General features: G+C 39.6%; 1 protein-coding gene across 1 annotated transcript; it reads right to left on the bottom strand.

Annotated features, from left to right (window-relative positions):
* Positions 1 to 20,915: 20,915 nt before the first annotated feature.
* On the bottom strand, positions 20,916 to 70,815 carry KLHL4 (kelch like family member 4). Its single transcript, XM_028522847.2, has 11 exons — positions 70,076 to 70,815; positions 51,126 to 51,293; positions 49,751 to 49,887; positions 46,502 to 46,698; positions 43,372 to 43,584; positions 41,010 to 41,196; positions 34,631 to 34,855; positions 32,166 to 32,328; positions 28,248 to 28,460; positions 23,845 to 24,016; positions 20,916 to 22,385 (listed from the first exon to the last, which is right to left on the bottom strand). The coding sequence occupies exons 1-11, from the start codon at positions 70,450 to 70,452 to the stop codon at positions 22,326 to 22,328; spliced, it is 2,112 nt and encodes a 703-aa protein (XP_028378648.1). The 5' UTR covers positions 70,453 to 70,815; the 3' UTR covers positions 20,916 to 22,325.
* Positions 70,816 to 72,089: the final 1,274 nt, after the last annotated feature.

The raw sequence follows: 72,089 nt of genomic DNA, 5'->3' as shown, positions 1-72,089 counted from the left end.
TGACCAACAGGGACATGGGAAAAAATACATCATCGCTAATGATCAGGGAAGTTGAAACCACAATGCAATACCACCACACCCCTGGCAGAATGGCCATCCCCAACAAGACGAGAAATAACACGTGCTGGTGAGGATGTGGAGAAAAGACAACCCTTGTGCACAGTTGGTGGGAATGCGGACTGATGCAGCCATCAAAGAAAATAGCGCGCGAATTCCTCAAAAAATTGGAAATAGAACTACCATGTGATCTAGCAATGCCACTTCTGGGTATTTATCCAAAGAAAGGAAAACACTAACTGAAAAGATATATGAATTTCCATGTTCATTGCAGCATTATCTATATACCCAAGATATGGAAACAACCTAAATGTTTATTGGTGGGTGGATGGATAAACAAGATGTATGTACGTGAGTATATATAGGAATGTTATTTGGCCATAGAGAAGAAAATTTGTTGCCATTTGTTAACAACATGGATGGATCTTGAGGGCATTATGTATAGTAAAACTAGTCAGAAAGAGAAAGAAGAATATCATATGATCTCAGTTATATGTAGAAACTAAAAGACTAAACAAACAAACGAATAACATATAACCCAAGCTTTTAGATGCAGAGAACAGATTGGTGGTTGTCATAGGTGTTGAGTTGAGGGTAAGCAAAAAGAGGGAAGGGAATCAAAAAAAAATACAAACTTCCAGTTAAAAAAATTAATATCTTGCCCTGGCTAGTGTGGCTCAGTGGATTGAGTGCCAGCCTGTGAACCAAAGGGTCACTGGTTCGATCCCCAGTCAGGGCATATGCCCAATGGGGGCTGCACGAGAGGCAGCCACACATTGATGTTTCTCTCCCTTCTTCCTGCCTCTCTAAAAATAAATAAAATCTTTTAGAAAATTGATATGTCATGGGTATGTAATGTACATCATGGTGATGATAGTTAATAGTACTGTATTGCATATTTGAAAGTTGATAAGAGAGAATGTAAACTTCTCATCAAAAGAGATATAACATTTTTGTTACTATGTAAGGTGGGGGATGTTAACTAAACTTACATGGTGATCACTTTGCAATGTATACAGATGCCAACATGTTGTGCATCTAAAAGTAATATTATATAATATTTCACTTGTACCTCAATTTTAAAAAAGTTTTAAAAAATGAATAGACAAGTCACAGGCTGAAAAGATATTGCAGTACATATATCTGACAAAGAATTTATTACACATAAGGAATCCTTGCAGCTCAATGCTAACAAAAATGATGGTTACAAGTGTGAATAGAAGTTCTAAAAATAAGACATCAAATGGTCGCCAAATAAACGAAAATGTGCACAATATTATTAGGCAACTAAATGCAAATTCACACCAATATGAGAGATGTCATATCTACCAAAATGTCTACAGTTAGAGGGTCAGCAAATGCCAAATATTTATGAAGGTGATGATAAATGTATTGCTGGTAGGTGTGGAAAATTTTAGTCACTTTGAAAAAGGTTTTAGTAATTATGTTTAAATTTAAGCGTGTGCCTACTCTGTGGCCTGTTATTCTACTCCTAGATTATTTACTCAGAACAATATATAAACAGATCATCAATTTTCATACAATGGATTACTTCCCCTCAAAAAAGAGTGACATAAGAAGGATAGATATCAAAACATGGACGAGTATAAAGCATTATGCTGAATGAAAGAAATCATAGACAAAAATTGCGTGTACATGGTATAATTTCACTGTTGTGAAGCTGGGATCAGTACAACCCATCCTTGCTCTTAAAAACAAAGTGGTTGCCTGTGGTTTTGTGATGGGCTGGGAGCAGTCCTGAGGAAGCTTCCTGGGGACATGGAAATGTTCTAGTTTGGCTAGGGTCACCTTAGCATTTGAGAAAGAAACAAACCAACTTCTACCCTTAAACATGCATTTCAATGTGTTCAAATCCTAAGAGACAAAAAGATAAAATTTTTATCAGTGACTGAAACCACAGTTTAGCCTCCATAGGCTCTTTCCTTCTTAAATTGACTCCTATATCACTTATTCTGTAAACTCTTTTCATGACTGTGGGAAAAGCATTGGACTAGGTTCAGATAATGTGTGTTTCATCCGAAGCTCATCGCTTGCTAGCTTGGTGATCTTGGGGAAATTTCAAAGTATTAATATCATAGATCTATAGACTGTTGAACTGAGGAGGAGTGTAAGGTGCATGAGAAGTACTGAACTGAATTAGAAAATTCCTGTATAAAGTGTCCTTTTTGAAGTGGAGTTGGAACATTTTAAATCCCTTAATAGTGCAAATTGAAAGTTTAAACTCACTTTGAATGTCACCGGAACTTAGAGCAAATTACCCAGCGTCTTATGAAAGCTTTCCTTTCTCTTGGGTTATACCCAAGGCTAATTGACTGGGACTTTTGGATTGGTGCATCCTTTAGAGATACAATTTAACTCACTGTCCCCTTTCCTCTTGATAAAAACACTCAATCTGTAAGAAAAGATTGGATGATGATATTAGAAGAAGAAAAACATCATTGACATTTTGAGGTTTGACTCTTTCATGGGTAAAATGATATCGCTCTGTAGAAACATCTGTGCCTTCCTTAAAGTAGTCTAGTTAGCAATAGCCCTGAATAGGATTCGACAGTAGACAAAATCTTCTTGGGAAATTGCATTGAAGTCACAAACAAGTTCATGTGACTATAGCCATTCATTTTTGAAGAAGGAAACTTCCCCCCTTGAATGTCCCTTTCATAGAGTCTTTGGAAAACCTATTTTATTCAATCACATTCAAGAACACCTCCGGCTGTTGATACATTTTTGAGCATCTTCTGGATATAAGAAGGCCTTTGTGAACTGATGCAGTGTAATATTCAGACAGACTAGTAGTTTTCCACGTGGAAAAAAATGTCTTTCTTTATCGTAAGTTCCCTTGTTAAATCAAACACAATAACTGTGCTTGAGCCTTGCTAGTCCATTGTAACGAGGCCCACCTGTTCAGCACTTACCTCATTCATAGAAATCTTAACACTTTGGCTATATAGTGTTACGATTGTTTATCCTTCATTTGTTGGATTTATAGAATTATGTTATAAAGGACATGAAGATCCTCATATGAGAGAACAAGGAATGATATTAAATGTGCAAAAACAGGTAAGAAATTCTAAGGAGAACGGAAAAAAAAACCCCACAATCAGTCTCAGCATTAGAACTTCTCCTCTTTGAAATAATCCAAATAATCTCAGATTACTTTCTTTTGGGGGTCTTTCGAGCCCTTCCACATTACTTTGTTTAACACGTTTTAATATTTCTACTTCTATATTTCTTTTTATCTCACCTCTAATTTCCCTTGACCATCATTTAAATTGGCATCTGCATCTCAAATGCAGCCTCGTTTGCTCTCAGAAGCACTTTGGTCATCAATAGTCTCACGTGTAGTCCCAGGTCCACTGTCAAACCATATTATTATCTGTAGAACAGTTTGCTTTTAAAGTGGCATCGACAATTGAACTCAATAAAAAGGAAGGCCAGTGTATTTTTAGAATGCTTTCTTAGGCATCTTTATAATTATTTTTCTTTAGTCAACTTTCAGTTTTGTTACTCTCTCCCTTGAGAATCCTTTCCAATGAAAATAAAATCTAACAGTAAAAAAATACCCACTTCCTGATTAAACAGTTTTCTCCTCACTCATTCCTTAGTGCTAAGGTTCATAACTATTATATTCTCCACTTATCTTTAGCGCTGTTAACACATACATAGACACTTGAAGATACATACCTAAAAAAATCCAATAATAGTCATGGCAATATTTACTATTATGATAGCAGTTAACATTTCTTGAGAGCTCTCTATGTGTCTGGAATCTCATGAGTTAAAGTTTTGTAGTGAATGCGATTCGTTTCAACAGTTAGTGGTTGCAAAATTTAAATCCAGTTCATCTCATTCCAGCACATGCCTGTTTCATTACTACTGTATCTCAGTGATTCATAGGCACCATGCCTGGTGAATAGTGGGTATTTGGTACTGACAAATGAATGAATGATATATAATTTTATTAACCACTAGCACCCTGATAAATGTAATTAAAAATTATATATCCTACTGGAGGAGAAATGTCATGCATAATATATAATGAATGAAAAGTTGCATACGAAATCAGTTAAATAACACACTTTATTTGGAAATTATATTTTAAGGCAGTCTTAAAATTTGAAATTTTGTGAAGAGTTGTGCTGTGTTTATTTGGTAGGAAAAAAAGAGCAGTTGATAAATGAAGTTTTCCACAGGTATGAAATAACTATAGTCTTCATTAGAAGCTGATTAGCCAAATACGGAGGAAAGAAACGTGGAAATGAAACAGGTCCGCATAAGAGCTCTCCTAAGAGATATAAACAAAATGAAAAGCAAGGAATGTAATATCCTTCATCATGTTTTTTTTTCTTTCTTTTTATTGATAGATTTGGGAGAGAGAAACAGAGAACCATCAATTTGTTGTTCCACTTATTTATGCATTCATTGGTTGATTCTTGCAGATGCCCTGATCAGGGATCGAACCTGTGGCATTGGCGTATTGGGACGATGCTCTAACCAACTGAGCTACCCAGCCAGTGCTGCTTTCATCATTTTAAAGTTTTCCTAGTATCGTGTCTAATGCAGTAAGTGGAATTATATTTGGTGTATATTGTACTGATATATCTAGTTTTGTTTATACTAGACCTATGCTGTTCACTCTGTCCAAGCCTTAACAGTCTTCCTAATGCTTGCGTTCCGAGTCGTAGACCAATCATTGAGACATGAGGTTTCTGAAATATGTTTCCTGTCTATATAAGACATAATGCCTCTCAGACAACCTGTGCATAGTTTTAACCTGAGATTTGATCTAAGTTGTTTCCAGCTCTGTTAAAATATTTGACGTTTAAACAAGAAATTTCTGTGTGTAAGAGTTAATGTGAGTATAAAATTTGGTGCAGGAAATTACAGGCCACAGAGCTTTGCTTCAGTAATATTTGGATTCATATGATGATTATAAAAATAATTTTATCTCCCGATTAAACTTTTAAACTGAATTTAAAATTGTTTCCCCAATAATTTCACATGTTTGGCAGAATAATCTTCTAAAAGCTTCATACTGATTCTATCAATTGCGTGAAAAAATTTCCCAAAATGGCAAAAATAACATTTGCTATTTGAAGCATTTGATGTCATTGATGTAAACTTGCTGTCGAGTAACTGTGACTTTCTTCTGTTAATGGGGCCAGCTCATGAACTTGTCACTTCATTTTTTGTTTACGCATGTGAAAGGCTGGAACCAAATATGAGAAATTCATTTAGAGTAAGCCATTTGATCTAAATGGACAACACATTTTATACAAGTTCCGTGTGTCATAAAGCTCTTGAGAAACAAAGCTATATTCCTTATTTTTCATTAAACACACACTTTTTAAAGTGTATTGACTCCCGAATGTGCTTATTACAAACGTGAGTTCTGTCCAACAATAGAGTTCAGAAATAGTTACAGGACATATGGCAAAACTGCTGTAGGAAGAATGCTAGGCTGTGACAGAACAGAGAAAACGGATCTGTGGTTCAACTGTTCAGCCTGGGCTGGCACATATTTCATTCCCATTGAACCTTTGATTTTCTACATTTCCAACTAGCTGGTAGCCTGGTGGCTTTGTTGTGCATGTGGCAGGCCTGAGGAGCACCCGTTAAGGACACAAGTAGTAGCCTAGTTGCTTATGTCTCAGTTTACATTCTTTTATCACTAAGAATTCTTCATGAATTCTTATTTTCTTATTATTCTTATCATTATTTTATTTTATTTTATTTTTAAAAAACGCACTTTTTTAAAGATTTTATTTATTTATTTTTGGAGAGGGAAGGGAGGGAGATAGAGATAGAGAGAGAGAAACATCCATGTGTGGTTGCTGGGGGTCATGGCCTGCAACCAAGGCATGTGCCCTGACTGGGAATCGAACCTGCGACACTTTGCTTCACAGCCCGCGCTCCATCCACTGAGCTACGCCAGCCAGAGAATTCTTCGTGTTGATTTTAAACAGGAGATGTTAATAATGGTATGCCTGGTTAAGGCCTTTCGGATTTACCCAAACGATAACGTTTGACTATTAAGCAAGACAGTGGCAGAAGCTGCACGTACAAAATGAAGGCTAACCCAACCTCCAAGCTAATTGTAATGTACCTATTAATAATAACATTGTGTTACAATGAAACATCTGAGAAAAAACTAAACCAGACAAGGACCACTTTTTCAGTGGACAGCTGTAAAGCCTGCCACAGTCCCTTGTCTTCAGTTAGTGGTACGTGCATATTTTTTTTTTAGGTAAAATGTGAGTTATTGTCACTCTTCCTATCTCCACCCTTGGAAAGGTTCCAAGTTCTAGGAGCCTCTTTAGGGTCTCACAAATCATGTCAAATACAAAAGCAATACAAAAATAAAAATAGCCTAACTCCCGTCCCACCGTATTTTCTGAAAGGGATACAATAAACCCTTTAGTCACCAAATAACTATTTGCGGTCTTAATGTGACTGTTCCTGAGCTGAAGCTGTAAAACACGGAACTTTTCTCCCTTTGGTCTGTGCACAATATATTTCTCATTCTAGCTGGGTTCTCTGGAATGAGTTTGTCTGCGTTCCAGTGCCTGTATGGTTATGGTAATCCGTTTTGGTTGTCTTCATGCCACTGGTAGGTAATGTCTATATTCATTTTAGAATATCAAATTTAAAAAGAAAATTTCGGTGTCAACTATGTTAGCTTTTGAAAATCAAGTGCCATTACCAAAACATAAAACAGCCTTTATGGCTTCAAAGTGTTCATCTGCTTTGACTTTCGACTGTACCTGAGAGCAATCAGCCTCCGACTGTTTGTGAAGTACTTCTTGGGTTGACTTTAGAGAAAATACCATTTAGTCTTTTCAAACTTTTTCCAAATTTCTCTCAAGATCTGAGGTTTGTGTGATTACTGGTTAGTGCTTGTCCCATTTTGGAAACAAATATCAACAACCACAGTATGCTGGTGGCGATGATAATGATGTCTTATTTTCATATTTGTAAACATCAATACAAATGTCACAAAATTGGACAGTGTTAACAAATTCAGAATAAGAAGTATTTTATTTTATTATTATTTTTAAAGATTTTATTTATTTATTTTTAGAGAGGGGAGGGAGAGAGAGAGAGAGAGAGGGAGAGAGAGGGAGAGAGAAACATCAATGTGCGGTTGCTGGGGTCATGGCCTGCAACCCAGGCATGTACCCTGGCTGGGAATCGAACCTGGGACACTTTGGTTCCTAGCCCGCGCTCAATCCACTGAGCTACGCCAGCCAGGGCTCAGAATAAGAAGTATTTTAAAGATTATTACAACCACGTCATTCACTCTGGCCCCTGGATCGCTTCAGGAGTTAGCTATTTCTAGATTTCTTTTTATGTGATACATTGAAAATTAATACTTAAGACACTCGTTCAATTTTCTATCACTTGCAGCTGCCATTTGGCTGATCTATATGCACATAAATGTGTTATAAAATTATCTTTTGCTTTATATATTTGAAGATTCGTCATTTAACATTGTTGTTCCTTTTCTGTTTGCTTCATGCAAAACATTTTCTTAAAGTCGAGTTAGGAGAACAGGCTGATTTGCAGACATTTTCATGATGCCAGACTACTGAGAACATTGTCCAGAGTTGAAGACACTGCACGTCTCCAAAAATGCTTGCCCACCAACAAATGCCCACTAGCTTCCCCGGGAGGCTGCAGCGGCAATCTGCTTCTGACCTTGCATTGGTCCCACTTTACCTGGTCTGAGTAAGTGTCTCCTTCTCTTCCAAGTCATGCTGTAACGGCTGCATAGAAAGAAAAATCCATCGCCACTAGAACCCTGGAAGCTTATTGATTTGATCAGTAACAAAAGTGTACTCATACTCTTAAACTCATTTTTTCTTCATCTAAACTTTCTTAACTTGGATATCCAAGTGAAAGGAGAAAACGAACTTTAGCCCTTTAAAAGGGCATCTGAACTTTGCCTCACTGCTTCGTAGAAGTGGAAAAGTTAACTTATTTTGGCTACACAATGCCAGTCTCTGTTCTTTGCTTATCAACTACTCATCTTGAGGTCTGACGTCATCATTTTTAGCGTAGCCTTCACTTTCATTGAATCAGATTGCACACTTATGTACTCTCATAACACTAGGTGATTTCCTTCATTGTACTTACTGTACTTTGCTATTAGACATTTATTTGTCTTAAATGTTGATTCATTGCATCTTTTTTTAACTGTGCTGTGAGGTCCATAATATATTTGGCTTCCCTAGCTACCCTAGTACATTGCACTGTGCTTGGAGTTTACTTGGATCTGCATGACCTGGAGTCTGTCAAACTCTGATTTTATTTGGGACCACACTCCCCTGCTTACCATGTTCCGTGACTGGTTTCTACTGATTTCTGTTGCTTGAAATTTGTTGCGTTTAGATATTTCCCATCATTCAGCTGTAAGCTTAAATATTCCCTCCTCAGAGAGGCCTTCCTCAGCAATCCTAAGAATCTTCTTTCTATTACAAGTCGCGTTATACAGTTTTATTTGTGTGTGTGTGTGTGTGTGTGTGTGTGTGTGTGTGTGTGTTTCAGGGTAATCATTGCCTTCTGAAATGTGTTTATTTCCTTTGAAACATTTCTCTTCCAACTAGCATGTAGCTCCATGGGGGCAAAGGAACTCACTTTGCCTTATTTCTCAGAATACTACCTAGCCCATGCCAGCTTTCAGTACGTTTGGAATGAGTTAGTTGTGCTCCATAAATATGTGTATATGAGTTGAGTGAAGTTATCAGGTGTCTGTGCAATGGGGAGCCCTCATCCGAGCAAAAAGCACCTTACCCTGAATTCGGGGTACATCTTAGCAATGTTTAGAGAGTTAATGGTAGGTGTCCATTGAGAATTAGAAAAAGAGATTTAAACTGCTACTGGGAAAGATTTCATTCTAACAACAGAGCATACTAGCAACTTAACCTGGTTCTAGGAAAATGGGCCAGTTCAAAGCAAAGAGCGACTCGGAGTACTACTGTACGGCAACGTGTGTCACTCAGCTTGTTTCCTGAGTCTCAGGAGGAGAGTGCAGCTAAAAGTGAGAAAAGTAGAAATGTCAGCAGTCCAGAAGGCACCAGAATTGGCAGCACAGTTTCCGGCAATTTTGGCAATGAGAGGTGACGTCCTCAACACTGCTACCAGGACCCTAGATATTAGGCATTTTGGTACTTGTACCAGGTACCAATGGGCATTGGCAACAGAACCTCTACCCTCGGCCAATACCAGCACCGCTGTTGAAGAATCCTTGGAAAAGGATGGTGTAGCTGCTACTTTGAGCATTAGCGGCAACAAGGAAGTCAAAGTGGATGCATGGAGAAACAGAGGGCTACAGACGTGTTAGTGTGGAAAACTGCTCCTCTCTGCTTCCACCTGGGGACCCCAGACAATTGAAGGTGTTTTGTTTTGTTTTTTAATTTTTAGAGAGAGGGGAAGAGAGGAAGAGAGGGAGAGAAACATCCATGTGTGGTTGCCTCTCGCGCGCCCCCACCTGGGGACCTGGCCCACAACCCAGGCATGTGCCCTGACTGGGAGTCGAACCGGCAACCCTTTGGTTTGCAGGCTGGCACTCAGTCCACTGAGCCACATCAGCCAAGGCAAAAGATTTTAAAACAGACTATATTCCTGTACGGTAGATTTTTTTTTTAAACTTTAGCACTATGACATTTTCGGATGCATAGCCCTTTGTTGTGGGGATCCATACTGTGTAATTGTAGGATCTTGAGCAGCATCCCTGATTTCTACCTCCTACCTTTTAGTTTTTGTCAGCTGCGACAAACAGAAATGTCTCTACACATTACCCAAAGGCCCCTGGGTAGACAAAATTGGTCCCAGCTGAGAAATTCTGCTGTAAGTGTAAAAGCAAAGTCAGAGAAAGCTTGCTTTGTGATTGTTACTGTCATTTAAGTTTTCCCTCCAAGAGAGAGGAGTTGCAAAAACCCTGGGGACATAGGCAAATGAAGATATAGCTAGATATTTTCATATATGTCTGAAGTGGCATCTGTGTGTCACGCCTCTCCAGAGAATGAGAATCAGGGCTGCGTCTATACTCTTGGGCCAATCCCTTCACCTTCTTTTATCCAGTCCCATCCCCCTCCGCCACCCTTCCCCTCTGATGAGTAATTCCTTTAGACAGAAATTTTAGCTCTGCGAAACAAAGGACCTGCTTGATGTAGCTATGTAGCATCCAGCACATGTGAGAACCAATGTCGGAGACTTTCAGGGGTTCAAAGATGTTACTTTATTGGCCAAGTTTAACCTGCGCAGGGGCGAACTCTCAAAGTGTCCAGCGACACAGTGCCCACAAGGAGCTACAAACGAGAGATGCACCGAGCGCTTACAACTACGTTCTTATATAGGGGCGGGCAAGCAAGCGTTATACAGAAGCAGACGTGGCAGTTAGCAATTCGCTTACAGAGACCACGTGAGGGAATCTCAAACCAAGCATTCTTGCCTAAGGCGGGAAGGCAGGCTGTTTGTTCATTCACCTAGTCATCTCCTGGCTCTAGCTAGCTAGTTTTCTATTTTCTCATTAAAAACTACAAAGCACTGCTTATCTAGCCTACTCAGGGGAGAGTGTCTGCTAGACACGGGATGTTTGCTTAACTGCCCTGTGTCTCCCTTATCATTTCCTTTCAGCTACAATGTGGTTCTTGTCTATTAGAGGAAATTTAGTTCTTAATTTCCTTATTCCCAACACTTGAGTTCTAACCTTTACCCATAGCATTGCACAGATGAACTGAAGGAAGAGATCAGCACAGTGGCAAAAGCGTGAGCACTGGAGTGAGACAGACCCGGGCTGGGCTCCACCTCCAGGTCCCGGCATTGACTGTGTAACCTTGCTGTGAAGCCTTTATTTACCTCTCAGAGCTTCAGCTTCCTTAGCCTTGAAACAGGCATAACCACGCATGCGTACCAGGGGGGCAATGGGATTGGAATGACATCTTGTCTTGCAAATATCTGGGGAAGGGCTTAGCCTACAATAGTTACCACTTACTGCCCGCTTTCTTCTTCTTCTTTATTTTTTTACATTTTTAAAATTGTTGTTTAATTACAGCTGTCCCCTTTTCCCCCCATTACTCTCCCCTGCCTGCCCCCCGCTCCCCGCCACATGCAATCCTCTGCCCTGTTCTGTTGTCCTTATCCCTGGGTTCTTTATCCATGTTCCTTGACTTGCCCCCTCTCTTTCTTTCCCCCATTATCCTCCCCCCTCCCCTCTGGTTACTGTCAGTTTGTTCTTTATTTCCATGTCTCTGGTTCTGTTTTGCTTACTTGTGTGTTTTGTTGATTAGGTTCCAGTTAAAGGTGAGATCACACGGTATTTGTCCCTCACCACCTGGCTTATGTCACTTTGCATAATGCTCTCCAGCTCCATCCATGCTGTCGCAAAGGGTAGGAGTTCCTTCTTTCTTTCTGCTGCATAGTGTTCCATTGTGTGAATGTACCATAGTTTTTTGATCCACTCATTGACTGATGGGCACTTAGGTTGCCTCCAGCACTTGGCTATTGTATTTACGATGGGGGATTTAAGCAACAGAAAGTAAGGAGAGCTACTTCAACTCACAAGACAGGCATCTAACCCAGGCACTGAGGATATCCAGCCCAGGAAAAGATTGGGGTTAGTGCTTTCTTTTTGTTCTTTTCACCAATCATTTTCTACAATCTCCAAAATAATCTTCAGAGGCCTTCACTATCATCATTCCTATTTCATATATAAAGAAATTAGCACTTGGAAATGTTATGAAACAATTTTAAGCCATCGTTTGCACCCAGGCTGCTTGCTACCAGAACCCAAACTCTTAACTGTTATGCCTTTGGCTTGAACAAGTGTGTAGATATGAGACTGGCAGCTGACAGGCGGCAGGCAGCAGCCCAAATACAGTTTACTCTCTTTTTGCATGGCCCATGAGCTACGAATGTCTTTTTTTTACATTTGAAGACGTGAAAGGCCATCAAAAGAAGAATATAATTTTGTGACATGTAAAAACTGTTGAAACTAGCCCTGGCTGGCGTAGCTCAGTGGACTGAGCGCAGGCTGGGAACCAAAGTGTCCCAGGTTCTATTCCCAGCCAGGGTATATTCCTGGGTTGCAGGCCATAACCCCCAGCAACTGCACATTGATGTCTCTCTCTCTCTCTCTCTCTCTCTCTCTCTCTCTCTCTCTCTCTCTCTCTCTCTCTCTCTCCCCCTCTCCCTCCCGCCCTCCCTTCCCTCACATTGATGTCTCTCTCTCTCTCTCTCTCTCTCCCTCTCCCTCCCTCCCTCCCTTCCCTCTCTAAAAATGAATAAATAAAATCTTAAAAAAAAACTGTTGAAACTGAAATGTCAGTGTCCACAAATAAAATCGTATTGGGACAAAGCCACACTTCCATTTACCTATTGTCTGTGGTTGCTTTCCTGCACAGTTGCTGCAGAGAAAGTATGGCCTGTTCAACTTAAAATATTTGCCATCTAGCTCTTTGTAGAAAATGTTCGCCAACTCCTGATCTAGCTACCTGTTCTCCTCACTTTGGACAACATCTGCATTTTATTTATACATCTCGAGTGCCTCTTGAGAAAGTAGCATGTGTGAGACTGAGAAAAAGGAAATTTATCAAACAGTGAGAAGAGTATGGAGCGACAGAACTTGCCACTTCTTTGGATACTGAGACTGTTAAGGTGACGACAGGTAGAGAAAAATGGAGAGACACCTCCATCTAGTGAGAAACTCTGAAATTACAGAAGATGGAACAAAAAACGAGATCAGCTCAATTTTGGCCTGCATCAGCCTCACCTGGATTCCTGGTTTGAAAGACAGCTTTCGGAATCACTCTCCGTGCACATTTTGACGCAGTATAACTGGAGCGCAGTATAACCGGGAACGTGCATTTTAAGTAAACAGCCCAAATCATTCCGATGCCTGTGATCCTCGAACCCTCTTTGAGAAACATCAATCCGAACCAAAGCTCATACCTGGGAGAAGCAAAAGGCACATGATTTAACTCACACCGATCAGTACTGTCATGTCTTGAGTGATGGACTGAGTGCACAAGTAGTGATGTGCACGTGACAATCCGGGAGACCTCAGGCTCCCCTGCCGTCCTGTTAAGTCCCAGTGAGAGAGGACGTTTTGCAACGATTGTCTGCAGGGGGAGAGGTCACTGCTGTTGAAAGGTACGAGCCAGAAGCCTGGCACCTGTCCCCAACCAGGAACGACGCGGGGAATATCTAAGCCTGGTGGTATGGGTGGGAGGAGGAAATCTGGAGAGTTTATTGGGCTGAACCAAAGGCTAGATATACCTGCACCGTGAAGTTCCTTAGAAGAATGGTCCACTGTAACTATTTGTTTTGCAGCTCCCAGTGTGGGAGCTTATGGTATTGTGAGGCTCTGCGTGTGTGTACACGTGTGTGTGTCCATCTACGTTTCTTCCTGTCTCAGAATTGCCATGCATTGGAGCGGAGAAGCTGGTTAGGAAAGGTGAGAGAGAAGGTCGTAGCAGCAAAGTTGTGTGGGCAATACTAGTAGTGGTTCTGCTAAGTTTTCTTTTCAACATGGTGGAAGTAAAGATGTAAGACACTTTTGAAGCGGATACTACTATGAAAGTCATAAATACAGATAAAGAAACTGGAGCTTAGAGAAGATAAAACAAAACTGTAAAGATTGCTTTTAAGATCTAAATGTTTGTCACCCTAGTATCCATACGTTGAAAATCCCAATGTCCAAAGTGGTGGTATAAGGGGTAGGAGGGGCCTGTGGGAGGCACTGAGATCATAAGAGTGGATCCTTCCTGAGTGTGCTTAGGGTCTCTCTAAAAGAGACCCCACAGCCCTGGCTGGTGTGGCTCAGTGGATTGGGTGTCAGCCTGGGAACCATAGGTTAGCCAGTTCGATTCCAGGTCAGGGCACATGCCTGAGTTGTAGGCTGTGTCCCCAGTAGGTGGCGTGAGAGAGGCAACCACACACTGGTCTTTCTCTCCCTCCCTTTCTCCTTTCCCTTCTGTCTAAAGCTGAAGAAGTAAAATCTTAAAAAAAAAAAACAAAAACCCAACCTATTGCTCCGTATCCTTACCATCATTTTGTGTTGTCACTATTTCAGATTCTGACCATTCCCATAGGTATACAATGGCGTCTCATGATTGCTTTATATAATTGACAGATGACATATGATCTGTAGCATTTCTCCTTATGCTTGTTTGGCATGTATCTTCTTTTTGGAGGGTGTGTTTGGCTCATTTTTAAGTTGGGGTGTTTGTTTTCTTCTCATTGAGTTGGAAGTGTTCTTTGCAAATTGTATAGAACGCTTCTTTATCACATGTATCTCGTTCAATATTTTCTCCCAGTCCCTGACTCGTCTTCTCTTCCTCTTGATATTGACTTTCAATATTTAAATTTTAGTGAAGTCCAGCTTATCGATTTTTTTCTTCCATGCCTTGTGCCTTTGGTAGTGTACATAAACAGTCATCGCTGTATCTACATACAGGTTAAAAGATGTTATGTCTAGGAGAATTCACCCTTTTATCATTCTGTAACGCCTTTGTTTATCCCTGATACATTTGTTTGCTTTGAAAAAAGCTTTGTGAGAAATTAGTATAGCTATTTGTGCTTTTCTTTGGTTATTTTTAGCATGGTCGACTTCTCTCCATCCACTTACTTTTATTCTATGTGGCCATATATTTGACTTTTTTTTTTTTTAGGAAGGGAAAGGAGAGAGAGAGAGAGAGAGAGAGAGAGAGAGAGAGAGAGAGAGAGAGAGAGAGAGAGAGAGAGAGAGAGAGAGAGAGAGAGAAGCATCAATGTGCGGTTGCTGGGGGTTATGGCCTGCAACCCAGGCATGTACCCTGGCTGGGAATCGAACCTGGGACACTTTGGTTCCCAGCCCGCGCTCAATCCACTGAGCTACGCCAGCCAGGGTTATATTTGACGTTTTTTAAGGTAACATATACTTAAGTTTTCCTTTCTGATCCAATCTGATAATCTGATCATCTCTGCCTTCTGATTGGCTGCATTCAGACCATTAATACTCAAAAGGATTAGTGATATAATTGGATGAATATGTACCATATTTGTTACTATTTTTTATTTGTTGCCCTTGTTATTTGTGTCTAGTTTTGTCTTCACTATTTTTCTATATTTTGTGGTTTTCATTGAGCCTTTTGTATGATTCATTTTTTTCTCCTTCCTTACCATAGCAGTCTTATATTCTCTGCTCCGATAAGCTGTGGCTCTTTGTCACCTCTGTGTCTCTCCAATCTTGGTGGCAACTCTTCTCCCTGTGTCCTTATCTACCATATGGATCCTAAAAGTTCATTTTTCAGTCTCTTAAGCTTTTTACTTGCTTTCAGGATGAGGTGGGAACTTCAAGCATGTTTCCAAACATGCAGAACCGGAAACCCAGAAATGGTGTTTTTTATAGTAGAGGAAACCTGTAAGAATGGATTCATCTTGGATCATCCTATCATGTGTGAGAGGAGGGATAGAGGAATCGAGAAAAAATCTTCTTTAAGACATAGCCATAATTAACACAATATCATGGACTATATTCCCTATTCTGTACTTTATTTATTTTTTTTTAAATTTTTTTTTAAGATTTTATTTATTTATTTTTAGGGAGGGAAGAGAAGGAGAGAGAGAAAGAGAGAAACATCAATGTGCGGCTGCTGGGGGTTCTGGCCTGCAACCCAGGAATGTACCCTGGCTGGGAATCGAACCTGGGACACTTTGGTTCCCAGCCCGCACTCAATCCACTGAGCTACGCCAGCCAGGGATTATTCTGTACTTTAGATACTCTATTTTGTAACTGCCAATCTGTAATGTTTTTTGCCATATATATTGTTCTTTAGATTCTACATGTAACAGAAACCATACAGTATTTGTATTTCTACGTCTGACTTGTTTCACTCAGCATAGTACCCTCTAGGTCCATCCATGCTGTTGCAAATGATTAGATTTCATCCCTGTTTATGGCTCAGTCGTAGTCCATATGGTGTCCAGTGGGAAGGCGCTATTGGGAGGACCACTTTGTAAACTGCGTGATTGTCGGATCGCTATGCTGTACATCTGAAACAAATACAAAATTATACTGAACATCAATGTAATTGGAAAAAAAAGTAACAAAGACACAGCCCGGATATCAGTAAACTTTTTTTTTAATATATATATATATTTAAGATTTTATTTATTTATTTTTAGAGAGGGAAGGGAGGGAGGGAGAGAGAGAGAGAGAGAGAGAGAGAGAGAGAGAGAGAGAGAGAGAGAGAGAGACATCAATGTGCGGTTGCTAGGGGTTCTGGCCTGCAACCCAGGCATGTACCCTGGCTGGGAATCGAACCTGCGACACTTTGGTTCCCAGCCCGTGCTCAATCCACTGAGCTACGCCAGCCAGGGCTTAGTAAACTTTTTCTATGAAGGCCGTATAGTAAACATTTCAACTCTCTGGACTAACTAGTCTCTTAAGCCAGATATTTCAAGTCCTATCTCCTAATTATATGGTAAATTAGTGTTTTCTCCTTTAAATTAATTATTACTTTTTATTACGTATTGGTATTGGGTGTATGGCTTAGTGACTAGACTTTACACAGTGTTCTCTGTGGTATTTCCAGCACCTACCTGGCACCATAGAGTTATCCCACTATTATTGACCATATTCCCTGTGCTTTTCTTTTTATTTTAAGATTTTTATTTTTAGAGAGAGGGGATAGAAACATCCATGTGTGGTTGCTTCTCACCCGCCCCTTACTGGGGACCTGGCCTGCAACCCTGGCATGTGCCCTCACTGGGAATTGAACCGGCGACCCTTTGGTTCAACAAGATGGCGCTCAGTCCACTGAGCCACACCAGCCAAGGCTGCCCCGTGCTTTTCGTACTACGCTGTGACTTTTGGAGCTACCAGTTTGTTTTTGGTCCCTTCACTTTCAGTGTTTTTGCTTTAAAAACTGCTTTCTTTCATCCCTGTAGCATCTCTCAAAATCCCCCAGTTAAGAAAACTAGCTTCTTGTCCCAAGAGTCCTTTTTGACCCCTATTACTATACAACTGTGTAACATGAAATGTTATGTTTCATCCATCACTGAGGATAATGACCAATAAAATTTAATGAGACTCACACGGCAGCAACTCATCTGACCCAGAAATGACAACAGTAGAAGAATGGAAATTTTTCAAAACTTGAAAATTTTTAAATGTCTCAATAAACACGTAGCCAGGGAACCATCTAGTGTATCTTCATTTACACTTTCTGTGTGTCTTCCAAAAAGAGAAATACTTGTTAACAAGTCGGTAATTCTTCTAGTCCAGAAAGCACAGAAGGCCACCTATGCGGGTTTCAAAGATTTATGGATCCTGGTGTCGTTCGGCCAATGTGGTTGTCCTGTCTTCTCCCCCTTGCCCCCAGCTGCCGAACCTAGAAAATTCATTGTGATTTTAATCCCGTTCTGTTCCTCCTCTCCTGCAATGTGGGAGGTGGCTCATCAGCTGGCCTTGTGTCTAGGTCTTCGCTTCTTGGTACAACAGACCTGAGGAGAGAAATTTCCTCAAGTGAGGCAGCTGTGTGGCTTGCTGGACTATCTCCTAATATGAGCTTTCATTTTTGCACTTTCTCCTAGTGTTAGGTATTCAGGAAATATGAGAGTGTCCCCTAGGGATGGCTGGATGGATGGCAGATAGATAGATAGAATCAGAGTTGCCAAAAAATATAGGAGACCCAATTAGACTTGAAGTTCAGATAAGCAATGAAAATATTTTCAGTGTGATTATGCCCTTAGTACTTACTGTACGGATCATCCTTGCACCAAAAGCTCATCTGTTGTTTATCTGCAGTGCAAGTGTAGCTGGTCATCCTGTATCTTTACTGGATAAATTTGGTAGCTCGGGCTTCAGTATAAATATCTCTCATGGCATTCGTAGTGTGGGACAAGGTGTACAGAGCCTGGGCAATAAGCTTACTATGTCAGGACCAGAAACTTAAGACTTTGTCAGGCATTTTGGTTGCAGACTTGTGGTTATGTCTGTGATCGAATATACTGTGTCTCTTCCACAGTGTTTGGTATATTCCAGCTCGGGGTAGTTGGTTCTGTGAATGATATACAGGCAGTGCTTAAAAAAATATTTAAGTGGAACTAAATCTCATCTTTGCAGGCCAGCATAGTGACGGTGAGAATAGTCAGTTAAGTAAAAGAGTGACAAGAGAAATGCGAACATGGCAAGTGTGGGACAGGCTGGACATTGTTGGGTCAGACACCTTCTCCGTAGCTGGGGATTCTCCTTCCAGAGCTAATCTGGGCCCAGTGTTTGTGCCGTTGGCATGATGAGTAATATTGTTTCACTCACAAGGCAGTTGGTACTGCCTGGAAAGCTACAGTGCCTCACACTGAGGACGCAAACCAGGGACAGTCAACGTGGGCAGACCATGGCATGGCATGGGGTACTTTGTGCAACGTAGGGACAGTCAGGGTTGTCCCAAACAATAAAGAGTGCAAAAACACAGACTTACCAGATATGGAAATAAAGCCCTGGAAATCACATAGCATGGTACCGGAAGACAGAGGCTATCTGTAGAAAGCCTCAAATGAGGTATCACTGTTTTTATTTATTTTTTAAAGATTTTATTTATTTATTTTTAGAGAAGGAAGGGAGGGAGAAAGAGAGAGAGGGAGAGAAACATCAATGTGCTCTTGCTGGGGGCCATGGCCTGCAACCCAGGCATGTGCCCTGACTGGGAATAGAACCTGCGACGCTTTGGTTCGCAGCCCGCGCTCAATCCACTGAGCTACACCAGCCAGGGTATCACTGTTTTTAATCACAACACTGTCTCAGGAGGTCTCAGGTAGTAAACCTTCAAGTCTACCTTAGATATGGCAACATAGTAAAACAAGCACTTCGTCTAATAGCTCATTTGAAAGTTGCCATCTTCTTCAGGAATATGAATTTGTCCCGTTTTTAGACCAATATGAAACATGACACTCTTCCAAGATGTATGTTCTTGGAAGAAAATGTGCTGTAGTGGAAAGCATGTGTCCTTGTCACGGTACCTTATAGCATCCATGTCATATGATTTTTCTTTTACATTATGTAGTGAAATTAAGCTGGCCTATGCCTGACTTCCTCTTTACCAGGAATTTTGGCACTAGCTGAAGTCACAAAGAATAATCATACCACGGACTTATAATAATAAAAAAAATTAATGGAATAGTATCTCTTAGTAGGATGCCTGAAGATCTTTCCCAATAAATCCCCCTGGACCAACATATCAAATTTCTGATCCTGGAGATATGTAACATTTTTTTGCAGGGCTTTAATTGTAATATTCTAATCTTGGCTTCTTCAAAATTACAGCATGCATAATACATTTATTTTTTATTAAAGTATAGCCGGCATATGACATTATATTGGTTTCTATATTAGTTTCAGATGTACAACATAAACATTTATATTCTCTTACCATGTGGTCACTATAATAAGTTTAATAATGTCTATCACCATCTTTTCAGGCGTATTTTAAAAATAAAACTGGTTGTTCCATGGTGGCCAGAACCTCTATGTGACCCAGTTGTATTAAGTTCTGATTAGTTGTGATCCACATAAGAGTATTTAACCACTCAGATAGATGCTGAATTTAGCACATGCAACTGGGCTATTTGTATGAGGGTTTCTATGACCTCAGATAAAATGTGGATTTAGCAAATGCAGTTGGACGTTGTAGAAGAGACTCCGTCAGATCATGATTCTGTTACTTGGAACATAAATTACATAGACCTGTATTTCGGAGACATTTCGTAAATTTAGCTTTGATTTATGAATGTCACTAGGGACTAAGACACAATAAATTCTTGATCAATGTTCATGATATAGGGATACTGGTTTTGAAGAATATTAATGGACTGTTATTTTCTAACATATACTCAGGTATGAAGAGTTCCCACATTTTGCTAGATGTGCCGATTTCTGCCATTGTTTATGCCTGCCTTCTCTCTGTGCACGTGTAAGGAAGGGAAAGCTTAGGATTGTAACAGAGGCATGAACAAAAGATGTCAGTTTTAAACTGTTAGCATGGAGAAGAGGATTTTTCCCTAGTGTGCATGCAGCAGGCAATAATCTTAGAAAACAAGTATTGTCAAGAGAGTGGGGGAAAAAAGCCATACACATTTTTTGGACGTTTCCTTTGACGTACAGAGAGGCAGGTCGGTAAACCGACAGTTCACAGAATCTCATGTACAGACTAGGAAAGAGATACCGGTGACACTGTTTAGGCTGTCGCTTTGCATCTCCAGCAACAGAGACTGTGCTGCAAAGGAAGTCCAATACAAAGAGGAAGAGCAACTGGAAGACCTGTCCTGCCATTTCCCATGACTGTCACGTGGGAAAGATGACAGGATGATGACCGCTGAGGAAACAGGTTTTATGGCCTTTTTGTCTCTTCCTGGACCAAGATCTTGGGGTAAGCGTCTGGTTACAGACCTTAAGAAAAGGGAAAAAATCTACAATCTGTAGAGTTTGCGTCCCAGCCCGTCTAGGGGGAGATCTGATTTCAGCGCCACCTCTCTAGGAAAGAGGGACAGCGAACACATCGCAGTTGAGCTGATGGATGGCATAGGCAGGTAGGAGGAGGAAGCTAGTTTAGTCCCCTGGAGTCTCCTGCGACTGCTGTGTGGTACGGTTGTCCCTTAGAAGTTCCTCAAGTAGATGCTGGTGTTGTGGGGCCACTCATCATCATAGAGCCTGAGGGGAGCCGAGTGGTGGAGCTCGAGAAAGATGCTAGTGAATACCGAACAAAAAGTGAAATACTGGATTTTACCTATTGGGGACAATCAATATAAAAAACAATCAATTCAAGCTGCATTTCACCATATAAAGCCACACACTTTATAACCAGAAGAAATAGATTTTATTGAAATTCAATCTGTCAAAGTACAAATGTTTTTGTACAACGTATGTTGCTCTTTTTTTTAAAACTTAGCATGTAAGAGTACATTTTATAAGCATGTTGCTGCATTTTTCTTGTTGGTCTCACATAACTACCATACAAAGCCTGTTTAAAAGAACATATAGCGGAAATTCTGAAACTGTATATTTATTTGAAACGTTACTTTCATGAAGAAGTTTTTTTCAACATTTTATCTTCAATAGTTTTATAATGGGATAAATGCAAATAAAAATTTAAAGGTAAAGGACTATCCAACTAACCTTTTTTGTTATTTTTTTAATTAAAAAATGTTTATTGTAGTGTGCACATCCTTAACATTTTCTACTAGATGGCTATACCATTGCCAGAAAAGCATGTGTTGTTACATAAAAGGTAAATACAGAAATAACCATGGATGGCAAACGTTTGGATGTGTCCACGTGTTAATACTGTAGAACACGTTGTCAATTCTACCGCACTTTAAAAACTGATTTTGAAAACGTTACACTTAATGGTGGGTGTTGACAGAAGTCCCAGAACTGTTTGAAGAGAGTATTACTTTCTTACAACTGAGGCCCTGCCACTATCAGCCGAGGTCACAGTTTGTATCAATGTGATAAATAGTTACTGTATTATTGGACAGATTGTGCAGGTGAAAGTACAGCCACATTTGACTTGCCACACATCTAACAAGACAACATGTTGAGGGACATTTACCTGTGTGCTTTGGAAGATGGAACTGTGAAAGAGCAAATCTGTGAACATTTTAACATTCTGTGATCATCATACGGAATTATACCAGTGAGTTTTGCATGAGTTTTTTTCCCTTCACCAACATAGTGGAAGGTTTCCTATTAATAGATGTGAGGTATTACTAAGCCATTTGGGATATTGTTGGAATAAGGGAATGATGTCTTACCAAAAATCAGACCTTATAGTTTAAGCTTTAGAGGTTCTCATTTATTTTAGTTATGTTCCAGATAATGGAGTACCTGTTTTTTTTCAAAAGAGAAACTATTTTTAGTTTCTCAGACTCTTGACTTAAAAAGTTATATGCTTTTATAACCTTTCATAGCTTGGCCACTGTTAATTCCCTTTAAATACTTTTAAGCAATGAGGCTAAACTTCGAGAAGTCGGTTTCCATGTATACTACCAGCTGGAACGACACAGATGCTTAACACCTATATGTAATTCACGTTTAAAGTTTGTTTTGCCTTCACAAGTGAGAGCAATCATAACTACACATTAAAATGACATAAGGATTTTCACGTTTGATTACTAATTGAAGCAAATAACATGTTTTTTTTTTCCTTCTTCTCTTCTTCCTACTCTACTTCTGAAAGTGATCCAGTTCTCCTCCCTTCGATGAGATAGCTCTATGGTAGCTTCACCACCACGACACAAGCGCCAGCTCTTCCGATGTTAACAGGAACTTCCTGACACAAAGAACAAATGCAGAAAAGAAATGATGTTTGAATGAATTCTGTGATTGGCATAATGTAGCATGTTGGAGTTGATCAAGCCTTCAGCTACTCTGGTGTGACCTTTGCTGTGCAGAAAAACAAGGGAAAACATAACCCAGATAACAGTCCAGTGTGGTAGAAAAAAACATAGTCCTTACAAGATGTGATATTAAGTTAACTTTCACCTCTCCTGTGATTTCTTTTCACTTGAAAAATTACAGCTGACAATAGTTATCCTTCAAGGTTTTGTTCGAGTGAAGTTCAAGGTGAAGGGATAATAAATGAAAATAATTTGGCACATAGTGTTTATAATTCCATTCTTTTTTAGTTCGTTTTCACCCTTTCCAACATCACACAATGAAACAGAGAAAAGCCAGAAATAGAATCTAAGACACTTAGGCCCTGGTCTACAATTTTCAGAAAAGTAATCTGTACCAGTTTAACAGTCATTTGGATTATTGTATTTGACCTCACTCCTTGTTTGCTAAAATCTTTTCTTCCATTTCTAGCTGGTCCTAAGCAGTGATATTACCAACAGGGCAGAATGTGAATGATTCCAAGGGTCCTAATGAATCACGTTGTTGAAGGAAGCAAGAGATAGAAACCCATTATCAGCTATAATTGCATGAACGTGTATTTATTTAGAATAGTAACCAGCTCACTACGTAGAATACAGGACATTAAGAAGTCAGTATAAGGGAAGTTAGCTATGAAATACAACGTTTGCCTCTTTATGGAAATGGTGAAGAGTTACTCATATTTTCATCTTTATTAACTCATAATTGAATGAAAAGAAACACCAGTAGATATTTTGCAATCAGTCTACAGCTACCATTGAAAACCCCGTCAAAAGCTTCTATTTTGCATTGGGCATCCTGAAAAAGCCCTTTCACAGTGCCCCATCTCATTCTGTCCTTATCATTTCTTCTGTTACATGCCCAATACTCTGGAGAGGATTCAGTTCCAGTCTCTTAACCGTGCACTGAATTCCTGGAATGACTGATTAAAAAAGTTACGACTATGGAAGTTCATGCAATGTCTATGAGGAGAAGATAGAATGATTTCTCTCCTTGGGTGCCTGCCGATAAGAAAGGGCAGATTTGGGGGATGGGTATTGCTCTTTGGTTCCCAAGTCATTTGGGAATGACTATTGACTATTCTGAATCTGATTGACTATTCTGTGACATAACTGATAACACAAAGTCAGGGATTGGTCTGCCCCCGTTCATATACGTAACGATGGATCTTGCTAATGATCAATTAGATCAACTAGTGATATTCTATCGCATAGATAAAGTGTGTACTACACATTTCATGAAAACAATCTGGTTAGATCCTAAAGAGGAAGAGAATGGAATTCATTCCAAACCTAGATAAATGCATTTTAGATAAACCAGAAATGTTCTGAGTTGAATACTTTTATCAAGAGTACCTGTTTCCATTCATCTTTCTGTGCATCGTATGACTCAACGGTATTCAAATAAGAATGTCCGTCATATCCTCCAACCACAAACAGTTTGTCTCCCAGGGCGCACACGGCAACAGCATCCCGCGGAACACTCAGAGGCGCCACGCTTGACCACGAGTCACGTTTGGGATCATACCTTAGGGGATTAGGAATACAATGTACAGGAGAAGTCCAATAGTGTTAAAATGCAAAATAATACGTTTTTATAATGTGTATACGTATCTGATATAAAGGATTAAAATACCTTTTTTTACACCATATTAATGTTAAAGCATTGCTTTTTTTTAAGATTTTATTTGTTTATTTTTAGAGGGGAAGGGAGGGAGATAGACAGAGAGAGAGAGAGAGAAACATCCATGTGGGGTTGCTGGGGGTTACGGACTGCAACCCAGGCATGTACCCTGGCTGGGAATCGAACCTGAGACACTTTGGTTCCCAGCCCGCGCTCAATCCACTGAGCTACGCCAGCCAGGGCTGGATTAAAATACCTTATATATAACAAGTATAGTCTGACTAATAAATGTAAAGGATAGGTGCATGACAGAAATCTCTTCAGCTAGCACTGGTCACGCAAAGCATAGCAAAAATGCTTTTTTTTTTTTTTTTTTTTTTTTTTTGCAAAAACACCATGCATTAGTTTGATCAGTACTCAGATTCCCTATGAGGAAATTTCACTTATTAGCATCTTAACATTATGTAAAAAATGCTCCCTCTCTCATTATGCTGTTGGGAGAGCTTACATTTTTCTCTTTTTCTCTGTAGATCAACATTATACATTCAGATGCTTGACTGTGTTTATATGAGAGCTCACATTGTAAGTAAATCTCAGTATAATTGCTGTTTAGTTTTATAGAATGTTGCATTCTGGTGTTAATACTATTTGTGGTTAGAGTGACCATAGTCTGTATTTTTCTCCTATGAGAGTTCCTATTTATCTTCATGGGAGCCTAGGATTTTTTTCCATTCCAATCTGGAGTTAACTCTTTATACTCAAACATTTCTCTAAGCAAAAGGAAAGATAATTCAGTAAGTCATATTAATTAAAATGTTCTCCAGGAATTCTGTCCTACAATTTAAAGCCTATTTAAAAAAATACATAACTAAAATTTAATGATGTGAACAATGAAAGTCATATAATTGTACATGGAAATACTCTCATTTTATATGGACCTATTTTTAAAATACAAGGATAAAGAATTATTTCACAAAAGAAACATCAATTTATTAGCCTGTACTGATTTCCTTATATTTCTATTACTTCCCTTATGTTTTTTAAAAGATTTTATTTATTTATTTTTAGAGAGAGGGAAAGGAAGGGAGAAAGAGAGGGAGAGAAACATTGATGTTTGGTTACCTCTCATGCGCCCCCTACTGGAGGCCTGGCCTGCATCCCAGGCATGTGCCCTGACTGGGAATCAAACCAGCGACCCTTTGGTTCACAGGCTAGCACTTAATCCACTGAGCCACACCAGCTAGGGCTCTTATTTATGTTTTTAACCTTTTTAATCATATTCTAAATCATCTGATCCTGGCTTCTATTTGAACTTGGCTTCATACCCAGGAATATTTTTAATAATGCCTGAGACCATCAATAATTAAGATAAGCTCAATATCCAGTGCATATTGTTGAGTGTCACATGGCATAGAGCCTTAAATTTTGATGTTCTAATAAGCCCCGGAACCAGAAAATCCATAGCTGTATGCTTAGCTAAGTTGAACCTTCAACATAATTACCATTGTACTCTGAGGCTACAGTCAGCCTAAGAGCACACACACATTTGAGCAGTGAGCCAAAGCTCATAAAAAGATATCCTGAGAGATTTGCAACCAAAACCCAAGACTGTCATGCTTGGGCATGATAATTAATACGAAAACACCACTAATGTTAATTTGATCTTAATACTGCTTGATTAAAAAGAGGGGAATGTTGAGTCTTTTGCAGAAAAAAATTTATAATGTGGTTACCATCTGTAAAGAAACACAGGAGAAGTTATTAAAGAAAAATTAACCCCTGCGTCACTTTCAAATTAAAATAGCATCATGTCTCTCTATTTTTGTTTCTCCTTTGCTTGTCTACCTCTCCTTACTTTGGAGATTTTACACACACACACACACACACACACACACACACACATCTTTTGCCAATATATAATATAGTGGAACTGAAATGGAGCCTGAAGTAAAAGGATGCGTTTTAAACTTCTTCCTCCACTAAGAGAAATTAAGGATGACTTGCTTGACTTCTTTGCTTTAGTTTTTTCAACCACATTTTAGAAATAGTAATCCTTGACCTAACCAAGATAGGTTTATGTAATGGTTTAAGAAACAGTTCGTTTGAATGATTATCTTTTTTATTTTTAAAGATTTTATTTATTTATTTTTTAGAGAGGGAAGGGAGGGAGATAGAGAGAGAGAGAAACATCAATGTGCGGTTGCTGGGGGCCGTGGCCTGCAACCCAGGCATGTACCCTGACTGGGAATTGAACCTGCGATACTTTGGTTCGCAGCCTGAGCTCAATCCACTGAGCTACGCCAGCCAGGTGAATGATTATCTTAATTGGATGAGACGCCTAAGCTACTGGGCAGGACAATATGATTCCACAGAGTGTACACCTTTGATTGACTTTCTACCAACAAGCCTATCTTACGTCTCTACAGGTATAGAAGTTAAGTTGTAGAAAACTGAGTTTCCTTGTGATTCTTCTGCATAACAATACAAATGAATTTTTTTAAGATTTTTATTTATTTATTTTTAGAGAGGGAAGGGAGCAGGGAGAGAGAGAGAGAGAGAGAGAAACATCAATGTGCGGTTGCTGGGGGTTATGGCCTGCAACCCAGGCATGTACCCTGACTGGGAATCGAACCTGGGACACTTTGGTTCCCAGCCCGCGCTCAATCCACTGAGCTACGCCAGCCAGGGCAATACAAATGAATTTTGCTTTATAGAGAGAGAATTAATCTTTACCATGTAGCAATGATGACCCTCAGAGATGACATTACATTCCCTATAGGATGTTCACTACCTTTGCAACCATTAACAATTTTTCCGTCTACCTCATTGTCTACATGTTGCTTCTTCTAAGACTCGGTTGAACTGGTTTTAACATCTTATGGGTTACTTCATTAATTACTGATTTATGTAAAATCTTTGACATATTAATTTTGTATTTGTATGAAGGATAGACCACATGTGAAACCTCAAACCAAGTCTTGAATACATTTAACAAGGTTGAAAATATGCCATGTCTTTTCAAAATGGAATTAAACTATAAATCAAGAGCAGAAGGAAAACTAGAATCTACAAATATATGGAAAAGAAAAGACACATGTTTCAACAACCAATGATTTGGGTTGTGTTTTTCCCTAGACCTGATGTCCCCTCCATCTATTCATATGTTTACAAACGACAAATTCTACTTACTCCATGACTTTCTTTGGAAGACACCATCATGTGCTGATCTCTGTCTTGTGAATTCTAATAACCATACCGACTGTACATTTGTCTTTTGGTCTTACAATAATATTATTTGACTATTACGTTTGCATGCACATTTTCTATCTTGAAGGGGAATATATTTTGAAGGGGAAATGATAGTACTACAAAGTCATATGACTGACACATTTTTAACAAACTTAGCATACTTTACTCATTTACATGAATGGTTCCCATTAAAAGAAATTACCTTTGGGAAATTAAATAATGCAATGGACTCATTTTTCACAACATTATTAACACCTCCCTTAGGAAATTAGTTCTTTGTAATATGTGGTGGTGTTTTTATCTTTTGATGATTGATTTGAATTTTCATACAGTCAAGTTATTTTGATTTGAGCTGGTGAATAGGTTGAGAGATACTGCTTGGCATAAAACTTCTTTATTCTTATATCCCTTTGTCTTTTTAAGATTTTACTTATTTATTTTTAGAGAGAGGAAGGGAAGGAGAAAGAGAGGGAGAGAAACATTGACATGTGGTTGCCTCTCATGTGCTCCCTACTGGGGGCCTGGCCTGCAACACAGGCACGTGCCCTGACCGGGTATTGAACCAGCAACCCTCAGTTTGCAAGCCGGTGCTCAATCCACTGCGCCACACTAGCCAGGGCTGTCTTATTATTTCATAAGGTGACTATCAAACAATAAATCAGCATATTCTTTCTCATACGTTTCTTTTGACGGATCTGAAACACATAAGGAGGCGGATTTCTTCAGAATATTTTGACACTGAAGGTAAATGTGCAATTTTACAAAGGATCGATTCTCTGAAAGGATTAAAACTTACTTGGAAAACAACTTCTGGCAATCTAAACATATTTCTCATTTCTGAAATAAATAACCAAATAAATACATAAATAAAACAAAATCTTTTTACCGTTCCACGCAGTCAGAAAGCCTGGAGCAGTGGTTAGAAGCGGGGGCATCATGACCACCGATGACATACAAGAATCCATTGTACGTGGCAACGCCCACACCTCCACGTCTTTTGGACATTGGAGCACAGAGACTCCACTTGTTAGTGTGTGGGTCAAAGTATTCCATTGATTTCAGACAGGAACTTCCGTCGCGTCCACCAATAGCATACAGCCTAGAACAAAAAAGACACACACACACACACATAATTTCCAATTCATGCATAGAATGAAAGTGAAAGAGCCTTGTACAAAGCATTTTAGGTTCTTGACTATACAGGGTGGGGCGCAGAAATAAACCCTCCCCTTTATAGTCAATTAGCATTTGACAAAGGAAGCAAGAGCATATGATCGAGCAAAGACAGTCTCTTCAATAAATGCTTTGGGGACAATTGGACAGGTACATGCAAAAATGTGATACTAGACTGATATGCGACACACAAAAATAAACTCAAAATGGATAAAAGACTTAAGTCTTTGCAAAACTATAAAAACCGTAGAAGAAAACACAGGCACTAAAATCTCAGACATCACGGGCAGAATATATTTGCCAATGATACACGGGATAAGGGTTTAATGTCCAAAATATAAAAAGAACTTATACAACTCAACACAAGAAAGACAAACTCCAATTAAATAATGGGCGAACCATGTGAATAGACACTTTTCCAAAGAGGATATATCGATGGCCAATAGTCCGATGAAAAGATGTGCAACGTCACTAATCAGAGAGATGCAAATGAAAACCATAATGAGATATCGCTTCACACCTATCAGAATGGCCATCGTTAACACATCAACAACAAGTGCTGGCGAGGTTGTAGAGAAAAGGGAACCCTAGTGCACTCTTGGTGGGAATGCAGACTGGGGCAGCCACTATGGAAACCAGTGTGGAGATACCTCAGAAAACTAAAAATAGAACTTACTACCTTTTGACTCAGTGATCCCACTTCTGGAAATATACCCTAAGAGTCCTGAAACCCCGATTCCAAACAATATACGCACCACTGTGTTCACTGCAGTGTTATTTACAATAGCCAAGATCTGGAAACAGCTCAAGTGCCCATCAGTAGATGAGTGGGTCAAAAAGCTGTTGTACATTCACACAATGGGATGGTCCTCAACCATAAAAAGAAGGAAATCTTACCTTTCGTGACTGCATGGATGTACCTGGAGACTATTATGCTATGTAAAATAAGCAAGCCAGAGAAAGACGAATACCATATGATTTCATTTATATTTAGTATCAAATGAACCAAATAAAGTGCAAGCAAAATAGAAACAGAGCTGTGGGCACATGGAACAGATTGATAGCTGTCGGAGGCGTGGGTGGGACAGAGCGGGGACCGGATGAAAGGAGGGGAAGGGATCAGCCAGGGAGCACACACATGGACACAGTGCAGAGTGGGAACGGCCAGAGGGGAGGGGGGTGGGGGCTGGGTGGAGGTGGGCAAATGGGGATGTCCCATGGAAAATGACGTTCAGATAAGAGGCATTGAGAACATCAGCAATACTTGTCAATTATACCTCATTAAAAGCTGAAAATGAGAAAAAAAAAAGGTAGGATGTTTTCAAGGACCAACTCTAGCAACCTTACAACGTGTCTCCGTTCAATCGCCTAGCATTAGAATCAATGATGTTTTTATGAGCTCTTTTATTTAGTAAAAATATACATTTGTCCGTAGGAACATGTTAACTTGATAAATGACCAAGGGAACAGAATCGAACCTAGAAACCAATTTTTTCCTGAGAAATATATATTAGCTATGACATTTCTCCCATAAACCTAAAAATGTCAATTCTCTTGATGAGCAATATTTTAACCTAATTTGCACTTAATTCTGCATCAGTAAAGAGGATAAACATTTACTCAACCATATGTCTACCACCGCCATCCATATTCAGTGTGAACAACAGCAAATCAGCAAAACAAAATGACAATAATCAAGTTGCATTATTTCGGCCTGTTCTGTTCATGGCGATAATAGGTAGCAGATTGTTACGGAGTCACCTGATAATCTTCAGGGCAGGGCAGGGATAAACAGATTTCAGACTATTCTAAGCTCTAAGATACTGTAAGTCTAGGTCTCCTCCTAACTCTAGACATTCCCTACTTTTCTTGCATAAGGTGCTAAAATCGAACTTAGCCTATTGATGTGAAGAGGCATCGGCTTGATATATATACAAGGCTGTCTCCTGCCACTGACCCATCCTGATGTCCGAATTTATTATCATTCAAGCCCTTCCTATATGCTGGTCATTGTCTCCACAGGTCTCTTGTGCCAGAAAGCACATATAATTAAGAAGTTCTTTTTTTTAATTAAAAAAAAGATTTTATTTATTTATTTTTAGAGAGGGGAGGGAGGGAGGGAGAAAGAGAGGAGACACATCAATGTGCAGTTGCTGGGGCACATGGCCTGCAATCCAGGCATGTGCCCTAACTGGGAATCGAACCTGCATTGCTTTGGTTCACAGCCCGCACTCAATCCACTGAGCTACGCCAGCCGGAGCTAAGAAGTCACGTTCTTAACAACCTCTAACTTCATTGGGTTTTAAGATCTTAGCTTTCTCTTATAAGGAAGTGATCGGGAAGAGGAGAAGATCCAGAATGATGGGACTAGATGTCATCATGGAGTTGGAGACTCGAATACTCAAGAGAGTATGTGGTCAAAAACCACCTAAAACTTAGCCTATTACAAAGACAGGCCAAAATTTTGGTAAGTCAAGAACAGGTTAAGTAAGTAATAAATGGAAGCTTCTTGAGGGGTTTGAAGCCAGAAGTGCTTCTCAAATTTAATGGCCACACAGCTCCCTTGAAAAGCCCTCGTTGAAATGCCCATTCCGCTTCAGTAGGTCTAGGGTGCAGCTTTTCTATATGGATCTCAGGTAATACTGACGCTCCTAGTCGCGGACTACATTTGAATAGCACGGGACTATGGAATATTGAATTCAATATTCATTCTAGGCAAGTATTGGGTTGGCCAAAAATCTATATGTTGTTTTCCGTAACATGGAAGACACATTTTCCATTTTCACCAGTAACTTGATTGATTTGGATATTTTGAGTATGTGAACCATCTCCTGCTATTGGCTTTTAGTGGGGAGAGGCCAGGGGTGCTGCTGGACATCTTACAAAGCATAAGACAGCCCCACGGCAAGAGAATTATTTAGCCAAAATGTCAATAGTACCATGAAACTTGGCAAATCACTTCTGATTTCTTCAATCAGTCACAACACCTTCTCCATACACTGCACAAATCTTTTTTGGGGTTTCAGTTGCATTTCTCCCTTTCTTGAAATAGTAAAGCATAATATGCCAAAAACGTTGCGTATCTTCTTCCATCTTCAATATTAAAATGGCTGCACAAAAATCCCCCAATTTGGTAAGTTTTTTTTTTAAAGATTTTATTTATTTTGAGAGAGAGAGAGAGAGAGAGAAACATCAATGTGCGGTTGCTGGGGGTTATGGCCTGCAACCCAGGCATGTACCCTGGCTGGGAATCGAACCTGGGACACTTTGGTTCCCAGCCCGCACTCAATCCACTAAGCTACGCCAGCTAGGGCTCCAATTTGGTAAGTTTTTAAATGCATGCTGATATGATAGCTGTCACAATACAATCTAACACAATTGTTTCAAGTGAGGTCAAGGACGAGCAAGCACTACTAGCACCATTGTATGGAAAAAGTGTAACAGACTTTTTGGCCAAGACGATATTATAGCAAATCCTCCATCATAACAAAGGGAGGATTCCCACAAAGGCCTTATGGATACCTACGATACTGTGGTCACTGGGAATGCTTACTGATTGCTGGGTCCCATCGCTAAAATGCTGTAGCACATGAGCTAGGAGCCAAGCCCACGCATGTGTTGGTTTACTCACTTGTTGTTTAACGCAACAACACCCACTGTACTCCTAGGAGTGGACATACTGGCCACGTAATTCCACTGATGGCCTTCAGGGTCCCATCTTTCTACAGTGTTTAGGTAGCTCCATCCGTCATGACCGCCAACAGCGTACATTGGTCCTTCCAGTGTGGCTACACCTAAGGGTGAAAAACAACAGCATGAGGGTGCACCTAGGTATGACACATATAATGGCTATTCTTTCATTATGCGAGCAACTAAGTGTTTAAGATTTGTTTTTTAAAAAAGATTTTATTAAGCCCTGGCTGGCATAGCTCAGTGGATTGAGCGCGGGCAGGGAACCAAAGTGTCCCAGGTTCAATTCCCAGTCAGGGCACATGCCTGGGTTGCAGGCCATAACCCCCAGCAACCGCACATTGATGTCTCTCTCTCTCTCTCTCTCTCTCTCTCTCTCTCTCTCTCTCTCTCTCTCTCTCTCTCTCTCTCCCCCCTCTCCCTCCCTCCCTTCCCTCTCTAAAAAGAAATAAAATCTTTAAAAAAATTCTCTTTAAGAAACAAAAAGATTTTATTTATTCATTTTTAGACAAGGGAGGGGAGGGAGCAAGACAGGGGAAAAAACATCAATGTTTGGTTGCCTCTTGTGTGCCCCCTACTGAGGACCTTACCCATATAACCCAGGCATGTGCCCTGGCTGGGAATCGAACTGGCGACCCTGTGGTTCTCAGGCCAGCACTCAATCCATTGAGCCACACCAGCCAGGGCTGGTTTTTTTTTTTCTTTATTAAATGATTTTGTGTACTCATGGATAATTTACTGATCTTGATAGGAAGCTAAATACGGTCTTTTATCCTTAGGAAATTTTCAGGCATAGTTACCATTATTATAGGAGGGTATCATTTTTGTAACATTGAAGTCAAAGGACGTAGTTGAACACAGCATTTCAGGGGATGTGACAGAAAAAGGGAAGCTGATGTTTTTCTGGCGTAATTTCAATGGCATTTTTTGAACGTCAGGAAGATGAGCTATGTATGACGCGGGCTTTTAGATAAACGTTAGTAGGCTAATTGTGGTAGGTCTTTCTAATCTCTGCTTTTTATTACAATGATAAAAAAGGTTTTTGAGAGATAACTAAATACACAGGGTTTTTGAGTAATTAGACGTTTGTTCTATTAGAGACTATAAATATTTCTCCTTTCTGTTTGTCGTGTGCTCTAGGAATAAACGTAATTTTTCCTCCACCTTCTTCCGCATCTCAGCGAGCCTCAGGGATATCCTCATCCCCTATCCAACCTCCTTAGTAACATCAATAGATTGAAAACTTGCTCTGATTTCTCAGAGAGATAACTTTCTAATCTGTGTCTAGGAATTACTGACACAAGGGAGCTGAAGATATAGTTCATATAGTCTGCCGTTTACCACTTGACATAGATCATTTATCAGATAATTTGAGACAAATGATACCAGGCCTAGATATGCTACTTTTAGCAGCGTAACCCTTAATTCTCGAAATAGGGAAATGATTCTGTTTTAAACAAACTGCGATATTGAAAATGCATGGAGAATAGCATGAACAACACAGAAGTAACCTGAGAGATAATGAGGAGAATCAAATTTACCCACTGTTCCAGAAGTCCGTACCCCATCTTTCTTAAAGTTCTTTGGAACCCCCACTTTGCATGTAACTCAGAGCTGTGCTCAACCAAAAGGGTTTTTCTAAATATCCCTGCCTTTGAACCGAGTCATAAAATTTTTTGCAGAAATACAGATTTATATAATACAGTTCGGAAGATGTCTTTATTACAGTTTTTGTTCCTCAAGAACGTAATCCTTCTGCACTTTATCCTTTGTAAAGTGGGGCCCCTTGAAATACCAGTGGAAGGAGGGTAGGATTAGCAAGCATGCCAGCTGAAAACAGAAAACAGTTTGAAAGGCTTTTACCATGTGCTTAGACATTTCCACGAAGGGATTTGCCGCATCCCCAAGATGTGCAGCTGAATTACTTTGTTTGGTAATCTTTGTGTGCTTTTTAAGGCTTCATTTATTTATTTTTAGACAGAGGGGAAGGGAGGGAGAAAGCAGGAAACATCAACGTGTGGTTGCTTCTCGCACGCCCCCTTCTGGGGACCTGGCCTGCAACCCAGGCCTGTGCCCTCACTGGGAATCAAATGGTTTGCAGGCCGGTGCTCAGCCCACTGAGCCACACCAGCCAGGGCTGAATTTATTTTTTCCATAGCTCTAATAACTATGTATTCCTCAGATACCATATAACACAGGTGGCAAACACAATGCCTGCAGGCCGAGTCTGGCCCTCCACCTTGTTTTATCCGGCACCTTGTTTCTACCCAGTGGCAGCATGGAGGTTCTTGCCCCTAGTTAAGGAACAGTTACATTGACACAGTCCTTCAAAAGTAACCTCGAGGCTGTTGTGACCCCCGGTGAAAATGGGTTTGACACCCTGCCCTATGAACAGCCAGCTCTTACCCAAGCCGTGCCTATGGGTGGACATGGGAGGCATCACAGTCCAGATTTTCCCAACGGGATTAAAACATTCCACAGTATTCAGCGTTTTTAAGCCATCTCTGCCTCCCACGACATAGAGCTTATTATCGATGACTGCGACTCCAAACTGAAGCCTGCGGCTGCTCATGGTGCCGATATGTAGCCAGCTATTGGTCCTGAGGTCGTATTTTTCGATCGTAGTGGTACCTGTGAGAGGAATATTGAACAATGGTAAAAACCAATCGTATAGGATTAATTGGCATCATTTACATCCTATTTGCATACCTATACTTTAGCATGGAATCTGTTATTGCGATAAAAATGAAAGTGGTCCAGGTGATTCTCCAACCTGGCAGGCAATGGGAGGGTGATATTTTACCAATCCCAGATCCAAATGGAAGACTCAGAAAGAAATAGTTTATTTAATATGTATGGGTTATACATTCATAATGGCTTCTTTTTTTTTAAGATTTTTTATTTATTTATTTTTAGGGAGGGAAGGGAGGGGGGGAGAGAGAGAGAGAGAGAGAAACAAACATCAGTGTGTGGTTGCTGGGGGTCACGGCCTGCAACCCAGGCATGTACCCTGGCTGGGAATCGAACCTGGGACACTTTGGTTCCCAGCCCTCGCTCAATCCACTGAGCTACGCCAGCCAGGGCTAAGGCTTCTTTGGCTACCAGAAGTACTAATACAGGTGTCAAACATCCTATTTGACAAAAGAAAATTACCTTAGAAGCTATTACTGACTGTCTACCCATCCATTATGATTCTCATTACCTATGGCTATTCAATATATTAATTTATGCCTTTTCATTTTATTCCGTTTTGTGTATGTGTAGCTCCGTGTTGACTTAAAATAGAAATGACTGAAGAAAGAGGAAGGAAAGTTGCTTTCAAATGGGCCTTTGTTGTTCATTCACAATATTTCACGATGGCAACACAAAGGATTATAATTAAGAATATGTAGCCCTGGCTGGTGTAGCTCAGTGGATTGAGCGCAGGCTGCGAACCAAAGTGTCCCAGGTTCGATTCCCAGCCAGGGTACATGCCCGGGTTGCAGGCCATAACCCCCAGCAACCACACATGGATGTTTCTCTCTCTCTCTCTATCTTCCTCCCTTCCCTCTCTAAAAATAAATATATAAAATCTTTTTAAAAAAGAATATGTATTATTTATGAGAATGAAAAATATAATTCAAAGGTACCATCTCCTTCATTTGTTAATGAATGTTCCTTTTCTACTCAATTACTGGAATACCAAGTTTACTGCTATAGTATATTGTCACTGTTATCGTAGTAAATTGTCACTACTTCACAATACATTGTCACTTTTGTCGGCAATGCATTTTACTAGTCATTCACAATAGCTGCTGCTATTTTCTTTAGGAAAAGTTGATTCTGCAGAGCAGGGAAGTTTCTATCTAAAAACTAAGATGGAAAAGGAAAAATCATTATTTACATGGGTAGAGTACCTAAGACAGCGTGTAACAGGTGTAGATAATTTCATCCCAATTTTACAAAGTCAGCCATAAGAATTAAAAAAAAAACACTTTTCAGTTTTGTTCTTCTAATGGGAGATTTGTGGAGAAAATATAACCCATTGGTTATAGTGAAAACATAGTTAACCTCTGAAGTGTAGTTACTGGCCAGCTATAATTGCATGATATGGGGTCATATAAAGTCAAAATATAAACAGGGTGTATGCTCTATCTATGGTTTCTTCTGAGAGGTTTTCTGTGTATTTTGCATTAATGGAAACAGGATTTCTTTCTTTTCTCTAATTCTAACTATTTTACGATGAATGATGCACTTTGTGTATTTCTGTCTCAAGAGGTTTATTTTTTTCAATGAAAACTTATGAATATACAGGTACTGATTCACTCTTTGTCTTTAATCCCTGCATCTTTTTTTTTTAAGATTTTATTTATTTATTTTTTTTAGAGAGGGAAGGGAGGGAGAGAGAGAGAGGGGGAGACAGAGAGAGAGAGGTCAATGTGCGGTTGCTGGGGGTTATGGCCTGCAACCCAGGCATGTACCCTGACTGGGAATCGAACCTGCGACACTTTGGTTTGCAGCCCGAGCTCAATCCACTGAGCTACACCAGCCAGGGGCATCATTTTTTTTTTAATTTTAAAAAAGATTTTATGTATTTATTTTTAGAGAGGGAAGGGGGGGAGAAAGAGAGAGAGAGAGAAACATCAATGTGTGGTTGCTGCGGGCTGTGGCCTGCAACCCAGGAATGTGCCCTGACTGGGAATCGAACCTATGATGCTTTGGTTCGCAGCCCGTGCTCAATCCACTGAGCTACGCCAGCCAGGGCTAATCCTTGCATCTTCTATTGATAACATGTATTTGGCTGACGTACAGGTCAGCAATTGCTCTGTTGACTATGCAGACTGCTGAGAAGTCCAAAAACACCATCTAGCACAGTATCTTTTTCACACGAAATATTACTGGATTATACTGTTAACAGGAGAACAACTCAAACTCACAGCTTCGTTCTCTCTGTCGACCGATTTTCTCTGAATGTTTTCCTATCTTTTCATGTTCTCATTCCGATCTTCCTAAACCTGTCTTCATATCCTCTCCTTCCTATTTTAGCTTTTATTTCAAACTTTTCATCAGTGGAATTTGCCAAAGACCCACTTGAAATGAGAAAATGAAGGCTAGGCTGCACTAATTATTAAGATTATAGACACAATAAAATTTTAAAAAATAAAAAATAAAATACATAAAATAAAATAAATAAATTTTTTTAAAAGATTATAGACAGGATATTAATAGTGAAGTAATCAGTCTGCGCATTGTATATAGAAGATTTAAACTGAAAAGTTATAGAAGTCTGCTTCGTGCCAGGATAATTTTTTTCTTGGCATTAGATTACGTACAGCAGATCTATTTACCCCAATATACCTTATTTGTATCTGTGAGCATATGTGACTGGTAATTCTGAGTTTTGAACTCGGAAGATTCCTTCAGCCCACTCACTCGCCTCCACTATTGCTTCAAGTAATCAAAATGTAAATTCGGTAGCTCGCTTAGTATGGCAGCTTAATGGAACACTAAATTTTTTAAAACTGATCTTTCTCCTAAATACCCATTTTATAATGTTTTCTGTGGAAATTCTGGTTCTGCCATAAAACATTACAAATGTTTTTTCTCAATGCATTTCTAAGCTCCTAGTCAACCCTCCTTTATGACTCATTCAAGGAGGAACAAAACCAACCAAAATTTATAGTATTGCTAGGGACCAGGACAGTTCCTGTAGTTGTAAATATATCTGATTTAGTGATTTCCTCCATCTATTTTTAAAATAATTTGAAAAGGACTGTAGTAGACTTTAATATTATCTCTTGGAAGTCATTGTTTTTAATACACAAAATGTTACTGAATACTTTCTATGTACCACAGCTCAAAGTTTACTGTTTGACAATTTTGAAATTTTTACTCTGTACTCACACAAGTTTCTGATGATTATTTTAATATTTGTGGTAGAAGTCACAGTTAACTGAAGCCACTTGTGTGATATCTATTTTTAACAAGTAATTCTAAGTCAACTGTGTGAGTCAGAGAGGAAATTAAAGACTGAGGAAGCGTTGTATTTCCTAAATATACAAGGTGAAAGTTCAGAAAGTATCTTTACACAAAGACAAGTGAAACAGGACACTGTAAGAAAAGGCATATAATATAAATTATATTATGCAATCATAATGTGAAGTTTTGTGAAGTAATGTGAACTGGTACACTTTTAATGTCTAATACTGATTCATATAGGTTAAATGTTATCCCCTTAATGTTTTTGCTTTACTTAGGTTTTTTTCCTTTTCTTTATTTCTTTTTTTTGTAAATGACCCTGATTTTTCAATAGACTCTGACCGCCTGCAAAGAGAGGGGACAGTTTTGTTGCTGTCATTCCTCCTTCTTCTAAAATAGTGGAAATAGAGCAGAAAGGGACATAGGTGTGAGTAGGAATTCCATTCCAAGTATTTCTATATATTTGTCCTTGAGTAGGCTGTCTAACCCTAAAGAACCTTAGTTTCCTCATCTGCAAAATTGGAGTGATAAAAAGTACCTTATAACTTGATTGTGAGGATTAGAAATGATGCTCGCAGCCCTGGCTGGCGTAGCTCAGTGGATTGAGTGTGGGCTGCGAACCAAAGTGTCGCAGGTTCGATTCCCAGCCAGGGCACATGCCTGGGTTGCAGGCCATGACCCCCAGCAACCGCACATTGACCTCTCTCTCTCTGTCTCCCCCACCCCTCTCTCTCCCTCCCTTCCCTCTCTAAAAAAATAAATAAATAAAATCTTAAAAAAAAGATGCAGGGATTAAAGACAAAGAGTGAATCAGTACCTGTATATTCATAAGTTTTTATTGAAAAAAATAAAACTCTTGAGACAGAAATACACAAAGTGCATCATTCATCATAAAATATTTAGAATTCGAGAAAAGAAATCCTGTTTCCACTAATGCAAAATACACAGAAAACCTCTCAGAAGAAACCATAGATAGAGCATACACCCTGTTTATATTTTGACTTAATATGACCCCATATCATGCAATTATAGCTGGCCAGTAACTATGCTTCAGAGGTTATAACTATGTTTTCACTATAACCACTGGGTTATATTTTCTCCACAAATCTCCCATTAGAAGAACAAAACTGAAAACTTTTTTTAATTCTTATGGCTGACTTTGTAAAATTGGGATGAAATTATCTACACCTGTCACACGCTGTCTTAGGTACTCTACCCATGTAAATAATGATTTTTCCTTTTCCATCTTAGTTTTTAGATAGAAACTTCCCTGCTCTGCAAAATCGACTTTTCCTAAAGAAAATAGCAGCAGCTATTGTGAACGACTAGTAAAATGCATTGCCGACAAGTGACAATGTATTGTGAAGTAGTGACAATTTACTACGATAACAGTGACAATATACTATAGCAGTAAACTTGGTATTCCAGTAATTGAGTAGAAAAGGAACACTGATTAACAAATGAAGGAGATGGTACCTTTGAATTATATTTTTCATTCTCATAAATAATACATATTCTTTTTTTTAAAGATTTTATATATTTATTTTTAGAGAGGGAAGGGAGGGAGAAAGAGAGAGGGAGAGAAACATCCATGTGCGGTTGCTGGGGGTTATGGCCTGCAACCCGGGCATGTACCCTGACTGGGAATCGAACCTGGGACACTTTGGTTTGCAGCCCACGCTCAATCCACTGAGCTACGCCAGCCAGGGCTAGTCTCTGTTTTAATGAGCACTTTTTTGCTTTGTTTTGTTTGATCATTTGTTTGGTTTTTATGTTTACAGTCCACATAGAAGTGAAACTATGTAATATTTGTCTTTTTCTGTCTGATTTATCACCATTTTTGTAACACATTCACCTATGCAATGTTAACTTAAACAGCAACCTGTAAAAGTAACAAAAACAAAAAAACATAAAAACCAAACAGATAAAGGGAAAAATTTCCATGTCTTACGTTGCAGGTTACGCTTTTAAAAAAATCAGAAACTAAGGAAAACTATGCTTGCATATTGTATTTAGTCCTTTTCTAATGTAAATATGAAGCAAGATGCATAGTAAATGGGTGTTATTATTCATTCTGTTCAACCAAATGCAATAACATATCAAGTTTCCAGACTCGAAAGTAATTATAGGACCTCACTATATTTGCTATTTTCTGAAGAACATTAGTTCTGTGAAGATACTCTAGTACTTTGGAAATAACTGCATTTATACACTCATGTTTTATAGTTTTATGATTATTGCCACATATCTTACATAGTTTTCCAATTTCCAGTTGTGTATACTAAAAAAAAAAATCTGTTTTCGTAACATAAAACTTTGACTCTTGCATCATTTTCTACTGTGTCAAATGACATTTATTTGTGTAATTTGGCAAATTTTAAGTGGACTGGTTTTATTTCCTTCATGGTCAACTCTTGATTGCAAACTCCTTGCCTCACTGTTTTGGCAGCATGGGACTGTAGACTGAGAAAATAGTGTAAAAAAGGTGGAGCTAGCCCTGGCAGGCGTAGCTCAGTGGATTGAGCACGGGCTGGGAACCAAAGTGTCCCAGGTTCGATTCCCAGCCAGGGCACATGCCTGGGTTGCAGGCCATCACCCCCAGCAACCGCACATTGATGTTTCTCTCTCTCTCTATCTCCCTCCCTTCCCTCTCTAATAAATAAATAAATAAGTAAAATCTTTAAAAAAAATTCTTATGTAAAACCCCTACTTATTCCAGGTTTGAATTTCTGATATTGTTACCAATAATTCAAGGTTCTTTTTAACGGGTGTTTGAGGATCTAACAGGAAGGTGACAGCAATGAGTTAGGTGCCGGTATTGTATTACCTTTCGTAGAATCCATGCCTCCCACAGCGTACAGTGCTCCCACAGTTGATTTCCTGGGCTTCGTCCGAGGGCTTTGCATCATGGGTCTTCTCTCGGGTAAGAGGTGATACTTCATAGCTTCTATCAGGAGTTTCTGACATTCAAGATCACCGGTAAACATGGAGCTATTTTCAAGATCTGCCAGTAACTGAAAAGTAACGATACATGGTGTATGACGCAAAGAGCTCACCATTAGAAAGAGTGTATTTGCGCTTATATAACTTTGGAGAAAATTCATGCAAATTCAAATGTAGAAATGTTGTTATCTAATGTTGTAACTTATTGGTAACATTTTTTGTTCACTTATGGCGTGTAGTTAGAGAAGCAGTCTTGTTTTTGGTGGATTTAGGGGAGATGGGACCAACATGCCAGTTAAAATAAAAAATATCACCCATAATAGGCTGCATCTTTATCATCAAATCATTTCTGGGAAGTATTCAGAGGGTAGGTCTTTTTTTTTTTCCTCTTTGCATGTATCTGTGCACATCAGTAAAGTGCTTGTGTTAGTAATGCCAATATATCAGCACAAACAGACTAGGGATCCTTTCTAACCATCACTTGCCGGCAGTCAATAAGACACCATTGAATGGGAAAAGAACTAAGTTAAAGTCTTTTTCTTGAGATGAATTGACAAGTTAAGGGTTTGTTTCGGAACTTTGTCAAAGGTCTTTTAGATTAATTTCTTTGAGTGTTGGGTCCCCGGTGTCATAGGGAGAAAGAGCCAGCAACTGGTTGGAATGGAGGCGCTTGTCTCGGCCCCTGAAATTTCACTGGGGTTTCCTGCTCTGTGTGGGTTCGCCCCAGCTCCGTTCTCGCTCCACCTGCCACCTCCAAGGGATCACTGTTTTGAGTTGCCTGGTGAGACCCCAGCCATTTCCTTCATGCATACGCTTCTGAAAATTGGTTTGAATATTGGGTTAGGTAGTTGTTGCGCTTCTTTCCCCCAAAAAAGATTCTTCACAGAGTTCTGACCATTTAAAAATATATATTTAATTTCTAGAATATTTATGGAAGGTCACTTGAAATTGGTTTTGGAAGTTTGTATCTGTATGGCATCACCACCACCACTCAGGGGTGGGAGGCCAAGGCACCCCGGGTTGTGTGTTTCGGCTGGATCTTTCCCGTCATTCCAGTGAATTCATTTTTCTGAAAGAATGCCGTATTAGACCTCGGGCATCGAGAAGTTAAAGGTCCCTAATCTTTTGTAACAGTGCATCTTAAATTTTTTGCATGTCTTAATATCATCTGGAGAACTTTCTGCAACAGAGGTTCCTTGGTGTCACCCCCAGAAATTGCCTTGCTTGCTCTGTCACAGAGACAGACTGAGTTTCTCACAAGTTCCCAGGCTTAGAGAATCTGATCAATCAAATAGACCGTCTCACAAGTAACATGCATTCACACAAACACATAATTGCCAGAGTTTTTGAAGCTTGGCTCTGAAATGCCATATAGACTTGAATGTTTCTCCTCTTGATGTTACTGTTGTCTTGCCCTTGGGTTGGACACCCCTGCTGGAGAGACTGCAGTCTAGCCTAAGTTTCACATACTAACATTCAGTGAGTTGGCTCAATCCTGCATCTCATCTAAGGGTGTTTGTTTTTAGAATCATTTTTACTATCATCCTTCAGCATCCATGATGGGGATGCCATTGGAATGGTGCTTAGCCAGCAGGGGTGTCCGACTGTGGCCCGTGGGCCGCATGTGGCCCAGGATGGCTGTGAATGCGGCCCAACACAAAACTGTAAATGTACTTAAAACATGATGAGATGTTTCTGTGATTATGTGTCCAATGTATTTAATGGGTGGCCCGAGATAGCTCTTCTTCTTCAAGTGTGGCCCAGAGACGCCAAAAGGTTGGATACCCCTGCTTTAGTGCATCTGAAACTACTAGAGTATTCTTTCCATCACAAGAGCTAAATTACCCAGGTGAGTAGCTATTATCCAGAACCTAACTCCCTTCTAGAGCCTTCTCTTTTACTGATTATTATTGCCTGGCCTACAAAGGGGGTGCGGGGAAAGACAAAGTGAGCCTACTCGTTTTTCTTGCTTGTTACATGGGATGTTTGGTGAGAGGAAACCGAAACTCATGAGTACGCTGCCCTTGGGGGTTATCTGTAGTTTTTTTCATGTTTCCTCTCTCCCCATCATGAAGATTGCTAATTGAAGGCTGCATATATTCTTCTGCAAAACAAATCCTGTACACCGCAGTGACCAGAAATCCTCTGGATAAAAGAAAAGGAGAAAAAGCTCAGGAATGGATTACTGTGTAGTGGCCGTCTGAATGATAATCACGTCACCGGGGGGCGGGGGGGGGTTCCCATACCTGTGGAGGAAGCAAAGGCAGCCTGATGTAGGACAGCAGCATGGCGAGGTCCTGCTGCCTAGCCTGGACGTCGTGCCCTACCCACTGCATCAGGGCGTGGAAAATGGTTTCTTCATCAGGCACGTTAATATCGTCGCTGCACAGAAGTTTGGAGATTTCAGTAGCTGGAAGCAGGAGGAATTCTTGGTTCTTGATCACCTCGATGAAGTGTTCCTAGAAAAGCAACGGCATCTACTGAAACCTGGTTGCTTTAGAAACTTCTTAACCATGTAAGTGTGTCAACGAAGTCACCCGCGTATAATGAGCATCCTTATTTTTTTAAAATATTTTATTTATTTATTTTTTAGAGAGGGAAGGGAGGGAGAGAGAGAGAGAGAGAAAGAGAGAGAGAGAGAGGGAGGGAGGGAGAGAGAGAGAGAAACATCAATGTGCAGTTGCTGGGGGTTATGGCCTGCAACCCAGGAATGCACCCTGGCTGGGAATCGAACCTGGGACACTTTGGTTCCCAGCCCGCGCTCTATCCACTGAGCTACACCAGCCAGGGCGAGCATCCTTATTTTTGCCTGAAAAATTTGGGCCAAAAAAAATGTGCGCGTTATACACAGCAAAATACGGTATGTTTGCTAGTGGAGGGTTTTGCCTCGATGTTGCTGGCTGCTGACTGCTGGAGACTGCTAAAGGTGAAATGGTTAAAATTAGGTTAATCTTCAAATAAGAAAATGGCATCTTTATCAAGAGGAGATTCCATATCCAGAAACCCCTTTCGTTTTCATCCATGGGAAGCAACTCCTCTTCCATGGCAGCTTTACCGTGAGACTGCAGTAAGATAAAGTCTTGGGCCCCCTCGAAGTTATACCATGAGGGTTGGGATTAACTTCTTCCACACTCTTAATTTGATATTTTGACTTCTTCCCAGGAATCAGTCCATGTGGAAACCTATTCAGTGGCTCATGTGGGTCCTATACAGCCAATCACATTGCAGTATGCATTTGAGAAAGTGAAGAAATGATTAAAGTGGCTTATTCGATGGTCATATTTAAATATAGCCAGCAATTAGGATTTTTGATAGACATTCTTATAGGCTGCTTGATGAGACTATTGAAAATTAGTAAATTAGTGTAAATAAGAAATGTAGTAATTAAAATGATCTAAAATAAAGCATTGCAATATCCAGTACTACAGAGAAAATATTTGTTTAAGCTTTAAGGTTAATTTTAGATTGTTTTACTTCACAATATTTTGCTCCTAATTTCAAGGTAAACACTTTTTTTCATGCACCCACTCAAGAGAATTTTTTTGTACCTTTTGTTTGGTATGCTTTCTTTAAATCTACACTTACATTGTCGTAAAACTTATCAAGTAAAGGTACCACAGTTGCTGAATTTTTTATCAATGCAGACTACTGCTTTTATGATTATGGTGGTTAATATTATGTATCAGCTTGACTGAGTTAGGAACTGTCTCGACTTTTGGCCAAACATTTCTGTGGACGTGTGTGTGATGGTATTTTTGGGTGAGGCCCAGACACATTAGGGAGAGTAGTCTGTTTTATGGAGTCTATGATTCAAACAACTGTAATGAAATCGCTAAATGACTTGCATTTGATACTATCAATGCAGTATTATAAAAGCATCATTATAGCAAGAACTTGACCTGTTTTACTGCATATATAACAGATACTAAAATAACTAAAGAAGAGGGATGCACATCCTGCTTTAAAACTCAGTCACATAATAGGAAAAGGAAGAGAAGTTGATCTTGAGCAACAACACGCACAAAAAATTCAAGCTGTTTATCAGCATGTGTTTTGTCTGCAAAAGCGAGATACCAGAGAGGAAACTGTTAATCCTTAGTTCAAGAATTTGAGTAATTTAACAGGAAGCTTTCATGGTAGAATTAATGTTTAAACTATACAACTGCTGCTATTATAGATTCCATGGCCTTTTGCTTAGGGTATAGTAATATCAATAGCAGAACTAAATGGCATACGTTAAAATTCCAATCCATTAGAATATGATTCTCCACATAATGGCATTGTTTCAGGAATATGTTTGAAACGTCAAATTTTCAACATTGACCAAGGATGGAAAGAACAGGGAAGAACTTTTACAATAAATTTTGACAGAATTCAAATATTGAAACCTTGGAAATTTTAAGGTGTGTATAAAACTCTAGAAAAATAATCTTTATTTATGTCCATCTCAAACCTAAAATTGGCATGTTAATTTTGTTATTTTGAAGTACGTTTTTCTCTGCTGCTCACTTTTAAGCTTGCATTTTACTATTGAATCTTAAATAACTGCAGCAATTTTCTTAGCTTGAAATATTTACCTTTTGATTGGGTTTCACAGAAAGATCCATCTCTTGTGCTGTTCACTGCTTTAGGGGTTCAAAAGTGGATTTTATTCTTTGCATCTGGGATTTATTAGCATTAATGATAAGGGTATGTTTTAATATCCCTTGTCTACTTTTTCTTGCCTCACTACAGATGATCTATGATTCACGTCACTGTTACTTGTCTGACTAAACAGTTCTATTCCATGCAACTTTGAAAACACACATATGAGCTCTGGCTGGTGTGGCTCAGTGGGTTGAGTGCCGGCCTGTGAACCAAAGGGTCGCCAGTTCGATTCCCAGCCAGGGCACGTTCCTGGGTTGCTAGCAGGAACAGTAGGGGGCGTGCAAGAGGCAACCACGTATTTATGCTTCTCTCCCTCTCTCTCCCCTTAATCTCCCCTCTCTCTAAAAATAAATAGATAAAAGGTTTAAAGAAATAAAATAACTCTTTAGTTTCAAAAATGAGAAAGTTGCTTGAGTGCAGTTCATCCAAATGTTTTAATCCAATGTCTATTATGTGCATGTCGTTTGTTAACTGACATTCTAAAAATTTTAAAAAACAGAACTACAGTATGATCCAGAAACCCCATAATTTGTTAGTTTATATTTCTTTCAAATTTTATCACAACGCTATAATATTTACTTGGAAAAGTTTTGTACACAGACATACACATGTAGATTTATACACACATACAGAAACATATATACACACATATAAGTAGAACCAATCAGTAACTTAGATATTGGGTTAATGTACTATTACTGCAAATTAATGTGAATCAGTTGCTTTTACCATTGTGTACTTGTGTGCCACACTCAGGAGCTCCGCGCATCCCTGGGCATCTCCGAATGATCGGATCCCTAAGCAGTTCGAAGGATGGAGCTGCTTTATGAGGAAGTTGGAGCAGACGTCAATGACTTGAGTCAGCTGCAGGAGACAGGCCGCGGCCAGCAAATTTTCAATCGTATCTTCCTTCAGTTGGAGGACACCTAGATGGTGTGAAAAAGTAGAGGATGGTTACATGTCCATAAAGTAAGACCCAGATATGCTAGTTCATTGGAATGCACTGTTTCTGTCATTAGTGAACCTGTGTTTTCTCGGGTACAGGAATGGTCCTTGGAAGGCAACATATGCGAGACAGTCTGTATAAACACTAGTAAGATGGCTGGTGGGAGTGAGACTATGTTATCAAAAACGACTCTATCAAATGAACATTGAGTACTATCATTGCAAAAGGAGCAACTTGTTATTTATCATCTTAGGCTTGCGTCTAAATCTCGTATCAAAAATTGTCCACATTATGGCCCAAGAACATTATGTGATATTGTGTAAGACTAATGCAATTGGCCATACAGGTACCTGTCATTTGTGTGGAAAGATGTCTTTCCTGAATAAGAACATTGAGCTTCTATGTTTATTTCGTCATCTGAATTTATTAGCTGAGAATGATAACTTTTACCAAATGTTATGGCTAGAATTGATGCGTGACACTATTTCAAAAGAAAGAAATTGTTGCCAAGAGTCCTCAAAGACAAAATTGCTTCTTTTATGATTATTTTGTTAGGTATAAAAAATCGGCTCAGTTTAGAAAATATCTGTAAAAATTTTTTAAAAATGAGATCAGGGCAATTAAATGGTTTCCTTTATATGGAAATATTTGTGTTCTTTGGGAGCAAATATTATTGATTAGTTATTGCAAATGTTATGTCATTTTGATAAGTTACTGTGACTTTTTTATGTAAGCCAAAGTATAGGTAAGTTATAAAGAATGATACTGCATATGGGTTTTATAAATTATGTTATATGGCCTTGAAGAATACCTTAGTATGGATTCAATATGTTGCAAAAGCATAAAAAAAGGGTAATACATACTGTGAGATGTTCTATATTTAGTTACTCTCTAAAATATGTTGCAAAGGGGTCCAGTCCATCAGCAGACTTTCTTGTCCTGGATTTTGAAAGGCGAGTCCTGCCTATACCTTATGAGACCCAGAGAAGCATGAACTATTCTCAGATTGAGATATAAAGATCCATTTGCTACCGACATTGACATTTGGCCTGGTTATTAAGAAGAATATTAATTTCTAAGTAAATGAAATTCCTAGAAGAAAACATAGCCAAAAAGCTCCTTGACATTGGCCTTGGCAATGATTCCTTGCATAAGACACCAAAGCATAAGAAACAAAAGCTAAAATAAGCTTCTGCACAGCAAAGAAAACAAAAAATAATCTGAAAAAGGAACGGACAGGAGATAGAGTATTTGCAAACCATATACATTACCAGGGGCTAATATGCAAAATATATAAAGGGTTTATACAACCCAGTAACACAAAAACAATCCGATTCAAAAAATGAGTAAAGGGCATGAATTGACATTTTGCCAAAAAAAGACACACAAATGGCCAACAGGTACAAGAAAAGGTGCTGAACAGCACTAATCATCAGGGAAATGCAAATCCAAACTACAATGAGATACCACCTTACACCTGTTGGAATGGCTAATATTCAAAAGAGAAGGGATAAGCAATGTAGAGGAGGCTTCGCATAAAAGGAACCCTTGTGCACTGTTGGTGAGATTGTAAACTGGTACAGCTATTACAGAAAACAGTATGAAGCTTCTTTTTAAAAATTGGAAAAATAGAACTACAGTATGATCCAGAACCCCCACTCCTGGAGAAATATCTATAGGAAATGCAATTGAATCTTGAAGAAAAGATATGTAAATAGGTATATATATATATATACCTATATATATACATATATATATATATATATATATATATATATATATAATGGAATATTATTTAACCACGAGAAAGATGGAAATCCTGCCATTTGTGACGACATGGATGAACCTGGAGGTCATTATGCTGAGCGAAATAAGCCAGAGACAGAAAGCATAGTGTATAGTATCACTATTGCGTGGCATCAAAAACAAATCCTGATTTCAAAGGAACAGCAAGTAAATTGATGGCTGTAGGGGCCAGGAGGTGGCAATAATAACGCAGGGTAAATGGCACAAAGTTTCAGTACTAAGAAGTTCTGTTTGGGGTGTCTGGCATGGTGACTGTGGGTAAAACAGTACCGTGCACTTCATAGCTGCTAAGAGTAGATCTTAGGTGTTCTCACCACACACAGAAGAATTAACTATTCGAGATGATGTATACATTAATTATCTTGACCTTCATCATCATTCCACTATGTATATGTGTATATATATATATACAGTATGTAAATGAAATACATTCTATGCATACATGTGCATATGTATATGTATATATGATCCTCACACTATATGCTTTAAATGCATACAACTATGTCAGTTACTCCTCAATAAGTTAGAATGAATGAATACATAATATGTACATCAACACAGACACACAAACACACACGAACTACTTGCCCCCCAAACTCATCCTGTTATCTTTGTTTTAGAATTTCAGTCAATACGACTTAAATATTTCCAAGGAAGAGACAAACTAAATCTTTAATGTTGAGTTAAAATATCCCATTTCCACCCTGGCTGGCGTAGCTCAGTGGATTGAGCACGGGCTGTGAACCAAAGTGTCGCAGGTTTGATTCCCAGTCAGGGCACATGCCTGGGTTGCAGGCCATGACCCCCAGCAACCGCACATTGATGTCTCTCTCTCTCTCTCTCTCTCTCTCTCCCCCCCTTCCCTCTCTGAAAATAAATAAATAAAATCTTTAAAAAAAATATCCCATTTCCAGTTTCATTTTTATGAATGAGAATTTACCCACATTGTTCAGGAGAAACAGAAAGACATGTTCACACATACTGTGTTCAAATAGCTCCATTCTCTCATGGTTATAAATTTTATAGCGTACTCTTTGCCTCTTGGTCTTTTATAGCATTGATTTGAAATCCTGATTCTGCCCCTTATCACTTGAGGAAAATTACTTAACTGGTCTAGTCTCGTTTTTTTTTTTACTTGGAGAATAGGAATGAATGATAATAGTGGGGGTTATATGATGCAGGATTATTTCGAGGATTGAATGAGTGAGTATGTGCCGAGCAGTTACCTGTGTAAGCATACTGCACCAAGGAATTCAGTGCATTAGGGTCAACTCCTTCCATCTTGACTTCTTCTTGTTTGGCTTCAAGCACGTCATTAGTAAACATTGCAGCAAAATAGTCAGACACTGCACTGAGAACCAACCTGGAAATAAAAGCGTTTCACAGAAGCTTAAATCAGTCCACAGTTTCATTGAAAAGCTGAAATGCAGTCAATAATTTGGTAACACTGGTGAGACTGTCTTTTGTATCAAACTGTTGGGAATAAGGAAATTAAGAACTAAATTTCCTCTAATAGACAAGAACCACATTGTAGCTAAAAGGAAATGATAAGGGAGACACAGGGCAGTTAAGCAAACATCCCGTGTCTAGCAGACGCTCTCCCCTGGGTAGGCTAGATAAGCAGTGCTTTGTAGTTTTTAATGAGAAAATAGAAAACTAGCTAGCTAGAGCCAGGAGATGACTAGGTGAATGAACAACAGCCTGCCTTCCCGCCTTAGGCAAGAATGCTTGGTTTGAAATTCCCGCACGTGGTCTCTGTAAGCGAATTGCAAACTGCCACGTCTGCTTCTGTATAACGCTTGCTTGCCCGCCCCTATATAAGGATGTAGTTGTAAGCGCTCGGCGCGGCTCTCGTTTGCAGCTCCTCGTGGGCACTGTGTCGCTGGACACTTTGAGAGTTCGCCCCTGAGCAGGTGAAACTTGGCCAATAAAGTAACATCTTTGAACCCCTGAAAGTCTCCGACATTGGTTCTCGCGTGTGCTGGATGCTACTAAACTTTCACAGTGTAGTCAAGTATAGTTAAGTCGAAAGGCAAATAATAGGTTGCTTTTTTTTTTTTAAGAGGATTTGTGCTGGTTTTCTTCATCAATTTCTCCAAAGTTTGTATCTTCTAAATACCCGACAGGGAAGTGAATCATACACGGTGATGCTTTTTAATACAGGATGATAAAAATCTATTCTCCTCAATATTCCAATTTCTTTTTGTAAAATTTAAAAAAAATTTTATTGTTCAAGTACAGTTGTTTCCATTCTCCCCGCATCACTCCCTCCCTCCCTGCCCACCCCCACCTTCCACCCTCAATCCTTCTTCCCTTTGGCTTTGTCCATGGGTCCTTTATACATGATCTTTGACCTGACCCTCTTTCTCTTTCTCTTTCCCCTTTTATCCCTCTTCCCCCTCCCCTCTGGCTATTGTCAGTTTGTTCTTTATTTCGGTGTCTCTGGTTCTATTTTGCTCGCTTGTTTGTTTTGTTGATTAGGTTCCACTTCACCTAAGTGGAACCTAATTTCTAGTTCTAATTTCTCATTCGCTGCACTGATCCTTTCTCATTCACACTCGCTACCATCTCCCAGTGTTCTGTCTGCATGAGGACACTTACCGATGCGCTGGGATTCGGAGGTGCCCGGCAATGAGGAGCACATCACACAGCTGCTTCTCTTTCAGGTAGTTCTCCATTTTATGAAGAGTTTGCTCTGCATGGTTGGCAGCCTGGAAGTGTTCCTCACAGATGCTAGCATTCATTTCTTCAGGATGCTGTGTACGGGATCTGAAAGGGGGGTAGGAGTGAGAACATGGCTTAGCAATGGAAATGTAGGCACATTGACTTCCGAAAGAAATACACTCTGATTCTCAACATTTCCCTGTGATGGCTGCTTAATGCTCCACTGAAGTCCAGTGTCATAGTTAGTATTTACATCTGAAGTGGAACCATACCGGGCATGCTTCGGCTGCAGGAGGAGCATTAATTGTCTGAACACAGAAACACCCATTCATAGAGCTGCAAGAAAATATAGGTTGTAATATGATCAACATCAGAGTCTACCTTTTAAGTAAGATTTCTGTAATTCTGTGATATTGGGAACTAAATGGAATCTTGTTTTCCATAGAAACAGCGACAACTGGGAGGTAACCTCTAGGAAGAAGTTGGTGGTCACAGGCCCACTTTTACCCCTGAGGTCATAGAGGACAGACTGCATGGTGTTCCTTGGTGGAGTTTTGGAGATTTGAGGTCAGTGAAATCTGTAAGGAAATGTTTTGTGTATCTGTATTTTAAATAAAAGAGAAGAAAACAAAACACGGGGGGGTGCTAGGTAAGTTTTTTTTAAGACAAACAAATAATATCAATAACAAATGCATTTCACTTTACTTTTAATATACTATTCAAAATAAAATAAACTGATTTATGGGGAATGATTTCATTATAAAATTCTTGTCTTAGTTGTAGTTTTAAAGAGCATAAAACTACTTTCTGTGACATGGCTAGCTGTCATCAAATTGTAATGGGTTACAGAGTGGAGGGTTCCCAGAAACCAGAAAGCGGAGCCCCACAATCCTGGATTCGGGAAAAGAGGAAGTGGATGGTCGAGTTTAAGGTGCATTGCATAACAAAACCAAGTCAATAGCCCTGCCTTCCTGTGGGGAAGAGTCCTTTGACCCAGGGCGAACTGTGTACGTGACTCTGAGAACGGTCAGGGACTCCAGACTTAGGAGGAGGAGCTCACGAGAGAGGCAGGGGCGGATGCCCACCCCGGATGTCCCTGTGTGATCGGGAACTCTTGCCCTGATTAAAGAGGATGGGGGGGAAACTGGCAAAAACAGCAGATGCTAACACACCACAGGATGGGTCAGATACAAACGAGGTCACGGGAAGTTCCAAGATGAGCATTTCAATGAATTAAAATGAATTAAAAGGGAAGAGGGTGAAGCCACGTGCTCCGGACTTAAAGGAGATCCACCACGTGGGAGGTCTGAAAGTAGGGGAGAAAGAGAACCACCGGGTCTGGAATCGGTGAGAGGGGGGGTCCGAAAACCAAGGGACCTGCAGGGGACCTGCGCAGCCACCTGGGCTTCTGAGAGATGCTTGGGGCTAAACCTTGACGGTGGAATGCTGAGCCACGGACTTTTGCTTTTCTGAAAGAGGGTACCTCTGCGTGGTGTATTCTGAAACTGGCCTGGTTTGGCAGAGGGAGGCCGGACTATGTGTTTTTGGGTGATTTTTAAAGGGAGCGGGACTTAAGGGCAGAAATCTGCCATTATTCTAAATCTGTATAACCTTTAAATGGATAAACCCCTTTCCTTTTTCACCAAACTCTTGCACTGGGAGTCATGCTTCTTGGTGGCAGGCAATGGAACCCGCAGCTGTTCAGAAATCATGAAAGTTAGGATAGACCGTCATGGTGATCACATTCAGGACCTCTTGAGAGGTAAACATTTTCTATGTGCATCCTCTCTTTCTCCCCAATATGTAGACACCGATTAGTTTGACACTCCAATTTAAAACAAAAACTTCATTTGCGAGTGTATTTTTATCAAAATAACAACATAATGAATCCAATTCTCGAGAAAACAACGAGAGCTGGCCTTTAAGTAGAGTATTGATTGAGTCCTTGAGAGAAATGGAAAGCTTTTTCAATGCCATCTCCTTCATTGGGACACTTCACATTTTGAAATACTGTTATCAAGTTACACTCTAGGGACCAAATAAGCTTATGCTGCACTAGAGCGCCACCTACAGGTAGGTGCATGCTCACATAGTAAGATGTATACTTTTTGCTAAAACATTAAATATATTTAGCATTCTTTGTTCACCTTTACTGAAGAATAATTGCGAAAATAAAATCGCCAGATATGAAAAGTGTCCAATGTGATGATTTGATATATATATATATATAAATTGTGAAAAGATTCCCCCATCTAGTTAATTAGCATATCCATCACTCCAATATGAATGAATTAATGTGGGTGATAATAAATTCTACTCCCTGACTAAATTTCATTTACATAAACAATGTTTTCAACTATATGCACCATGTTAAATTCCACCCTTAGAACACGTTCATCTTTTAACTGAAAATGTGTACCTTTTACCAATCTTTCCCTTTCTCTCTCATGCTCAAGACCTTGGAAACCATTTTTCTACCTCTGTCTGTAAATTTCTTTTTCTGTAAACAGTAAACTCCAGAACTCCAGCTAATTTCAGAAAATAGTATCATGCCTTGCTTCATTTTACAACTTCCTTCCTACTTCTACCTTATATTTTTATATTTTCTTCTATGGTGCATTTTTCCCAGCTATGTTTAGATATAACTGACATATAACATTGTATAAGTTTAAGGTATACGACATGATTGTTTGATACATGTATATGTTGGAAAGTGATTTCTATCATCTCATATAATTATATCTTTTGTTATGAGAACAATTAAGATCTCTCTTAGCTACTTTCAAGTATATGATAAAGTGTTATTTTTTTAAAGATTTTATTTATTTATTTTTAGACAGAGGGGAAGGGAGGGAGAAAGAGAGGAAGAGAAACATCAGTGTGTGGCTGCATCTCACACGCCCCCTAGTGGGGACCTGGCCCACAACCCAGGCATGTGCCCTGACTGGGAATCGAACCTGCAACCCTTTGGTTCACGGGCCCGCACTCAATCCACTGAACTTCACCATCCGCAGCCGGTGTTATTAATTATAGTCACCATGGTGTATGTTAGATCTCCTGAACTTATTCAATTTATAAGGGGAAATCTGTACCCTTTGACCGACATCTCCCCATTATTTCCACCTGCTACAACAGCGACCATTTAGCAACCAATCTGAATCTATGAGTTTGACCTTTAGCTTCCACATTTAAGTGAAACCATATAATATTTCACTTTGTCTGACTTATTTCACTTAGCATAGTGCCCTCAAGGGTCACTAATGTTTGCACGTGGCAGGTTTCCTTTTTATGGCCAAACAACATTCCATTATACGTGTGTGCATATATATCACATTTTCTTTAAGTGTTCATCTATCAGTGGACACTGAGGTTGTTACCATACTTCGGCTAATGTGAATAATGTTGCAATGAACACGGGAGTGCAGATACCTCTTCGAGATACTAACTTCATTCTCTTAGTATCTATACCCAAAGGAGGGATTGCTAGATGATGTGATAGTTATATATTCAAATTTTTGACGAGGTTCCAAGCTGAATTCCACAGCAGTAACCCAATTTTACATTCCCACCAGCATTTCACAAGGGTTCCCATTTCTCAACACCCTTGCCAGCACTTGATAACTCTTGTATTTTTTATAATAGCTGTTCTAACAAGTGTGAGGTCATATGTCCTCATGATGTCATTTTTATTTCCCTGATCATTAGTGATGCTGAGTATCTTTTTTTATGTATGTGTTAGCCATTTGGATGTTTTCTTTAGAAAAATGTCTAAGTCTTCTGCTCGTTTTTACTCTGGTTATTATTTTTTGCTATTGAGTTGTACTTTTCATATATTTTTATATTAATCGCTCATTAGGTAAATGGTTTACAAATAGTTCTTTCCCATTTTATAGGTTCTGTTTTCATTTTGTTGATTTTTTTTCTTTTTCCTATACCTTTTTAATGTAAATAAGGGCTTTCTTTAAACAAGGAAAACTACATTAGCAGGAATATAAGATTTACATGGCTTTTTAAAAAAAGATTTTATTTATTTATTTTTTATACAGGGGGAAGGGAGGGAGAAAGAGAGGGAGAGAAACATCAATGTGTGGTTGCCTCTCACATGCCCCCTACTGGGGACCTGGCCAGTGACACAGGCCTGTGCCCTGTCTGGGAGTCGAACCAGTGACCCTTTGGTTCGCAGGCCAACACTCAATCCACTGAGCCACACCAGCCGGAACAGATTTACATGGGTTTTGATCAGAAACCCAAGTGGCCTTGCTTTGATGATGTGACCATAAGTAAACTCCTGTTAGAAAAGTCCTACAAAATTATGTGTAGTCATTTCTGTGTAATTTAGTAGTCTATAAATTACAACGAAATAAAATTGATAAGATATTCTAGTGATTTCAGCAGTAGATGGAATATGATAATTTTAAGAATCTATTTTGATACATCATAACCTTATTTGCATTATGGTAGAATTAACATAACAACATATAACAATAGAATCAGGCCTGCAAATAAACATCATCCTTATTGAAACCAAAAGCCTAGAAGCTAGGGCTCTTTAGAGTTTAAAGAGGACAAAGAAGTCATTTTAAGAAACAAATGTGGAAATTAGTTAGATGAATAGGATGGAATATCTGGGCCATGAGGTGTTTTTCTAGCATTCTTCAAATTATACTTTCGTACTTGAGAGGCTCCTATGAAAAGTCTAGAAACAAGAATAAAATAATATTGTCACTAGGCTCTAAGAGCAAATGTTGGCCAGCAATACTCCTTTTAGGTATCTGAACTTCACTTTAACATAAATATTGCCCTGGCATAGAGAACAGCTAGCTTTTTTTTTAAGATTTTATTTATTTATTTATTTTCAGAGAGGGAAGGGAGGGAGATAGAGAGAGAGAGAGAGAGAGTAACATCAATGTGCAGTTGCTGGGGGTTATGGCCTGCAACCCAGGCATGTACCCTGACTGGGAATCGAACCTGCGACACTTTGGTTCGCAGCCCACGCTCAATCCACTGAGCTATGCCAGCCAGGTGAGAACAGCTAGCTTTTCATAAAACTAAGAGGCACATAATTGTAGTCCAAAGGAAAAAACATGTTATACACACACAAATAAATATATCAGCAGTAGACATTCTGGGGCTTAGGGTGCAGTTTTTTTTTTTATGAAGGGTACAGTTTCTGTAAAAACTTTTTTCTAATTCACAAAATACTAAGATTATTTACGGCTTATTTGATATACTACTATTATACCACTTATCACATTCCATCTTGCATTATAGTTACTCATACACATATTTTATGTCCTCTACTAGAATGTAAGCAATGGGGAAGCAGTTGTCTTATGTAGCACTCTCTCTGTGAAGTTATTTTGGATATATTATGCATTCTAAATGTTTATTGAATGTCTGACGGAAGTAGTAGTTTTGAGGGGATTTTAACTTTCATGTGATTTTTGTTTTCCAGACATGAAAATCTACGGTAATACATTTTCTTGATTTTCATTTACTAATGTAGTCAGTGTAAAAAACATGCGGTCTGAATGATTTTACCTTCTTTAACAATAGTGAGATCATTTTGATGTGCAAAATTGATTCTAAATACATTGTCAAATCAAAGCACCTTTGAAAAATGAGCAAGCCGCAGCTAGTGGGAAGGTCAAAAGCTCAAAGTATCTCAGCTGAGGCTGTCAACATGACAAGAATTTGTATAGTTGTCTGTTGGAGAAAATATTCCCTTTGTGCCTCACAAAGTCCTTCTGAGACAAGGTTTGAGAAGCTACAGTCCATGGGCCAAACCCAGCTAGCCATCTGTCTGTATGGCTCGTGACCTCAAAGTGGATTTTGCATTTTTAAATGCCCAACACAATCAAAATGCAAAAGTAACATTATCTGAAATTCCAAACATCAATGTCCATAAACATGGTCTTATTGGGATACTGTAACACTAATTCATTTCCATATTATCTATGGCTGTCTTTGCACTGAAGTCAGAGTTGAAGAGTTGCTGCAGGGACTGGATTGCTTGAAAAGCTCAAAATATTTACTCTCTCTTCTTTGAAAGAAAAGATAAACCTACCCCTGTTCTAAAACATTCATTGCGTTTATGTCCCACAATGTGCTTGTAGAACATCCAACAAGGACCTCAAAGTTTTTATCATCTTAGCTACTATATTTTCTTTTTGTTTTTCTTTTTTTTAAATTTGAAAGCATTATTTTATTATTATTATTTATTTTATTTTTAGAGAGGGAAGGGAGGGAGATGAGAGAGAGAGAGAGAGAAACATCAATGTGTGGTTGCTGGGGGTTCTGGCCTGCAACCCAGGCATGTACCCTGGCTGGGAATCGAACCTGGGACACTTTGGTTCCCAGCCCGCGCTCAAATCCACTGAGCTACGCCAGCCAGGGCTCGCTACTATATTTTCTTAGTTTGATTTTACAATCCAAATAACACAATGATGTATTAAAATGGGTCGTCAAAATATCGCACATTAAATTCCCTGCTTGAATTACTAGAAAATGTTACCTACGTTACATTACCATGTCAGATATCCACTTTAGCGAATGAAGGAAGGATGTTTGTAATTACCTAGATTATGAAGATACGTGGAAGTCTCCTCAGATGAGAAATCAAATGAATGAATTGGTAAAATACCAATGACATACCTATTATAAAATAATGCACTCAATGATTAAGCAATGGCTAATTAGGAGGTGGTTTTATCATCTACCTCTATGAAACTCGAGTATGCTTATCCTGAATGATGAATGAGTTATGATGAAAATCGTTCATGAATGTTAACATGTATTGAACATGTACCCAAGACACTGCCCAAATATTTATTGCTTGCAATTAATCTTCCACGCAACCATATGAGATCAAGGCACACACTTTCCTCAGTGTAAAAACTAGAGAAAAAGACCTACTGCGCACCATGGTGGAGTGAGATAGCTCCTTCGCATTCCCCCAGTGTACTTCCCTGTTTGTCAAAACTACCTGGACATCCTCTGCTCCACACTCTAGGATGCCTGAGAGATCTGAGCATCAACACAGATGAAGGCGGACATCCTGAAACGCGAAGGGGATGCAGCGTGGGGTGAAGAACAGGGGTGGTACCCACAGACATGGTTCCCCATGTTCGTGTGGCTGAGCCCACAGCCCCAGAAAATCCGTTAGCTGTGGAGGAGTTGGAGTGTGGCCCCACACCGTGGTAACTGGAGGGTCTGGCTTCCTCCTTCAATTGCTGTGAAGCCTGGTGGCAACAACAGATACATGTCTACGGTCTCCCGGGACAGCCATAGACAAACAGGGAGCAGTGATGCAAGCTTGCAAACAGCTTTCTCCCCAAACTGTCACACTCCCTCACCACAGTGGCTGTGCCCCAGCTCAGGTGAGTCAGACACGAACTGGGGCACTCACCACCCCAGTCAACCAGGTGGCGACTTGAACAACCAAAGTGATCCTTCCCTGCCATGACCCTGGAGACAGAAGTAAGTGCACATAAGAGCAAACAAAAGTTTGTACTATAGCACTGTATCCCAGAAAACAAAAGACCTCTATTTATCAACTTGCTGAAATGTTCACATCAAAATGGTACCAAAATAAAAATGGTGTCCATCACTTCCAATTGTGCCACCCGTGTAGCACCATGAACAGCCAAAGTGATGTGGAAACACGTTAGCAAATAACAAGTCTCTTGCAACCAAACTCAAAGCCAAGGAAGGTTGTGGCCCGAGTAATAAGGAATTCAATGTAACGATTAGGAAGAAACTCAATATGATACAAGAGAACTTTGAAAGGCATTTCAATGAGCTCAAGAGGAAAGCTCATGAACAGGAGGAGTACCTTGCCTAAGATGTGGAAATTATAAAAAAACAAATTTTAGAACTGAGCAGTTCAATCAATGAGATGAAGAATACATTAGAAAGCACTGAATATAGAGCCGATAATATGGGAGAGAATCGGTGAACTTTGTGATAGAAACCTAGAAACAATTCAGGTAGAAGAATAGGAAAAATGAGATTTAAAAAAAGATTTTATTTATTTATTTTTAGAGAGAGGGAGAGGAAGGGAGAAAGAAAGGGAGAGAAACATCAATGTATGGTGGCCTCTGGCATGCCCCCTACTGGGGACTTGGCCTGCAACCCAGGCATGTGTCCTGACTGGGAATCGAACCAGCAATCCTGTGGTTCACAGGCCTAAGCTCAATCCACTGAGCCACACCAGCCAGGGCCAGATCTTTTTAAAAAAAGAAAAGAACATGTTGAGAACTGTCTGACTTAAATAGAAAGAGCAACATAAGGAGAGTGGGTATCCCAGGAGAAAAAACAAATGAAAAGAAACATTGGAGATACCGAGCATCCAGAAAACAAAAGAGAAAATGGCACTAGTAAAGTATTTAAACACCAATTACAATTCTGTATGTAAGTGGAGTTCATTCCCGCAGCAAAAGGCTCAGTGTAGCTGAATGGGTCAAAAACAAGGTGTACTATATGCTGCCTTCAGCAGATTCATCTCAGCTCCAAAGACAAACGTAGACTCAACGTGAAGGGGAGGAAGATGCTTCTCCATGCACATGCTATCCAGGTAAAGTGTGTGCAGCCATACTTATATCAAACAAGACAGACTGCAAGACAAAATTGTAACAAGAGACAAAGACGGACATTTTATGATTATAAAGCAGATAATCCATGATGAAGGCATATCACTTACTAATATATTTGCATTCAATTCAAGAGCACCAATATATGCAAAGCAATTATAAATAAGCCTAAAGGCATACATAGAAAATAAAATAATCATAGTCAGAGACTTTGACAGCTAGCTTGAATCAATGGATAGATGATCCAGACACAGAGCCTAAAAAGAAAACATTGGCCTCGAATTATACATTAGAGCAGATGGACTTAATAGATGTTTGCAGAATACATGTCACTGTCAAGTGCACACGGAACATTCTCAAGGACTGACCAGACCATGTGTTGGGACACAAAATACATCTGAAAAATTTTAAGAAGTTTGAGCCCTGGCTGGCGTAGCTCAGTGGATTGAGCGCAGGCTGGGAACCAAAGTGTCGCAGGTTCGATTCCCAGTCAGGGTACATTCCTGGGTTGCAGGCCATGACCCCCAGCAACTGCACATTGATGTTTCTCTATCTCCTTCCCTTCCCTCTCTAAAAAGAAATAATTTTTTTTAAAGAATTATATTATAGTTATTTATAAAAGTAATTAAAAATTGAATAATTGAAAAAAATTTAAATTGTTGTTCAACTACAGTTGTCCTCATTCCACCCCCATTACTCTCCTGGCCCTACCCACCCCCTCCCTCCCATTCTCCGTGTCCATGGGTCCTATATACATGTCCTTGACTTGACCCATCCCCTTCTTCCCCCCCATTATCTCCTTCCCCCCACAATTTTTTAAAATATTAAGTGAAATCTGAAGGACATGCATGATATTCAAGTTAGTTCAGTTTTATTTAAGTTTTCATCACTAAGAAAATTATATTTACTTAAGAGGGCGTGGTTTTTGAAGGCTTGTCCTTTTCTTATCTAGGAAGTGTTTGTGTGGATGTAGAGTATATAGCATTATGGAACCTTCAAGTTGAAAGTCATACAGTCATATTTTTAATTTTCCTAAAGTTGAAAAGCTGGTGGAGGGATTGAGCAAAAAAGGAAACAAAAAGTTGAAAAGCCAGAAAATTATGAGAATAAAACATTTTTTAGAATCCTAATTAATTTCCTTAGCAAAAATCATCTTGTGTCTTATGTGTCTTTGATGTAGTCAAAAGGCATGTGTTTTAAAAAGACAACTTACGGCCCTGGCTGGCATAGCTCAGTGGATTGAGCGCGGGCTGCGAACCAAAGTGTCGCAGGTTCGATTCCCAGTCAGGGTACATGCCTAGGTTGCAAGCCATGACCCCCAGCAACCGCACATTGATGTTTCTCTGTCCCTTTCTCCCACCTTTACCTCTCTAAAAATAAATAAAATCTTAAAAAAAAAAGACAAGTTACTTCAAGTGAATGATCTATCGGTTCCCATATATCCACTAAAATAAAAAGGTTAGGAAAATATCTAGATATCTGTAGTTTACCATTTTAGCCATACATTCCCTTGATTATATTGTTTTATTTTTTCAATCACACACAGTCGTCAAAAGCATGCTTCCTGCAAGATAACACTCTAATATAGTGACCACAAAGATGAGTGATGAAGACAGCTTTCAACATAAATATATTTTACAGATGAAATGCACTAAATAACAGGCTGGAATTAAACAAATTGAGTGTGTTCTCATGTCACAATGTATTCCACTCTCAGCACTATTCATCATTAACAATACGTAGTGGTCCACTAGCTTACAAGCGCTTCTTAGATACACTCTCAGAATTAAGCAGTCATTATTCAGCAAGCAAGAGACATTCTACTTTTTTGCTTTACTAATAAATTAATATTTCGATTTAGTGTAATGTTTAAAAATAGACATACATACTTAAATTCTAACGTTAACAAACCCCTGTGTATTATGTTTTAAAACTCATACACACAAACAACAGTGTGGTGATGACCAGAGGGAAGGGGTAGGGATGGTAAAGGGTAAAGGGGCCAAATTGATGGTGACAGATGATGATTTGACTTTGGGTGGTGGGCACACAATACTATGTACAGACCACGTACCATAGAAATGTCCTCTTGAAACCTATGTGAGCCTATTAACCAATGTCACCCCAATAACTGTAATTAAAAATAGAGAGAATGAAATATTTTGACCTGCAATATTAAAGAACTGAAGATGAATATTTTTAAAAGTATGTGATGGCTAACGAACAGAATGAGTTTTGTTTGGTCTGTCCTTAGGAAGACTGTTATTATATATATATTTTTAAAGATTTTATTTATTTATTTTTAGGGAGGGAAGGGAGGGAGGGAGAGAGAGAGAGAGAGAGGGAGAGAGAGAAACATCAATGTGCGGTTGTGCGGTTGCTGGGGGTTATGGCCTGCAACCCAGGAATGTACCCTTGCTGGGAATCGAACCTGGGACACTTTGGTTCCCAGCCCACGCTCAGTCCACTGAGCTACGCCAGCCAGGGCTAGGAAGACTGTTATTATATTTTATTCATTCCAAATGCAAAGGCCACCTCATGCTATATGCATTAGTTTTGCCAAGGATATTACCCACGGGGGTCATCTCTACTTTTGACAGATTGATGTTTTAGCTAAATAATGACTAGAATTATCATGCAGCTGTGAAAACCTCTGCTATGTCGAAAGGATAAAAGAAAACAATTTTCTTTATTTATTTTAAAGGGGAAACACCTATTATTTGAACTTGACTGCAAGCAACACCAGGTGTTTCATAAATTTTTATGATTTTGCCAGTGTTTTCCTCTCCTTTAATGGCAAAGGACTTTGAGCAAAAGCCAGATTTTATATTAACTTATGTTTGTCAGCCACTTTCAACACAAAATAAAAAAAAAACCTGTGATAGGCCCTTGCTGTCAACAGAAAACTAACCAAATTATGGCACTTTTGGAAATTCGGCCTGAAGAAGAGAAAATTGCAAGATCACTTTAAAAGTTACCTTAGAGGTTTTACATAGATATATGCATCATCAGTTCTATATTCTTTGGAAGAGAGTAAGAAAATAGGGCCTGAATTGTTTTCATGTATTTGTTGGATAGCTCTCAGAGAAATTGTAAATGGCCTTTGAGCAACCTCCTTCCTTCTTGAATAAAGTTGTAAAATGGATCTACTCAAGAATAACAGCATAGATAGGAACTCAGTTGTTGGTTGTGCATACTGCTCAAGGCCAGACAAGCAGCTAACTCCTTGTCCAGACACCGCTCTTGGGTTGTTTTGGACCGTGTGAGTGTGTGGGTGAATTAGACAGTGCACACGGAATAACATGTACTCCTGAATTCACCGGATGCTTTATGCATTTTCTGAAAACAGTGAAAGGAACGAGATGATTTAACTATTTCTGGGATACAAGAGTTTGTAAAACGTCCTCATTTATATCCCAGACATGACGGTTCTCTGTCTGACAATGGCACAATTCTTTCAGATATTTCATTTGTAGGCAGCCTCATCTAAGCACTTTTTAACATCGGCTGTAGTGATGATCGGACACTCAGAATTTATCAGAAGGAAGGAGTTGAATGTGCCACTGGGAGATCGGTGTGGTTACAAGTCTGGCAGTTAGAAAGTTTGTTTTACAGCCCCGGCATTGCCACTAATAAGCTGTAATCATTCCACATTGTAGGCTTCAGTTTCTACAGTTGTGCAGTTGTTTAATAAAAGTACTTTCGAACTAAAATCCTAAGATGCAATTTAATCAAAGTAAGGAGGAAAAAAACTTAGAGCAGAAATTTCCTTTTTTTCTTCAGATAGACAGTAGATATGAAAATAATTATAGCATATAAGATTGCTCTGATCAACTGTGGCAAGCTCAAGTGTATGCATAATGCTTTGTGTAAGACATAAAAATCGTCTTGATCAGGCGCAACATGTATGCCGTTTACTCTCAACCTTACTTCATTCAGCAAGACAATAAAAGCAGTCAATTGTTCCTTAAAGGTGATTACTTAAATATTAAATTAAATATCATAATCAGATTTGTCATTTATAAAGAAATGTTTAACTTCTCATCTTTTCTGTCTCGCTTAAAAATGACAATAAGCTATTTCTCAAGCCCTGGCTGGCGTAGCTCAGTGGATTGAGCGCGGGCTGTGAACCAAAGTGTCGCAGGTTCGATTCCCAGTCAGGGTACATGCCTGGGTTGCAGGCCATAACCCCCAGCAACCACACATTGATGTTTCTCTCTCTCTCTCTCTATCTCCCTCCTTTCCCTCTCTAAAAATAAATAAATAAAATCTTTTAAAAAATGACAATAAGCTATTTCTCTATTTTTAGTGTAAGGCTTATACTTTTAGAATTATATTTAGAATTATATTTTAGAGAGCAAAGAACACATATGTTGAGAAGAGCAACTCTGAAGTAGCAAAGCAGAAAACAAACAAACAAACAAAACCCCAGAAAGGATAAAGTACTTTATAAAGTTATATAAAGGAAATGAAGGGGAAAGGTAGGTCTGTGGGCAGTGTGCCAGAATATGATCAGTGTTCTGGGGTTTTTTTGATCAAACATATTATTTTGAAAATACAGTCAAACCTCGGTTCTCAAAGTCTCCCATGTTACACAATTCAGCTCTGGAAACAGCCTTCCGGAATGAATTACATTTGAGAAGCGAGGTTCCACTGTATGAGTAAACAGGTAAATACTCAGATGTCATTAATTTTTAACTTGTTGACACTATTGCAGATGTCCTCCATTTCCCCCCTTTGTCCCCATCCAACCAGCCCCGCCCCCTGCCTTTACCCCTTTACCTCATTGTCTGTGTCCATGAGCTTTACATATATGCATATATGTTCTTTGGCTGATCTCTTTCATCCCCCCCAACCCCTCTCCTATGACGGCTGTCAGCATGTTCCATGTGTTTATGCTTCTGCAGCCACTGTGGAAAACCATATGGAGTTTCCTCAAAACAAACAAACAAACAAACAAACAAAAACAAAAAAAACCCCTAAAGATGGAACTGTCTTTTGACCCAGCGATTCCACTTGTGGGAATATAGCCTAAGAATCCTGAAACACCAATCAGAAGAATATACGCACCCCTATGTCCACAGCAGCGCTATGTCCAACAGCCAAATGCAAGAAGCAACCTGCGTGCCCATCAGTAGAAGAGCGGATAAAAAAGAAGTGATATAGTCACACAATGGAATACTAAGTAGCAGTAAAAAAGAGGAACTCTTACCCTTGGTGACAGCATGGATGGGACTAGAGAGCATTATGGTAATGAAAGAAGCCAGTCAAACAAAGAAAGACAAGTATGAGTGACATGATTTCACTCATATGTGGAATCTGCTTAGCAAAATAAGCTGACGAACAAAAGAGAAACAGACCCAGAGATACAGAGAACAGACTGGCAGCTGTCAGACGGCAAGTGGTGGTGGGAGATTATGGGGGAGGGAGGTGCAGGCATTAAGCAAAAAATGAAAGGAAAGATTCAGACACAGACAACTGGAGGGTGAGTGCCAGAGGGAAAGTGGGGCGGGGGGAGGTAGAAGATGGTACCCTTTTAAGGAGGGTAATGTTTTGCGTTGTGAACACACAATTCAAGATACAGATGATGTGTTATAAACTGTACACCTGAAACCTATGTAATTTCATTCATGAATGTCACACCAATATGTTCAGGGAAAACATGTGAAATAGGAAAAAAGTTAAAAAGTTAGAAATTATTGCATGATATTTAAATGATGTGTTGAAATGCTCTAAAGTTAGTGAAGCAGTTGAATTGTGTATTTTTGTATGGTATATCTTCAACCAGGCGAAGGGATTTAATGTTAAACTGCTACAGACAACAATGAAATTGTAGATTCTTCCTTTTTCTTTCCTTTGAACTAACAGTTTCTACTTAAGAATGCTGTGTAAAACTGAGTCAGATTGGTTTAGCAATGAACTTTAGAAAAGTACAGTATTTCTGTACCCTAAAAAGATAAGGAATAACAACAGATATGTTATGGTGTAATAACCAGAGCAATTGCATTTGCAGGTGAGGGCACAATATTCACATTCAAGTATTTTCCTTGCAAAACCCCCAAAATATAGTTAAGGTGCTTAGGAAGCACATAGTAAGTGTCTACAAAAGGAATTTATCGTTTTTAATGTTCTGTGACTATTGTTTTACTGTTGTTGCCTCTCTAAAACCGTCTCCTACCCCTTGCCCCTCATTGAGGACTCGACTCGCGCTGCACTGGCCTCTTTGCACTGAAAATGTAAACACGCTCCCAGCTGAGAACTCTTTCTGGAAAACTCTCCCTGTAAATACCCACACAGCTTACTTCCTAGTCTGTGAGGAAGACTGTTTACAGTAAGTTTCACTGTTTTAAGACCTAGGATTTCCCTTCTGCATAAACATTTCTGGAGAACATTCCACATCACAGATGGATTTGTGTGGAGGAGGACGAGCCACCATACCCATGGTCCTATCTAGACAGTTTTGCTAAGAAAGCAAATACACCCAAGCGCTCGGGCCTCTGTACCTGAGACCAATGGTTGGAGCCAGATCCCCCTAGGACACAGTGGCACCGTGGTTCCTGATGGCTGCAAGGTCATTTCTGTGGCCACAGAGCAGACGCGTGACCTTAAAATCGCTGTAATGCACAGGTCAAGGGACATTTCTGAGTTCACCGGTTAAGGAGGTTTTGGACATCAATCAACGGATTCTGTGGGAGTGTGCAACACTGATTTGAAAAGAAAAAGATGGATGGCGGTAATGACTCCTCACTTGTTTTCCAGTTCTTGAATCACACATGCTCAGGGCTTTTTCCTTCGCTTCACTCGGATCTCTGCTCAAATGTTATCTTGTTCAAAAGACCTTCGCTATCTGAAGGAGTCTTAACTCCCTTCTGTTTTTTTCTTCCTTCAGATTGCTAGTTATAACCACTTAACTGTTAAAGTTGGGTTTATTCATTTACTTAAATTTGTTTTTAAAGATTTTATTTATTTATTTTTAGAGAGAAGGGAAGGGAGGGAGAAAGAGGGAGAGAAACGTTGGCCTGCAACCCAGGCATGTGCCCCGACTGGGAATCGAACCCTCGACCTTTCAGTTTGCAGGCCAGGGCTCAATCCACTGAGCCACACCAGCCAGGGCCATTTACTTAAATTTTTATTCATTTGAGAGAGAGAGAGAGAGAGACCAACTTATTGCCCCACTTAGTTATGCATTCATTGGCTGCTTCTTGTATGTGCCCTGACCAGGGATCGAACCCACAACCTTGGCCTATTGGGACCATGCTCTAACTAATTGAGCTATCTGGCTGGGGCTGCTTTATTTTTCAGGCCTCCTTCTCGTCCATGAAAGCATATTCTGATTTGACTCTCTTTTATCCCCAGCATCTAGAAGTCTGCTGGAAACACACTTGGTGTTCAGTATTTGTGGAATGAATTATTAATGAATCCTAAATTTTATTCACCCATTTCCTCCTTCGTTGCCATATCAAAATATATAATGACAGCTACCCTATTTTTTTTCTGGGCAAGCCTCACTTGTAAACAGGGAAAAACTTAAGCGAGGAGGGAATCTGAAGTGTTATCTGACAGCGCGACACTGGCAAAGATATGCAAACTCGCATGTTGTACAATTGGTAGGTTATGAAGAAACTTGAAGCCCCAACAAGTAGGAAAAAGGTTTGATCCCTAACCCTATCCATCTCTTAAAACTAAACAGCCCAGAGAACCAGCAGCTTTGTACTGGAGCACGTTGCCTCAGCCCATACCACAGCTTATCAAGATTCTATATAATGTTCTCAAGCACATTAACAATTGCCTTAACACACGCAGTTTAACAATTTGGCAAGCACCTCCGAGTACTTATGTAATCATTTCTTTATGAGCAATTGAACAGTACTTTACATATAAAACACCATACTTAAATGTTCTGTCACATAAGAAACATGACCATAATGCATTGTTAACATCTTTGTTCTGGTTTTTGGAATGCTAGGGCTGAAATAAAGAAACGAAAGGACACTGAGCAAGGGGAGTTATGGGGAAGTACAGATGCAGAGTGAGTAGATGGAAAAGACACAAAGAAAATGATAATTGAGCCCGGGTCCCTGATGACAGGCACACGGATAAAAACATACCCACAATATGGGGTCATAATACAGACATGTTCTTAAATGAAGTGCATGTACTTATATGTTAAGTTACTGAAGAATGTATTTGGGTTTGTAAATCCCCAAACTGATATATTAATATAACTTTAATAACTTGTCTTTACTGTCTATTTTAGGAACAACTGCAGGCTATCCAGTCATATCGAAAGTTAGTCATTTGGTCCCTTCTATCTTCATTCTGTGCACTATTTCTAGAAAGCAGGGTGGCTTAAAGATCACCCCTTTGCCTTGACCGCCATTTCTGTCTGCTTGGTTTTAATGACAAGATTTCTATTGAGGGGATGGAAGGATCCTTTCCCCCTGCTCCCCTGTCTTGTTGAAGAAGAGAGGTGTTAGAGAAGCTGGGCATTCGGAGGTTGCTTCTCGAACTCTCCTTAACCAAGATAGCATTCCAAATGGCCAATGATAAATGAATGTCATCCGATTTCAATTAATATGATCCTTAACTCACCCCTTCCCTTCTGCTTAAAATATCCTTGGCACATCTATAAAACCACTTCCTTTTTCTTAAAAAAAAAAATGTTAACTTTCCACTTTAGCCCTAGGATAATTAACAGAACATTTCTTTAGAACAGGAAAAGTATCAGAAATCAAATTAAAAAAAAGAAATATTTTTTAAAGTATTATTTGGCAACACTTTAAATTTGACATTTTAGCCAGCATTTCATGGTAGGAGTTAATTTGTTATAAATATATTCTCGTGCTGCAAAATCAAATCGGAGACCTTCAAAGACTTTTGTTAGGAGGTCAGAGTGCATAATTCTCATTTCTCTACAAGAGAGTCCAATGTGTTTAACCTCCACCTCCAAATTCGGCAGTTTTCAAAACTGGGGTTCATGGTGAAAAGAGCTCATTGGAAAGCCTGTTAAATCTGAAAGTGTGGATTATATATTGCTTTGAAAGTCCAATGAGTTGGACTAAACAGCAGCCAGCAAGTCCAACAGTTACATAGTCTTTTTCTGGTAATCGCAAGACTATTTAGGAAAATTCATGCATGCACACTCAGTCACTTCCCAAACTCTTTTGCATGTTTACATTTCAACAAGAAGACTGAGTTCCCATTAAGGCATCCTTTTGCACGGCTCGTTTCTCTTTTGCTATGATGTTGTAATGTTTTTTTTCTGCCGGTACTACGTTCTGGATTTCTGGAAGAAAGGTACTGTCAGGCAGATATATTGGGAAAACTTATATCTAGAAGCCGATGTGCCAGCCCTTTTCCTCTAAATTTATACAGAGACACAATGCTCAAATACCCAGATTTCCAAATATACATAGTTTCATGCCAAACTGTTATACAATTTCAAACATACCAAAGCTCTTTTTTTTTTTGCCATTTCATTATGATGCCAAAATCACTGCTTGGGTCTAGGACATGTTGGGGAAACAAAATCTTATAATAAAACACTTGAAAAACAGAGGTATCCTAGGTTAGGTTATATTGGACTATATTAGAGGAGGGAACAGAATTTCCTGCCACCCACACAATAAAGTCAAATAGTTTGTAAACTATACTGAAATTGTACTTTTTCAACTTATTTCTTGTTCCATTTAATGTCCTGGAATAGCCAAATATTCTATTTCCTGCTTTCAGATCTTGCTGCTGTGAACAGCATTTTATTACCTGCTTTATGTGCAATATTTTTATGATTGCAAAGTAACTCTGAAACTAATGCAACTGTGACATGTCAGAGGAGACTGTTGCATGTTCTCACAGGAAGACAGCATTTATCAATCGTCAATGCAACAGCCGTGTGCTATGGAATCGATAAGGATGTGCTGCCCAAGCAGAGCATTTACGTTTGTCCGAGTTGGCTTAACTCACAAAGTATAAAGAGTTCCATGTGACTCATCACACTTGGGTAAAGAAGCAGAACTATTGGAATAGCCAGGCTACAGAGGATATTTGCCAAAAAATTTACATTTCTAACAAATGTCTATTAGAACTGAAACAGGATTCTTCATGGAATCACAAGGAAATAGGAGAAGTAAGACCTACAACCCTAAAAACATATTAATTACGGAAACGTAGTATCACTGTTTTGTTTATAGACTTAGAGGAGGGGGTTTTGTAGAGCCCCTGTTTGGCTCAGAGATTAGAAGAACACTTTTGCCGAAGCACTAAATGCGAGTTTTTCAGGATAAGCTAACCTCCTACCTTGCTGGGGAATCTTCTGGACTGTCATCAGCCATCAGGTCCAAATCTTGCGAGGGTTTCTCACAAGCCCTCTGGAAAAAATTCTCCTCTGGAGCTGCTTTGGGAGTATCTTCATTGGCTCGAAGATGTTCTAGCAGGTTCTGCGGATGCCAATTCTGAAGAGGGCTCTGGTGGACGGGACTGCTGCTTCTCTTCAGCCCGTTTCTGTCCCGAGAGTGGTTCTTCAACCTGCCCTGAACCGGGGTCCCTCTATGCTCATATCCTTCCTGCAGGCAGTTGCCAGTGTTGGGGGAGCCCGGAGAAGGATGACTAAACCACCTCCAGCGCAGCCGTAGGATCTGTTTCACATCAAACTCTTTCTTGCCAGACATTGACATCGTCGCGGGAAGCAAGACAAAAGCCTTCTCTCACAGAAAGGAAACGGAGCCTTTGTTATCTCTTGTTGCTCGGCCTCTTCTGTTGAACTAACAAAAGCACAGGGGGCGTTAGAGCAGCCTTTCTCGTTTGCCCCCTCCCCCGCCGCCTGCTGCCCGCGCTGCACAGTGAATAAATACTTCCAGCTTTCTAGCTGCAAAGCTGCAGCGAGCAGTGTAGGTGGGAACCCATACCGACAGGATGATGAGGTCAGACCTTAAACAAGTAAATCAGCTTGCACAGGAAAGCAGCTACCACAACACACTCCAGCTGCTAGATGGGCTCGCGGCCTTGCCTCCTGGACTTGCAAATATCTAACCCCGTTTCTTCCTTCCCGGGGTACAGTAGCTGAGCCTTCAACTCCCAGGCGTGCGAGCAGAAGCAGTGTTCAAACTCACTTCCTTCCAGACTCCCTGCGCTCCCCCCACCCCCTGCCAGATTCTTTTTCCAGTAGCTCACTTGTAAAACTGTGCCACTTTGTCCTGGGAGGATTTGTAACAACGAATTCATTATGATCTATTTTAGGGCACTTGTGGAAATTTTGAAGGTGTTTCATTAAGGCGCAGCATCTTGCCACCCGTCCCCTCAAGCAGGGTTGGCATTACCTTTACAAAACACCTGAAAATGTGAATGTCTTCATCTAAACATGTGCTTGAAATCTTCAACAGTTTTAGAAATATGAGAAAGTATGGATTACCTAAGAACCGCACCTCCACAAACACACCAGGATGTAGCGAAGGGAAGCTACACCATGTCGTGCACACCGTTAGAAAGAATACCGAAACTGTAAGGTTTTGGTTTGAATTCTGGCTTTAGGGTTAAGGAGCTATCTGATCGTGGACAAGTCATTTCTGTGAATCACAATTTCTTCATACATGACATGGAGAGGCTGAACAGATTTCCAAAGTTTCCACTTGCAATGCATTTAAAAAACTTGGAAACAGAGAAGGAAACGAATCCTTTTTCTTAGTGTGGGTGCATGTTTTGCATGCTGCTTGCTATAAATTGAATTATACCTTTCCCTTATACACCTTCTTGTTTTGCAGGGTGTAATGGATAATTCATATCTCAACGTGATATTTGTCAAACATTACTTTGGGTGTTCCTGAGAGACTGTTTTTGGATGAGTTGAACTTGCCAGTCGATAAACTGAGTCAAACAGTCTTCCCTAATGTGGGTGGGTCGCATCCACCAACTGAGGGCCAAAATACACAAAAGGCTGGCATTTCCCTCAGTAAGAGGGGATTCCTCCGGTCTGGCTGCCTTCATTCTAGGACACAGGCTGCAAACACAAGGCCTGTGGGCCAAATCCGGCCCTCCACCTTGTTTTATCGGGCCCAGCACCTTGCTTATACCCGGCAGCAGCACTGAGCTCCTTGCTCTAGTTAAGGCGTAGTTACGTTTATACAGTCCTAAAACTACATTCGGCCCTTGGAAGGCTACCTCGAGGCTGATGTGGCCCCTGGTGATAATGCGTTTGACACCCCTGATCTAGGAAATCATTTTTTTTCTGGCTTCAGACTGCAACAGATACAGTGGCTCTTCCTGGGTCTCCAGGCTGCTGCTGGCCTTGGGACTGAAACTATCCCATCCTTTCTGA

The sequence above is a fragment of the Phyllostomus discolor genome, chromosome X, assembly GCF_004126475.2.
Source record: "Phyllostomus discolor isolate MPI-MPIP mPhyDis1 chromosome X, mPhyDis1.pri.v3, whole genome shotgun sequence".
Taxonomy (NCBI): Eukaryota; Metazoa; Chordata; class Mammalia; order Chiroptera; family Phyllostomidae; genus Phyllostomus; species Phyllostomus discolor.
Note: the sequence above shows the minus strand (reverse complement) of the source record. Positions and strands in the feature narration are given on the sequence as shown.

Coding starts and splice junctions, on each gene's coding strand:
- KLHL4 (XM_028522847.2), bottom strand. CDS start 70,452: ATGTCAATGTCTGGCAAGAAAGAGTTTGATGTGAAACAGATCCTACGG. Junction 32,329..34,630: donor CACCCATAGGCACGGCTTGG/GTAAGAGCTGGC, acceptor TTTCACCCTTAG/GTGTAGCCACACTGGAAGGA. Junction 24,017..28,247: donor CTTTCTGACTGCGTGGAACG/GTAAAAAGATTT, acceptor TAATCCCCTAAG/GTATGATCCCAAACGTGACT.